The sequence below is a fragment of the Quercus suber genome, unplaced genomic scaffold, assembly GCF_002906115.3.
Source record: "Quercus suber isolate HL8 unplaced genomic scaffold, Cork oak 2.0 scaffold_48, whole genome shotgun sequence".
Taxonomy (NCBI): Eukaryota; Viridiplantae; Streptophyta; class Magnoliopsida; order Fagales; family Fagaceae; genus Quercus; species Quercus suber.
In genome coordinates this window covers 1,232,378-1,304,008 of record NW_027069513.1, presented here as the reverse complement: position 1 = coordinate 1,304,008, position 71,631 = coordinate 1,232,378, and the positions used below count along the sequence as shown (strand labels likewise).

Here is a 71,631-nt window from a genome sequence, read left to right as displayed (position 1 = left end):
GTATTAAGAGATATTGATTTCTTGGGTTGTCAATGTCATTGGCTTGACACTTATGAATATAGATTGAGCGTGTACTAATTTCTAGCAAATTCAGTGCTCTGACTGAATTTGCAGTATATCATTTGCGTGGTGAAATTACTTTGAGGTTGTCATAATTGTTCTAGATTGTAATTACTGTGCTGCGGTTTCAATTTAGGTCTAAGTATGAAACAATTCAATTAATGATACATGTTGAGTGCTTCTTGGCTGGTTAGTTTTGGAATTGACCGTTGTGTGACTCTTTCATTTTATATAGTATTTATTATTCAGATATAGGTGTCTGGTTGTATTTTGGCATAATGAAGTAGGCACTACTCTAGTCAAAATATTGTGGGAGATGACTTTTAAGCGCTGGTTATTATATCTCAGTGTTGCTTGCATAGTGTGAAATGCATAGCAATTTGGAGGTCTCTCTGCACCTTATTTAGTTGTGTGCGCTTCTCTACTGAACTGATACCACTTGAGCTTTTCTAAAATGATCACATTGTATCATTTAATTTGAGGTGGATGTGTCATCATCCAATGAATTTTTTCATTAGTTATGCTCGTGTGAGGCATAATAGGGATTTTGAGGTTTGTTGACTTGTTAGACATTAGAATTGTTAGTAATTGTTTCCTTTAGGAACCTAGCATGAATCTCTCACTTCTGAGCCATGTTGTGGTCAGAAGAAGGGAATAATTATTCTTTGATATTAATTGTCATAAGTCTTTAGGTCATGTTTATATAAGCATTGTTGAGGTTGCGCATATTTGATTGCAATCTACTGATTGCACAGTTTAAGTTGTGGTTTTGTGTTGTAAATGCATCATTAATTAATGATGTACAGGCTACTTTAATGAAATGCTATTTTGTCCTGAAAGCTTGTCCTACTGGTGATTTGGGGAAGTCAGAATACACACACACACACACACACACACACACACACACATATATATATATATATAAGACCGAATAAGTAGGTTATTGCATGTTTGTGTCTCAGTTTCTATCATCATAAACTCAATTGTGAGGGTATGACCTAGGGTCTCATCTCTCATACAATGATTTCAGGCAATTTAAAGAATTGAGAAGCCAGACATTTGGAATCAAATTTGTGGAAGTAGTTTTTATGGGTACAAATAAAGTAAAGTGGAGTTGGCTAAACATGCAGTTGGTACTTTTTTGTCAAACAACTGATCTGAGTTAAGCTTGTGTTAGTTTGATCAAAGAAACCAATTAACCTACCATAGAAGATGCAACTCTATTAGTGTAAAGTACTAGAGCTAGTGCTACCTTCTCTTTTTTTATAATTGTTATATTTGGAGTTCGAGACTTTAGAGGGAGAGTAGAGTGAGAGATTCCATAACCAACTTGAAACAGGCCAATTCAGTTATTTTGATATGACATACCTTCTCCTACTATTGCTTTTCTCAAAAAGAATTTCCCTTAAAATTGGGTTGGAGGAAAATTGAGTGTTGTTGCCTTGGTAATCACATGACCTGTCCAATGGTCATGTAACTTATTTCATATATGTTTATGCTCATTTGAATTTGCACAAAATAGATTGGAGGATGTTTCTCTGACTAATATGAGCAAATTCATGTATATTATGTGACTGATATGAGCAATATAGGGGCAAATTTAACAGCCGACAAGAAAGTTACACTAGAATCCATGTTTGAATGAGCTTTTATCCCGTCTCTCTCATCTATGGTTATCCTCCCGCAAGACTATGTGGATTTGGCTGATTTGTTTAATAAAGACAAGTTGGAATATGTGTAAGACTGAATATATGATTTTCTCCTGAGTTAGGATTAAGGATGATTGATATGATTTTCATTCCAATAGTTTTTGCGGGTTGTGGGGAATCGTCTTTCCTGAAATGCATGGGAGAAGTGGTGCTGTGTAATATTATTACCTGTAAAAATGTTTTATTCATTAAGTGTTACTACAGGTTATACTCTAATGACGAAGTTATACTCTAATGACGAATGTGCCAGCATGCCCAAAATACTCCAGAAATAAAAACCTTGCGCATCGAAGAACTCTGGCACTCTTTTTTCTTAACTATAAGCCTATCAAAATAGTTTTTTATTTTCAAAAACGGGCTGACAAATTTGTTCATAACTCTATAAGCCTATCAAAATAGTTTTTCAAAAAGGGGTTAAACTAGGTCCAGTGTACTAACCCTGTGTCCTTTCAAAAAATGGATAAAGCCCAAATGCTTGAATCAAGTCTATGTGTCCTCTTCAAAGGAAAATTTGGGAGTTGTAGATTGAGGGTAAAAGAGGTTTTTTATTTTTTTATTTATTTCATCTATCTTGGGTTTAATGAGAAGAATGGTTTCTGTATTTGCTCACTTTGCATAAAGCTAAACACACTGTAGAACTTTTTTTGTATTTGCTAACTAATTTCGCATACCCAACAACATCAAATGCTTTCCAAATCATTTTCTCAAAAAAAAAGAAAAAAAAAAGGCTTTGCAAATCACCATTTGATGTTGATTTTCAAAATCCAGAAAATTTGGCAGGTCTTGGGAGCTGCTTTTCCCTTTAGGGAAGAAACCAAATAAAATTGAGTCAACCAAATTGCCTGAAATTGTGAAATGGCATAAAATCAAAACACACACACACACACACACATATATATATATATATATATAAATTTTATAAATGAAATCTCATTGCTCAAGATTCCAGGTGGGCATTTCACAAATCAAGAATCATGACCATTTGATTTTGATTTTGATTTTCAAAATCCAAAAAGTCTATCTAATTCCCATGCACAAAGTTCTGTCCAATATATTCAGCAAATACCAAAATAAGTTTACTCTGTATTTAGAAGCACAGGTGGAGAGTCCTCTTTCTCTCTGATCACATCAATCTAAATTTACCCACTTTCATGATTCAAAATCATATATGGTGGTTATATTTGCTTGAATATCAGAACATCACTCTCCCTTCTTGAGACAACTGATTTTCTAGGCATTTGGTTGGAGAGAAGGGGAGGACGAAAAATTGGTGAGGTCCATGTGTTTGCTCTCATGGCCCACTAAAATTTTATCTTTCTAATTATGAGAGAAAATAGAGGAGAGATGAATAGTTGCAATTAATCGCTGAACTACCCCTCTTTTATTTTTATTTTTTTGGTTTCCTAGGTGTGGATGCTGACTGCTTTTCCACTTTCTTTTTTTCCTTTCTTGGATATGGATCTATTGGATGTTTTTTTTTTCCTCTTTCCTAAGTGTGATACAGGTTTTTCTCTTATTATTTTCTTCTCTCTTTTTTACTTTTCTTTTTCTAGGCATGATTTTTTTTAAATAAATTTACGTGATTGCCTTTTTTAAAATTTTAATTGGACATCATTTTTTAATAAGGGTATATAAGTAAATTTATACAAGCTTACTTTTTTTTTTACCCCTTTATTTTTTCACTTCCAACCAAACACAAACGAGGGAAACTAAAATCTCTTCTATCCTCTTACTTTTCCTAAGCGTAAATGCTAGCTACTTTTTCACTTTCTTTTTTCCTTTCTTGGGCATGGATCTACTAGTTGCCCTTCTTCATTTTTTTTTTTCTAAGTGTGATATAGGTTTTTTTCTTATTTTTTCTTCTTATTTTTTTTTGAACTTTTTTTTTCTAGGCATGATTTTTCTTTTTTTAATAAATTTAGGTGATTACCTTCTTTTTTTTAAATTTTTTGCCACTTAAAAAAAAATAATTGGACATCATTTTTTAACAAAAGTATATAAGTAAATTAATATAAACTCTTTTTTTTTTTTATTCCTTTACTTTTCTATTCCAACTAAACACAAATAAGGAGAATTAAAATCCCTTCTATCCTTTTACTTTTTTTTTCTTTTTAATTTTTTATCTTTTCACCTTTTCATCCATTCATCAAACGGATCGTAAAAGCCAAGCCAATCAATGTTTAACGCATGACAAGGCCACAAAAAAGATTCCTCCAAAGATTTAAGCGGATGGGATGTGTCAAGAAAGCATGGTTGGGCCAGGGCCTATTAAGACTTGAGAATAACTCCTTACATGTTGGACAACCTATATGAGAGATGGAGACTTTGTTCTAATCCGGTTGTTCTCCTTTTTATCTGCTACTTGGAGTATCAAGTTATATCAAAACTCTTTCCGGCCAAAAAATTAAAAAAAAAAAAAAAAAAAAAAAAAGAAAGAAAGAAAGAAAGAAAAACAAAAAACAAAACTAAATCAAAACTCTTCTCAGTTGCGTAAAAACCAAGAGTTTATATACTACATGATGTGGTGGCAGAGACAAAAGTGAATCCAAGCTAGGAAATAGAAGCTACTGCCTCTGGCCAGAAAGCATATAAGATGGGTTTGCATAATGCAAATGTTTTTCCCTTGTGAGATGATTTGCCAATTCCCATCACATTGTTGTTGTTTTGTTTTGTCAATTACATTGTAAGGAAGGAAACCATACAATGGATGCTATTTGCAATATATTTGTTGATTGCTGAAAGTAGAAAAGTGAAAGTTTTAAAAAACTGTACATAACTAAACAAGCTAAAGCGCTAATCTAAGTAGTTTATTTTATAAACCAATTTATATACTCTTTTTTAAAAAATTTCATTTTCTATAGAATTTATTTAATTAATAAAATAAATTAATGAATTTAAGTAGTATCAACTATAAAATGGACATAGACATAACAAATATACATTATCAAGAGTCTTGTAGCTGTCAATTGACACATTTTAGTGTTTTCAACCGAAATAGTTAGGATTCAAATCTCGCTAACCTCAAATTTAAATAAATAAATAAATAAATAAGTAAAAAACAAAGAATCAAACAAGCAAACAAAACCAAACAAAGATGCCTTATTTGAACATAGATAATGAAAAAACACGAAACAAAACAAAACAAAAAATCAAACAAACAAAATAAAACAAAACAAAGACGTCCTTATTCACATGTGAGATATCAAACTCCTCTAATAAATTAAGCACCCAAGGTCGTATGATAACCATCTTATCTCCCTTGAGAAAAATTTTGGTCCTGCGATTTGATAAGTCAAGTAGATTGGACCATGGAAAATGTTTGATATTGTTTTCAAAATGAGCAGAAAGTCCATGAGTTGTAACCATCAATCCCCTCAAAAGGTTGCTGTATATATTTGTCTTGAATGGGACTCACCACATAATCATAGTAGTTAGACATTTTAATCTCAAATGATGGTCATATTCAAAGTCTATTTTGTAGCTATTTAACTGCTTATAGGAAAACATTAAACTAATTCCCCATAACAATGATAATAATGTCATGATGATGATGATGACCAGACACTGGTACCAAACAAAACTACAAAAAGATAGGTTTATCCCTGAGGTGACTTTTCAACCTCTAGGGTGCAACTTTCATTCTGGTCAGGAAGGACTAGAACCAACAAGACACATAGTCAATAATGGATGGGTTGGGTCTGAATTTTGGAATGGTTCTTAGTCAAATGCAACAGTACTTTTGAAAGGTTATAGCACCTACAATTACTTTTTTGATAGGTACAAACAAAGACTATTGGGGACCAAAATATGTCTCAATCCCATAATTGGTGCCTCTTTTGCATGAAAGGCAGGGAGGCACTTTATATATATAGTCACAACCTAATTTGTTTACGGACCTGAAAATTGTAATTCTAAAACATTATTATTGACATTACTCCGAGTTCTGGGGCACCATTTATGCCATAGAATCAAATCAAGTTACATTCTTCAACCTTTAATGATGGAATTACTAATATACTTCTTGTCCTCAATTCAAACTCAGCCGCTAGTTAATCCCATTTTTACTCAAATTGCTCATTATCTTGCAATTGTGAAAGCCACTAAATATAGTATCAATTTTAAAAAAGATTTCTGCAACTTCACTATCAGAAATAGCTGCCATCTTTATGTGATCGCCTTCATTGTACTCATAAAAACCATAATGAGGGGGGTGAAAGTGAAACAATAAATTTAGAAAACTATGTATGCTCTGCCACCTGCTTTTGGGTTCCACTTTGCGACAGGTGACAGCACCCATTGTGAGACTAATCTTCGGCCCAAGGTTTCAGATGCACTATACACAGCCTAGGTAGATACGCCATCAATTTTTTTGATAAACAATATGCCATCATTTTTTTGCTTAAGGTTGGCTATAAAGAAATTTGACATTTATGACTAGTGTCACACACTAGACATACGTAATAATTTAAAAGGTGGGAAAAATAGGGTTACACATATTGTTAATTTTTTTTTTGAGAGATAGTTTTAATCTATGAACACCAATTGGTTTTTTGATGCATACGAGAATCAAATTCTATATTTTTTATTTGATGACAAAAGACTTTATCAGTTGAACTAATTGAAAATACATATACATATATTGGTAACTCATGTCACATTAAGTAATAACTATATAGTAGGAAAAATAAAATAGTGTCAATGTCAAATTTGATGTTAGCACCATATCACATGATAATCCTTTTTTTTTTTTTTTTCTTTTTTTCTTTTTCAGTTTATTTATAATAAAAAAAACTGGATAGATAGTAACATGGTCAAATATGATAGAAACTTTGTCATTTTTGCTAAAACCTCATTTCATATTGAACAATAACTTCTTTCTCAAAAAAAAAAGAAAAAAAATGAACAATAACTTTACCATATATAAAACCCCAAAAAAATGAGGAGACCATAAAAAAAAATTTTAAAAAAAAACCCCCGAACAGATGTACCAAATGGAAATGGAAAAAAGAATAGCCAAATTGTTGGACTTCATTAAAATGCTTGAAACTTGAGAATAAGTGAGCTCAAACGGAGCTCAACACCTTGCCTCTATCCACTGACCCAATCAATGGTTTTCTGCCAAAGGGAATCAACTACTCGCTACATGCACTACTTGCAACAAGGAGTGACTCCACGAACGCTGCAGGTGATCTAGTGGTTGGGCCTTGAGTTAACAAAACTTTGGTCTTGGGTTCGAGTTCCTCTTATTCCCACTAGTAAGCGTGTTTAGTGTCTATCTTTCTTTGTGTTATCCTGGGCACGTAAGGGTTGCCATCCTCCCCTCCTACACTTTTTCTTTCTACCGAAAAAAGGAGCAACTCCTACGTGACAAAGTTTTGACCCCTACAACGGTTGTAGTATGGCATAGTAAACACTTTTGACCCTTAGTAAGTTTTATTTAAACCTCATAATTTTGGCGTTATAGTTTCATTAAAACCTTATAATTTCAAATAAATTCATTTCAACATGCTAAATTAAATGTGTAGTTTTGTACCACGTGTGCTACAAACGTTACAGGAATAGTGATCGAAATAACGTTTAAATAGTTACTTTTTGAAAACTTTGAGATTTAAATGAAACCTATCCAAAACTCTAAGGTTAAAAATGAAATTTACATAACTAAGAGTCTTATAACTTAATACAATAATACCTCGTAATTTTTTCAATAGAGATTTTCAAGATTTAAGGCTTCCTTCCCAACTATCTAATTCTTTATATATATATATATAAATAAAAAAAATTACCAAGTTTTTAATTTGATCTATTACATAAGAACCCATGGTTTGATTGGATTCAAGAAAAATAATTTTTTATGTAACTTGTTCAAAATAAAATAGTAAAAGCATGATTGCAAAGCACCAATGTCGGATTTGAGTCTTGACTCACTTTTTTCAAAGATACGAAAGCATATCCAAGCGAAGACTCCACTAAAGTAGCACCAGTAATGAGTCCTATAACCCCATTAACTAGTTTAAAATAATCTTCAAACTTCTTATAACCCCATTAACTAGTTTAAAATAACCTTCAAACTTCTTATGTATTTCTTATGTATTTCTTTTTGGTTCATCAAAATTTTGATATATCTCATCATGCAAGTGAAGGAGTTGCATGTGGCTTCATATCATACACATAAGCAGCCTTTTTCCTGTATAAGTAATGGTAGGGATACCAGGGGCGGCGCCACCCTAATTTAAAAAAACTTATTGTCTACCCTTCAAAAAAAATTTGAGAACGCCCTCAGTTTTTTTTATGTCAATAAAATTAAATTTTGCTCCATAATTTGTTCTATATTCAGTGGATGAATGATTGCTTAGTCGTGTACATTAAAAGAGATGTAGCTTGTAGAATTGATAATGAGATTATCATGCGCCGATTTCAAAATTTGAAAACTCATAGAAAACAATTATAAACTTTATGTATTTGCGTGTTTTTTTTTTTTATTGTTGTTGTTGCCAATATATAAATTTTTTTTATTAGATTGTATAATTTATGTTTTTTAAGGAACACCCCGAGAAAAATTTATGGAACCGCCACTGAGGGATACTAAATTTTTCGTAACAATTTTCACAACTATTAATATTATAACAAATAATGAACAGAGTAACACAATTTTTAGATAAATCTATTAGTGATATCACCTGTGTTAACACTAATTACAATATGTCGTTTCAGCAATTTTCGAAGAAGATTGTGAAGGTTTTTAAATTATTGTTTTCACTATTCCTCAGGGCTGATGTCTCCCTAGTGATCTCTCCGTGCAGTTCCCATTTTATTCCTTCTGCTTTTCTTGCTGTCGATGTTGATATTCTCATGTCGTATCCTCCACAAATTAATAGGATAATTAATAAATCAATGTGCCACTGCCTAAACTTTGTTATATATTCTTATATTTGCAACGCCTTTTCCTCTATTGCAACACCACTTTCTTGTGAAATATACTTTGATTGATGCTACCCATGTACTTTGCCCTAGTGACGAGTGGTAGGTTCCACCATGTAAATGAGTTGGATGTTTAATTTCCATTAAGCATTTAATGTATTGATTTTTATATTTGTGGACAGCATGCGAATAAATTAACTACATGAGAAAGTAGCAAAGGTCATTTGGACTTATTCATAATTGGAAAACAGATGAATTCCAATTGTATAAACCCTTATTCAAAACACTGGCAACTTGGTGGAAGCAAACCACATTCCATGGTGGAAAACTGAGTAGACCCAATTTTAAAATTAATTTTGTTGTATCTACTTCTTTGTCTTTTTAAATTATTTTAATGGTAAATAGATTGTTAATTTGGACGAGTTCAAATTTTAACACGCTGTATTCATTAATTATATTTAATTAAATCCTATTAAAATAACATACAATTTTTCCAAGTATCAAAAATTTCAAAATACATTTATCCACTTATACTTCTACACCATAAACAAACAAATAAAAAAAAAATTCGTCTAAATGCACACTTTTTATCAAAGTTTTTAACTTCTTGTACAATAATATGAAATAACTAGTCTCTTCTTATTTCAAAGGGGGTAACTAGGGTGTTACGTATGATGATGCAAAATCTTAAGTAAGCTACTTGTCCAAATACAGAGCGTTGGAAGACCTGCAAGAAGAAAATCTTATCAAAGGCCATCGATGAGGTACTAGCCTAAGTGTTTTTGATGCTTAAGTCATAAACTTCTCGAACTTAAGTAAAAAGGGTGTGAATATAGAATAAGTGGGAGCTTTTCTCATACCTATGCAATTTCATAGGGCGGTGTTGTCTTTATATTGACAACCTAAGTGACGATTGCCTTTATAAATGTCTAATTTCATAATTGGAATGCAGTTATTACACAAGTTGTAACTATCATGATGTCATCAAGATACATGATTATTAGAAACAAACATAAAATTAATAATATATTAATTGTATTCTGCCGATTACATTTTTATTTTCTAGTTTAGCTAATAACATGGTCGTCCATTTAGGTGGAGCATGTGTGTAGATAGTTACAATGATGATTGTAGGTTATAGTCCATCACAATACATTGATTGAAATTCATGGGGATTATTTGGATAATTTGAGTGTAAATTGAGTGATAAGAGATCCAATAAAAGTGTTTAGTTCTTACTACATTTCTCTCACTTTTAAGTTCCAATACTTATACATTTCTCTCTCTATTGGAAGTCAAACCCTGGATCATTGTTATCACATTGGTTGTGATGGTATTGAGATCACCAGGATACATAACTGTTTGGAAACGATCATGAATTAATGACATATTAAATATATTCCGTCAATTACACTCTCTTGATAGTCATGAATTATGGCATAGTAAATGTAGTATGTCAATCACGCTTTCCTTATTTGGTTCAGCTAAGTGCATGGTTGTCCATTTAGGTGAACGAGCTTGGGCGTAGATAATTACAACATGGATGGTTGGTTATATCCATCAGAATACATTAATTAGAATGTATTATTTGGATAATCTGAGTCGAAATTGAGTGATAAGAGATCCACTAAAAGTGTTTAGTTCTTAATACATTTTTCTCACTTACAAATTTCAATACATATACATCTCTCTCTCTATTGGAAGTCAAACTCTAGATCACATATATCACATTGGTTGCAATGGTAGTGGGGTTGCTGGGATTCATGACAATTGGAAACGATCATGAACTAATGGCATGTTAAATGTATCACGTCGGTTACTCTTTCTTGACAGTCATGAATTAATGGCATATTAAATGTATTCTGTTGGTCACAATTTCCTTATCTTGTTCAGCTAACTGCATGGTTGTCCATTTAGGTGGACAAGCCTAGTGTAGATAGTTACGATGAGGATTGTTGGATATAGTCCATCAAAGTACATTAATTGGAATGTATTATTTGGATAATTTGAGTCTAAATTGAGTGATAAGAGATCCACTAAAAGTGTTAAGTGCTTAATACATTTCTCTCACTTTTAAGTTTCAATACTTATAGCTTTCTCTCTCTCTATTGGAAGTCAAACCTGGATCAGAGTTATTACATTGGTTGTATCAGTAGCGAGATCACCAGGATACATGACTGTTGAAAACGGTCATGAATTAATGGCATATTAAATGTATTTCGCCAGTTTTTCTTTCATATCAATTGTGAATTAATGGCATATTAAATGTATCACGCCGGTTACGCTTTCATAATAATCATGAATTAATGAAATATTAAATATATCCCACTGGTTATGTTTTCATGGCAGTTATGAATTAATGAAGAGATTGGGTGTAAATAGTTACAACAAGGATGGTTGGTTATAGTCCATCATAGTACATTAATTGGAAAGTATTATTTGGATAAGTTGAGTCTAAATTGAGTGATAAGAGAAGTGATTAGGGCATTATACATTTCTCTCTTGCTTACAAGTTTCAATGCTGATATCGTTCTCTCTCCATTTGAAGTCAAATCCTTGATCACAATTATAATATTAGTTGTACTGAGAACAAGATCGCGGAGAAACTATCATGAATTAATGAAATATTAAATGTATCCTGCCAGTTAAAATTTCATGATGGTTAGGAATTAATGATAAGAGATCTACTAGTTTACTGCATAAATACATTTCTCTTACTTTCAGGTTTCAATACTCTATAGTTTATCCCTCTCTCCATAATAAGTCAAACACTAGATCACGGTCTAAGGATAACTCTTCGATAATACCAGTGATATATAGTAACTGATTAACCTCTTGGAGACATGATTCAATCCCATGTCTCTAATAAGGGCATCTTTAGGGTCTGGCACTTGTGTAGGCATAGCACTATTCTTGTTGCATTGGACCTAAAAAAAGTTAGCATTATAAAAATCTAATTAAATAAAGTTAAGCAAAAATTGTCGGGACAGCAAGAATGAAAATTATAGATAAATGCTATATAATTAGTTAGTTAACTAATCTAATTATGCTTAGTGGAAGTAGGTAAGGGAGGTCACTCATGATTCTGATTAAAGGAAAGCATCAAAATCAAGTGGATAACTATTCTTTTCCACCTCCACCACAAACAATGACCTCACAAACACGTTGGTATTAGTAGGATTGTCACAAGGGTCATTAAGAAAAACAATAATAATATGTTATTTAAACTATGGAAGACTAAATAAATAAATATATTTAAAGTTCTGCTTCACTTTCATGAACCAAAAGGTGTAGAAGGAAAATGTATTTTCAAACTGATAAGATTTGGAAGATTGAGATTATATGATGAACAGCCTATATTTAGTATAGTCATAGTGGCTGCCAACGGTCATAAATACCAGGTTATCAAAAAAGATAGTCATAAATTCCACAAATATGTTGACCAATTGTTAATTAACCACCACGAAAAATAAAAATTAAATTAAAGAAGGAAACAAGGAATAGGATGAACTTTTAAATAGGTCTTTAGAAGATAATTTTAGGACGATTTTAAGAAGGGAAAGGTTATCGGATGTCCTAAAGGTATTGGTTTAGAAACTTTTTATAGGAAAAAAAGTAACTAATTTTTTTAACAATTTTTTTTATTTATTTATATTTCTACATGAAAATAGTATTAAAATTTTTCTAAAATTGTTTATCAACAAATTTTTTTAAGAGCATTGGTTAACACGACCTTTTAAGAAATCGTAATTCAAAAATTTCTTCCAAATGCTAATTAGTTATTGTATACAATCCACAACATAAAAAAAGATTGAACAACTCCTGATGGAAAATTTCACACAATAATATGCATAAAGATGCAATAATATTTTATATTAAAAATATGGGGAAAAAGGTTGAATAATGAAAGTTGTTTGACAAGGTGATTTCATCCCCATCAAAAGAAAAATCATTTAAGTGCAGAAATTTAAGTAAGGCCTAATCATTTTTCTCTAATCAGGAATAATGATGACTCCGGTTTGGATTTGGACGGTTTTCCCAAATCTTCTAAATATTTTAATTACTAGGCCTATTGAATTTAGGACTTTAATCTAAGGGCAAGATTTATGTATAGTACTTAGGTGCTGTTTCTTAGGTTTCTCCTTTAAGATTCTGTCATGTGGATTTTTCCTTATGAGATGAAAGTGTATTTTTTAGATAAGTAGTCATATGACTGAATCTTAAAATGAGAATCTAAGGAACAACACCTAAGGTACTATATTTAAGTTTTGTCATTCATCCAAAACCCATCCCAACTATATTTAAACAACTCTTGTCTAATCAATTCCTTAACAACATGATTTGAAAAATGAATCATACTTTTCAAGAGGAAGACTAAAAACTAAGTCAATATTAGCAAAATATGATTTAAGAAATTTTCTCTCTTTATTATATTTTTCGGTTCAAATAATCTTTGAATAGTGAGATACTCTTCATTTTTTTTTTCCAAAAAAACAAATGTTAAGTAGCTTTTTTGACATGATTAGGATTGTCCTAAAGTAACTGCAAGGAGAGTCGATATCTTATATGCTTGTCTTATGGAGCGCACCTACTACACATGACGGGCCATAAGATAATTTTTAGCTCTAATTTTCTCTCTCTAGGTAGCAACTAGTGTACAAAGAAAGTGGAATATTCTTGCAATATTGCTAAGGACAACCTATAATTTATGCATAGATTTGCTTTATCTAGGTAAAAGTATTGGATTGCTACTATATTCTAGATTCCCCTAAAATGTGAAAAAAGAAAAGAAAAGAAAGTAGAACACATGTGTGCAAGATAAGTCTAGGCTGTCCAAGCACGTGAGATGAGTTTGTCTTTCTTAATACGTGGATATTTGTTAATCACATACACGCAACTAATTACGTGGAAACATTATAAATGCTTGGATCCAACAATAGGTCATAGTGTTTGTGTCTGTGTTTGTTTCGATTCTGTAGAGTTAAACCAATGTTTAATGGAGGTGAGTTCCGCATGTTTCTGGCATGATACAGTCAGCAAATATAAGATGTATTTTGTACCTATATTGGGAAAATTATGCCATTGATTATAGTTCAATTAACAATTCCATCGGGTCTATTAAAAAATTAATATAAAAAAAAAAAAAAAAAAACCCATCAGGGATTAAGATCCTCAGTTGTAAAGAAAAATCTGTCTAAGCTCCGACCCTTAGGCCGCGCTTAACCCGCGGCTGTACGTCTCGTTCTACAGCCGCGGTGAAAGCGCGGCCTAAGGGCCGGAGCTTAGGCCGTGCTTAAACCGCGGCCTAAGGATCAGAGCTTAGGCCGCGCTTAAAAGCGCGGCCACAGACCATCTGAGGGCTATAGTCACGGCTTTTAGGCTATGTTCAAAAACGCGGCCTAAAAAACTGTGGCTATAGGCCAAATGGGGCTATGGCCACGTTTTTTTGACCTATGGCCGCGTTTTTTAGCCGCGGCCATAGGCTCTTTTTCTTGTAGTGTAAGTTGAGTCTAAATTGAGTGATAAGAGAAGTGATTAGGGCATTATACATTTCTCTCTTGCTTACAAGTTTCAATGCTGATGCCGTTCTCTCTCCATTTGAAGTCAAATCCTTGATCACAATTATAATATTAGTTGTACTGAGAACAAGATCGCGGAGAAACTATCATGAATTAATGAGATATTAAATGTATCCTGCTAGTTGAAATTTCATGATGGTTAGGAATTAATGATAAGAGATCTACTAGTTTACTGCATAAATACATTTCTCTTACTTTCAGGTTTCAATACTTATAGTTTATCCCTCTCTCCATAATAAGTCAAACACTAGATCACGGTTTAAGGATAACTCTTCGATAATACCAGTGATATATAGTAATTGATTAACCTCTTGGAGACATGATTCAATCCCATGTCTCTAATAAGGGCATCTTTAGGGTCTGGCACTTGTGTAGGCATAGCATTATTCTTGTTGCATTGGACCTAAAAAAAGTTAGCATTATAAAAATCTAATTAAATAAAGTTAAGCAAAAATTGTTGGGACAGCAAGAATGAAAATTATAGATAAATGCTATATAATTAGTTAGTTAACTAATCTAATTATGCTTAGTGGAAGTAGGTAAGGGAGGTCACTCATGATTCTGATTAAAGGAAAGCATCAAAATCAAGTGGATAACTATTCTTTTCCACCTCCACCACAAACAATGACCTCACAAACACGTTGGTATTAGTAGGATTGTCACAAGGGTCATTAAGAAAAACAATAATAATATGTTATTTAAACTATGGAAGACTAAATAAATATATATATTTAAAGTTCTGCTTCACTTTCATGTACCAAAAGGTGTAGAAGGAAAATGTATTTTCAAACTGATAAGATTTGGAAGATTGAGATTATATGATGAACAGCCTATATTTAGTATAGTCATAGTGGCTGCCAATAGTCATAAATACCAGGTTATCAAAAAAGATAGTCATAAATTCCACAAATATGTTGACCAATTGTTAATTAACCACCACGAAAAATAAAAATTAAATTAAAGAAGGAAACAAGGAATAGGATGAACTTTTAAATAGATCTTTAGAAGATGATTTTAGGACGATTTTAAGAAGGGAAAGGTTATCGGATGCCCTAAAGGTATTGGTTTAGAAACTTTTTATAGGAAAAAAAGTAACTAATTTTTTTAACAATTTTTTTTTTTTAATATTTCTACATGAAAATAGTATTAAAACTTTTCTAAAATTGTTTATCAACAAATTTTTTAAGAGCATTGGTTAACACGACCCTTTTAAGAAATCGTAATTCAAAAATTTCTTCCAAATGCTAATTAGTTATTGTATAAAATCCACAACATAAAAAAAGATTGAACAACTCTTGATGGAGAATTTCACACAACAATATGCATAAAGATGCAATAATATTTTATATTAAAAATATGGGGAAAAAGGTTGAATAATGAAAGTTGTTTGACAAGGTGATTTCATCACCGTCAAAAGAAAAATTATTTAAGTGCGGAGATTTAAGTAAGGCCAATCAATTAGCTCTAATTAGGAATGATGATGATTCATTTAAGTGCAGAAATTTAAGTAAGGCCTAATCATTTTTCTCTAATCAGGAATAATGATGACTCGGGTTTGGATTTGGACGGTTTGCCCAAATCTTCTAAATATTTTAATTACTAGGCCTATTGAATTTAGGACTTTAATCTAAGGGCAAGATTTAGGTATAGTACTTAAGTACTGTTTCTTAGGTTTCTCCTTTAAGATTCTGCCATGTGGATTTTTCCTTATGAGATGAAAGTGTATTTTTTAGATAAGTAGTCAAATGACTGAATCTTAAAAGGAGAATTTAAGGAACAACACCTAAGGTACTATATTTAAGTTTTGTCATTCATCCAAAACCCATCCCAACAATATTTAAACAACTCTTGTCTAATCAATTCCTTAACAACATGATTTGAAAAATGAATCATACTTTTCAAGAGGAAGACTAAAAACTAAGTCAATTTTAGCAAAATATGATTTGAGAAATTTTCTCTCTTTATTATATTTTCGGTTCAAATAATCCTTGAACAATGAGATACTCTTCATTTTTTTTCTTCAAAAAAACAAATGTTAAGTAGTTTTTTTTTGACATGATTAGGATTGTCTTAAAGTAACTGCAAGGACAGACGGTATCTTATATGCTTGTCTTATGGAGCGCACCTACTACACATGACGGGCCATAAGATAATTTTTAGCTTAGATTTTCTCTCTCTAGGTAGCAACTAGTGTACAAAGAAAGTGGAATATTCTTGCAATATTGCTAAGGACAACCTATAATTTATGCATAGATTTGCTTTATCTAGGTAAAAGTATTGGATTGCTACTAGATTCTAGATTCCCCTAAAATGTGAAAAAAGAAAAGAAAAGAAAGTAGAACACATGTGTGCAAGATAAGTCTAGGCTGTCCAAGCACGTGAGATGATTTTGTCTTTCTTAATACGTCGATATTTGTTAATCACATACACGCAACTAATTACGTGGAAACATTATAAATGCTTGGATCCAACAGTAGGTCATAGTGTTTGTCTGTGTTTGTTTCGATTCTGTAGAGTTAAACCAATGTTTAATGGAGGTGAGTTCCACATGTTTCTGGCATGATACAGTCAGCAAATATAAGATGTATTTTGTACCTATATTGGGAAAATTATGCCATTGATTATAGTTCAATTAACAATTCCATCGGGTCTATTAAAAAATTAATATTAAAAAAAAAAAAAACCCATCAGGGATTAAGATCCTCAGTTGTGAAGAAAAATCTGGAGGATTTTATTCCTTGATACAAATAGTAGCTTTCCTTGTCAAGTTATTTACTTATAAAAAAATTTAATTAATAAAAGTCAATATCTTATGAAGGGTTGAAAATATGGATATTGATTTTTTATTAGAGGTGAGGTTTGAACCAAAGGCATCAAGCACCACATAGAATGTTTTTACCATTGAGATATCACTTAAAACCTAAAATGTAGATAATTATAAGTTATAATCCAATAACTTGGGAGAAATTTTACGAGGAGGATCGTATGTAATGCATAGCTAGAAAGGGTGATAATATCAAATCTTATAACTGAAAAAGGGAAAATTTTAATTTTTAACACATAATTTCCTTTCATAATATGACTTGTAAGTTTCTTCATTGTCATATTTGAAGTCCTTTCTTTTGTGATTTCAAATTTCAAAATTTACTTGCACTAATGATAATGTTTTAAGGACTTAATAACAAACAAAACATAAGAAACTATAATATGAGTCTTGTAGCTTAATAGCATTGATTGGCCACATATCACTTGAAATTATTGGAACCTAAGTGGAATTGAAGTTAGGCTATGACTTAACTCAACTAAAGTAATGTTTAAGAACCTTCCATATCCCACATTTTGTAAGTGAAGTTGAAGTTAGGCTATGACTTAATCCAACCAAAGTAGTATTTACAGATCTCCCACTTGGATCTCACATTTTGTAGGTGGAGTTTAAGTTAGGCTATGACTTAACTAAAGTAGTGTTTACGGATTCGCTACTTGGATCCCACATTTTCTAGNAGAGAGAGAGAGAGAGAGAGAGAGAGAGAGAGAGAAAGTTGGGGAGAGTGTGGAGCTTGCTGCGATTGCTGTATGTCAGAGGATTGCATTGAGACCTATTGCGGTGGATTTGGAGAGCTAGTTAACCCTTTACAATGGCCTCAGTTGCGAAAAAAACGACGGTCTCTGCTTCTTGCTGTATCAACAACGATCTTTCCTCCTCCTCCTCACCTTCTTCTTCTTCTTCTTCTTCTTCTTCTTCAATTTCTAGAGAGCCTACGGCGGCGGCTGCTGCTCCGATCTTGGCCAATGCACCGGCGGCGGCTCCCGTCTCGGCTTCTGCCTCCGCCAATGCCGCCCAAGATTGGACCCTCGCCTCCTCCGCCGATCGCCGAGACGATAAGCCCGCGCCTGCCTCCTCCAAAGGTTCTCTGTTATTTTCTTCAAAGATGAGATTTTCGAAACGTTTTTTTTTTCATGTTTGAATTGAGCGAGCTTCGTTTCTTTATATATTTTTGTGTTCTGTATTTTATTTTGCCTTTTTATGAGGTTTTGTGTAGAGAAGAATAGTGAAAGATCAGAGAGAGAGAGAGAGAGAGTTTAAGATAGTTTGGTGGTAAAGTATTGCCTGAGCTTAAACTAACATATCCATTTCAGTTTTGCAATTTTTATTTGGTTAGTGGAACTTATTTTTATATTTCTGCAAAGAAATATATCATGTAAATATCTGGATTAAAAAAAAAAAAAACTTTTATTGTTTTATGTACAATTAATAACTTTCATCTAATTGTCTTGGTTGATTCTTTTTAAAAGTCTATTAATGTGTTTTATGCTTCTGATTTTATTTTGAATAATATAATTTTTTTTAGGCACATTTTATGAATAGTAAATATTCAACAATGGATTGCAATGCACACTTATTTTGAAGAAAAATAAATTCGTTAATACTTTGTTCATTTCTACTCAAAAATTCATTGTGATTGCGTGTGCTTTTCATGATGTTTTGTGAAAAATTTATAATTAAATGCGCCTTAATTGTGAAAACTGATGAGTGATGGACCATTTTCCTGGATGTTATTGAATTGCGTGCTGCATTACCGGGAACCTTTATTTTATTAATTGTGAAAACTGAACCTTTGTTAATCACTTTAGTTTGTTACATTTGGTTCTGCAGCGATCCCACTAATGCTGAGGGCTCAAACAAGTCACCCTTTGGATCCTCTATCTGCCACTGAGATCTCTGTGACAATTGCAACTGTCAGGGCAGCTGGTGCCACACCTGAGGTTGTTGATTAGGAAGATATGTTTGTTATGTATATTAATGTATTTGATTTTGCTTTTGAAGTGGTGAAATAATCAATATTCCTGTTTCAGGTCAGAGATAGCATGCGCTTCATAGAAGTAGTTCTGGTTGAACCGAATAAACATGTTGTTGCTTTGGCAGATGCGTATTTCTTTCCCCCTTTTCAACCATCTTTAGTTCCGAAAACCAAGGGTGGGCCCATAATCCCTACCAAGCTCCCTCCTAGGCGAGCAAGACTTATTGTCTACAACAAAAAGTCAAATGAGACGAGTGTATGGATTGTCGAGTTATCAGAAGTACATGCTGTAACCCGTGGTGGACACCATAGGGGAAAAGTTATTTCATCACATGTTATTCCAGATGTTCAGCCTCCAATGGTATGCTTTCTTTAATCACATTTTATCTTGTACTCTATACTTGCAGATTTTGTTGCCGTATAGGCTAAAAATAATAACATAAGATTAGAGTTTGAAATATTGGATAACTTACAATCAACTGAACTTTCTGTCACCGAGGAACATGCAGAATGAAAGGAAAAGCATTACAATTGTTGCCACCTTCTCTTTTCCCTCTTTTTTTTTTTTTTTTTTCCCTTCTTTGCTCAATATGTAATATGTAGAAGAGCTATGTTGCTAGTATTCAACACAAATGCTAAATATTAGATCAAAATTATTTTGCTCATTTATAATTGATCATTTTCTTCTAAAGTAAAGCTTGAGAGGTATAATTTAGACTAGGAAATAGCATGCGATTGTTACTTTCTGTTTTGTACTGCTACAAAGGTACTAAGTATTAAATTACTGATGTATTTTAGTTGAATTCTGTTCATACGTGTACTAAAAACCTTATAAAACCATAAAAAGCATCTCTTAAGAGAAAATTGGCAGTTTATCTTTTCTAAACTTGCTGTAGTTTGAAAACATATTTTTTGCTTCATAGAGTAATCATACCTCAGAACCTGTAAGATAAGTTTCATATTAGAAGTCAACCAATGGGCATGGGTTGGATTTTGCAATATTAAGCTTTCTTAATGCAACTCAAACTGACAAACCCACCAAAAAGGATAAAAGAAAATCAATTTGGTTGGGTTTTGTTTCACATGGTTTGGCTCTAAAGTCTAAACTGCGCACCCTAGTGACATTGTTACTCTGAAAAATTGCTGTTCCCAATCTTAGATCCTGGTGTTTTCTGGAAGAGATTTACTACTTATTTAAATTTGTTATTTGTATACTTACTTTTTAAATATTATTTGATTCAAATAAATCAGGATGCTGTGGAATATGCTGAATGTGAAGCTGTTGTGAAAGACTTCCCTCCATTTAGGGAGGCAATGAAGAGGAGGGGTATTGAAGACATGGATCTTGTGATGGTCGATCCATGGTAGTCCAAATTCTGAACCCAGTGGTTTCTGCTGATATAGATAAATAATTAATTTGTGGCATGCTCTGTTGTTAACTTTGCCTTTACATATACCAATGCAGGTGTGTTGGTTATCACAGTGAAGCTGATGCTCCTAAACGAAGACTTGCTAAACCACTTATATTCTGTAGAACTGAGAGTGACTGCCCAATGGAAAATGGATATGCACGCCCAGTTGAGGGCATCCATGTACTTGTTGATATGCAAAATATGATAGTAATTGAGTTTGAAGACCGTAAACTTGTGCCCTTACCCCCAGCTGATCCATTGAGAAATTACACTGCTGGTGAAACCAGAGGTGGTGTTGATCGAAGTGATGTAAAACCTTTACAGATTGTCCAGCATGAAGGTCCAAGCTTCCGTGTTAATGGCTACTTTGTAGAATGGCAGAAGGTAGATTTTGTTTTTTCATTTTGGGTCATTCATTTATATCAAAGTTCAGAAACTTATGCAGAACATTCTTCTTATTTTGTTGTGGTTGGCAGTGGAATTTCCGCATTGGTTTCACTCCTAGAGAGGGTTTGGTTATATATTCAATTGCATATGTTGATGGTAGTCGAGGTCGAAGACCTGTGGCCCACAGGTTGAGTTTCGTGGAGATGGTTGTGCCTTATGGAGATCCAAATGATCCCCATTACAGAAAAAATGCCTTTGATGCTGGGGAAGATGGCCTTGGAAAAAATGCACACTCACTTAAGAAGGTTTAGAATTGTAATTCATTATATTTGGTTTTTGACTACTTGCTATCCCATGGAATTTAATGTGTGAAACAAAACTACCACTCACAGGGGTGTGATTGTTTGGGATATATCAAATACTTTGATGCCCACTTTACAAATTTTACTGGCGGTGTTGAAACAATTGAAAATTGTGTCTGTTTGCACGAAGAGGATCATGGAATATTATGGAAGCATCAAGACTGGAGAACAGGCTTAGCGGAAGTTCGAAGGTCTAGACGACTATCAGTATCTTTTATATGTACTGTGGCTAATTACGAGTATGGATTTTACTGGCACTTTTATCAGGCAAGTTGAAGACTGTTTTGTTTGTATGTAATTGTATGCATTCATTTCTATAACTGTCAATTTGCAGGCCTGGAAAAAGTTTTAGATAATAAAATTATATAGGCTCCCATCATAATTATAATAGGATTCTACCTATCATTAATAGTTAACGCATTCTGCCTTTACTGTCCTCAGGGCAATTTCAAGGTTTTCATATATTGAAACTTCTTTTGGCTTCCTATGTAGAAGCATCTGTTTATCTCATTTTTTTTCTTTATAATAGTGGTAACTGATTGTCAGCTCTCTTAACATGTATGTTATATGCTGTTACAGGATGGAAAAATTGAAGCTGAAGTTAAACTCACTGGAATTCTCAGCTTAGGAGCATTGCTGCCTGGAGAATTTCGAAAGTATGGTACAATGATTGCCCCAGGTTTATATGCACCTGTTCATCAACACTTTTTTGTTGCTCGTATGGACATGGCTGTTGATTGCAAACCTGGTGAAGCTTTCAATCAGGTACACTGCTTTGATGCTTAAGAATAGCATAGGATCTTAAGATGCTTAAGAATTAAGTAGGGGATCATCTTTCCCACAATTATTTCTGTGTCACACCATCAGTAGCCGAGACAGAAGGTTTGGTGGCCTGGATGCATTAGGAGGGCAGCATTTAAGGTGCTATTTGTGTGTGTGTGTGTGTGTAATTTTCAATAATGAAGACCAAAAATAACAATAGTAGTAGATAAAAAGGACTTGTCAATTAAGGAAGTAACAAAAATTTTGATTTTGGATAGAATAGAATGGAGGAAAAGAATACATGTGGCCAACTCTAACTTATTTGTGGAGGATCTATGGTCAACCACAAAAAATTTTGAACTAAGGCTTTGTTGTTGTTGTATCATATTTAATAAGGGGAACCTTTGCAGCAACCCTTTAAGAGTTGTTCTCCATGGTGTTGGTGTGGTCCTCAAAAATTCAGAAGCCTTTAATGTGCAATGCTTGTTGGTTATTACCCATTAATTTTCTTAGAAATAATGCCTTGCAATCCATAATCTATAAAGGCTCTAGTATGGGAAATAGTCCATGTAAGTTGTAGAGGAGGATGTCTGTTAGAAACAAGGACTTGATTCCTAGAAATGAAATTATCTCTAATGGATTCTTGTCCTTGCTTAATATTTGGTTAACATGAAACGTCTAGTTGCTTCTCTGTTGTTTACCTCATAATATCATATAGTTGTTTTCTTTCCTTCATTTGTAGGTTGTAGAGGTGGATGTGAAAGTTGAGGAACCTGGAGAGAACAATGTCCACAATAATGCATTCTATGCTGAAGAGAGACTGCTCAAATCTGAGTTGGAAGCAATGCGTGATTGTAGTCCTTTGAGTGCTCGCCATTGGATTGTAAGGCATCCCTATCCTAGTTTTAGAGCTGTATTATTAGTAATTTCTATTCATGTGACACATCTATGGTCCATTATTCCTTGTTTGAATTCCTTTAGTTGAATGTCATTTATATCAGCACTTTCTGACACAATTTATAAGTGAGATTTATTTTGTCTAGAGCAAACTTAAGGACAAATCAATCTTGTGTTTTCTTACATTCAAAGTGATTTTTTCCCCATCTATGTAGCATGATATAATCTGTAGGGTTTAAGAAATGACTTGTCTCATTACAGGTTTATGTGTTACTTAAACAAATTGTGTGAGCTATGTTGTGCAGACCAGAGGACTGATTGGGCTTAGCACTCCATAGTTTGCTGGCAAGCCCAGGTGAAGGCCCAATCAACCAACATAAAGTAATTCATTTTTGCCTTGGGTAATAGCAATACAGTATGTTACCAGGTGCAATTATTGACATTACAAATTCTTGTAAAATATGTTGGTCCATATAGCATTTAAATTCTAGGTAATAATATATGACAGAATTGTATCAGTTGAAATTGTTGTCATAATCAATGCATGTAAAATATTATTCTACCTTATTGATTTTACTGACTAAATACTAGATAACAGCATGACATTAAGCACAAGTAGTCATAGCAATTGCGTGTAAAATATTTTAGTCCAGCTATTTGATCCAGCTGACAAAATGAGCTCGTTAAGCTAAAATGGGGTTTGGAACTTTTTCTGCACTTGTTCTAAGTCTGGGCTGACATAAATTTCACTGAAAAACTCTTGCATAATTTTTTCATAGAGTTGCTTAGTCCCTATTATTGACAATGTGTGCAATTTTACACTCCAGGTAAGGAACACAAGAACTGTTAATCGCACTGGACAGTTAACGGGTTATAAGCTTGTGCCTGGTTCGAACTGCTTGCCGTTAGCTGGTGCGGAAGCTAAGTTTCTCAGAAGAGCTTCTTTCTTGAAGCATAATCTTTGGGTTACACCATATGCTCATGATGAAATGTTTCCTGGAGGAGAGTTCCCTAATCAAAATCCACGTGTTGATGAAGGATTGGCTACATGGGTTAAGCAGAATCGATCTCTGGAAGAAACAGATGTAGTTCTATGGTTTGTCTTCTCTCTCTTTGTTTTGCCCATGCCACTAATGTTATAGAAGCAGCTCTTCCTGTGTGAATAAGCCAGAACTTCTATATTATATTCTCTTTTTTTTTTTTTTGGAGAAGATCTATATTATATTCCATACACGTACTTTTTTCATCTCATACAATTTCTGGTTTCAGGAATTTGCCTAAGATAGAATCATAGAAAGCTACCAATGTTGTTTAATGTTGATTTTTGCATATTGTTGCTTTTGGAAAAGTACTAACATGAATTGTCTCTAAACTTTACCCATTTGTTCCTATATAAGTGACATTTCCTTTAAATTATGATTGAGAAAGTTCACCAATTGTAATCTTTAAATATGTTTTTCCTTTTTATTCCCTGCATTCTTCTTTCTGTTTCTAGGTCCAATTCAGTATCATGCCTGATTGCAATTTTTTCTACTAGTTAACAAGTAATTTCATTAAATGCAGGTATGTATTTGGAATCACACATGTCCCTCGGTTGGAAGACTGGCCTGTAATGCCGGCGGAGCGCATTGGTTTTATGCTTATGGTATAACTTATTAATCTAACTTTTCCCTTCAATTTTCCTTTTTTTAGTGACACTCATATATACAGCATGGTCTTAAGGATACTAGCCCACATTTATTTAAAATGGTTGTATATGCAGAATTGATGTAAATATGGCATTTTCTTGTCAGTAGAGTAATCCGAAATCCAAACCTATAAAGGAACAATTTCAGATCACTATATGCCATTTTGTTAATTATAGTATGCCACATTTTCTATTTATATCCTTCTTCTAGAAGTGCAACTAATTATCATCACAGAAGATCACCCTTCTCTGGGTGATCGTTTTTCAGTTCATAGTAGCTGCTTTAGTCCGCACATAAATGTGGATATTTTATGTCAACTCTCTTTCTGATCATGCTTCCCGAATCATCCTTTATGTGGTCTCATACTTGATACTGATTCTGATGGTGTTTGTGGATCCAGCCTCATGGGTTCTTCAATTGCTCGCCTGCGGTGGATGTTCCTCCCAATGCCTGTGAATTGGAAGCCAAAGACAATGATGTTAAGGACAATGGGGTAGTCAAGCCAATTCAGCCTGCGCTGCTGGCAAAGTTGTAACATCTTTTCTTCCTAGTCAAATTTGTCTTCCAATTTAATAGAGGACAATAAGGTAGCCAAAGCCAATTCAACCCGTGTTGCTGGCAAAGATGTTAAGTCTTTACTTCCAAGTCAATTTGTCTATCAATTTCATAGAGAGATGTCATAATGGTTCTTCCCGCTTCCTCTGTCTAGTCTTATCTTCCAAGTTAAGCTGATGAGTTTATCCCCACCACCCTCAATGTAGAATTTCAAATAATTTACGGACTACTTCAATCTTTTATAAATCAGAAAGCCATTCGTGCTATGTGATTTCGATTTGCCTTTTTACTTAATGACTATGGTCTTAAATGTAGACTAGCATGTAATCCGTGCAACGCACGGGATTTATTAAATGTTATTAATATTATGTTAATTTTAGATTGTCACTTGTCAGTCCATTGAAGAACGTCTATCTATCATCTTACTCTATGGTTCAGACTGCTAAACATGTAGATGCATGGTAAATATGTTATCTTAGAAATATACCTCGATAGTTGGAAGTGGGTGAATTAAAAAGATTTGAATGGATAATTTAATATGCTTAAATATGTGCACAAGTTTGACAAAACATTTGCTTGTGAAGGAAAAAGGAAGGAAGAAGGGGATAAAGGGGAAAAGGACATGGAAATTTCCTTTGTTTTCTTGTAAGTTGGATGATTCATGAACTATTATTTTCCTCTCGGCTAATCATTATTTTCTTTCTTGTTCTATAATACTTTCCTTATTACGAAGATTTGTATACATGTATGTTCCTTGTCATCAGGGCGGCCCTAGGCCATTTAGGCCATGGCCTAAGGCCCCTAACATAACATAGAAAGGCACTAAAATTAATATGGGGCCTTAAGTTTTTAATTTTTTTAAATTAAAAAAAAAAAGTGCAAGTGCACTTTTTATTATTATTATTATTATTTTTATTTTTATTTCGTAGGTCTTATAAATTAATATTCACCGATCACAATAAGCAATTCAATACTCATTAATTTATTTTTAATTAAAATGTCACATCAGTTTGTAAATTTTTTATAGTAAAATTTGTAGTTATTTTAGTACCTTTTCCACACCAAAAAAAAAAAAAAAAAAAAATTATGAATTAATATAAATAAAACACAATCACCAATTCACCATTAAATGAATAAAAAATGCTAAAACTAATACAAATTTTATGATAAAAAACATACAAATTGATGTGACAAGAGTATGATTGGTACCACTCAAACAATATAATAAATGAATGTTTTGAATAATTTTTTTATTTATTAGTGATACGTCAATTTGTAAAACATATATAGTAAGTATCTCTAGCTCATTTTGGGTGAATTGGTCTTATTAATTAGTAAGAATTAATAATAGATTCGAAGAAAAAATATATATAACGTAAAAAAGTAAGGTAAATATTTTTTAAGTGATATTTAGATATAAAAAAGTCTTTTTAAAATTTTCACCTTTGATCTCAAACTATCTTGGTCCAGCCCCGCTTGTCATAAGATTTTTATTTTTATAATCTGTTTGCTTATCAAGGATTACCATTCATAGATGTTGACACCTTGTGCCATTAAAAATTATAAAAATTAAGAGTAATTCGAGTAATTCTTAAGTATTTTCAGAGCACGAAGAATGTTGTTTACTCCTTCCACATTTATAGTGGGGTCTAGTATAAATATGAGAGTAAGGAGCATTATATCACCATACTCCAAAAATATTTAAGAATTTTTCAAAAATTAAACATGTAAAATGATGTTTAACACTACCTTGCATAGATTTATTTATTTTATTCATTCTCTTTAGCTCATGAGGATGTTCCATTATATAAAGTATACTTTCCAAAAATTAGTGTAGTAAAATTTAAGGGACCCCGAAATCTTCGTCCCAGATTTTAGACCAATTTTCTTCCTGGAAACTATTCATAGTTGACTTCTTGTCACTTTTTGTTCACATTTTTTTAATAGAACCACACCAAACATCCCCTTAATTAAACAAAGAATTATTAATTTATTAGTTTACTATTTATTAATCACACACAAACGCAAGCAACCTGATTTCTATAATTTCTAAAATTACTTAATCCGGCGCAGTCTGTCATTGAAACACTCAGGGTATGTTTAGGATCGGCTTGTTTTGCTAAAATTGAAAACTTTTTATTGAAAATATTATAGATAAAGGTAAAAATTAGTTGAAATAGTACAGTGAGACTCATTAATAGTATCAAAAAATGCAGTAAGACTCATTAATAATAACAAAAATAAGCTAAATAGTAAAATAAATGGCAAAAATAATTTTTGCCAAATATTCACTTTTATTCATTCCTTTCCTTATCTAATGGCTGAGGAAATGAGTCTGCAAGAGGTACTCTCATTGCCAATCCTAGTAGCTGATCGAGTGAGCAAGTCAACTTGAGAAGCCTAGTCATCAAAATTCGAGTGTCTCGACTTAGCAAAACAAGTCGACCATCTCTCTCAGATGCTTCGATCCACAGTTCGACTCCCATCAACAACTGCTCAGTCTCACCACCAAATTGACATGGTGAAGAATCTTGATCGAGACCTAACCTTGGTTCGAAAATGTAAGCACATTGGTGTACTTCGACATGAAGTGGTTGCTCTCGATCCTCGATTCCAATAACAGAACCAACCTTTTCTGCCTCCAATAGCGAGCAACGACGCGATTCTGATGTGGGTTTGGGCCCACATTGCTATGGTTCACATGGGTAAGCCAAAGGATCGAACCGACCCGGCTTATGAGCTCGCTTCTTTGGCCAAAGACAACGATTGGAACAAGAAGATCATCGTCAATGAAGGTGGGGTCCCTCTGCTTCTCAAACTCCTCAACAACAACAACAATAGCAACGAACCTAAATCTTCGATTTTCGTTGAAGCTCACATTTCAAAATACAGTTATACTGTTACACTTATAATTCTACACCATAAACAAACAAATAAAAAAAGAAATAAGTTCATCTAAATGCACACTTCTATCTAAGTTTTTAATTTCTTGTACAATAAGGTCTGTTTGAGATCCGTTTATTTTGCTGAAACTGAAAACTTTTTGCTGAAAAAATTATAGATAAAGGTAAAAATTAGCTGAAATAGTACAGTAGTACCCATGAATAGTATCAAAAAGTGCAATGAAGCCTATAAATAGTAGCAAAAATAAGCTAAATAGTAAAATAAGTTGGTCTTTTAAGTTGAACCAAACGCACACTAAAATGAAATAACTAGTCTTTTCTTACTTTGGAGGAGATAACTAGGGTGTTAAGTATGACGATGCATAATCTTAAGTAAGTTACTTGTCCAAATACAGAGCTTTGGAAGATTTGCAAGAAGAAAATCCTATCAAAGGCCACCGATGAGGTACTGGCCTAAGTGTTTTCAATGCTTAAGTCATAAACTTTTTGACTTAAGTAAAAAGGTTGTAAATATAGAATAAGCGGGAGTTTTTCTCCTACCTATGCAATTGCATAGGGTGGTGTTGTCTTTCTATTGGCAACCTAAGTGACAAAGCCTTTATTAATGCCTCATTTCATAATTGGAATGTAGTTATTACATTGGTTGTAATAGTTGTGATGTCTTTGAGATACATGATTTTTAGAAATGAACATAAATTAATGACATATTAACTGTATTTCATCGGTTACATTTTTATTTTCTAGTTTAGCGAATTGCATGGTTGTCCATTCAGGTAGATGAGCATGTGTGTAGATAGTTACAATGAGGATTGTAGGTTATAGTCCATCACAATACATTGATTGAAATTCATGGGGAATTATTTGGATAATTTGAGTCTAAATTGAATGATAAGAGATCCAATAAAAGTGTTTAGTTCTTAATATGTTTCTTTCACTTTTAGGTTTCAATACTTATACATTTCTCTCTCCATTGGAAGTCAAACCCTGGATCATAGTTATTACATTGGTTGTAATGGCAGTAAGATCACCAAGATACATGACGTTTAGAAACGATCATGAATTAATGACATATTAAATATATCCTATCAATTACGCTATCCTGATAGTCATAAATTAATGGCATAGTAAATGTAGTATGTCAATCACGCTTTCCTTATTTGGTTCAACTAAATGCATGGTTGTCTATTTAGGTGAACGAGCCTTGGTGTAGATAATTACAATGTGGATGGTTGGTTATAGTCCATCATAATACATTAATTAGAATGTATTATTTGAATAATCTAAGTATAAATTGAGTGATAAGAGATCCACTAAAAGTGTTTCATTCTTAATACATTTCACTCACTTACAAATTTCAGCACTTATACATCTCTCTCTCTATTGGAAGTCAAATTCTAGATCACATATATCATGTTGGTTGCAATGGTAGCAAGATTGCTGGGATAAATGACGATTGGAAATAATCATGAATTAATGGCATGTTAAATGTATCACGTTGGTTATGCTTTCTTGATAGTCGTGAATTAATAGCACATTAAATGTATTATGTTGGTCACGCTTTCCTTATCTTGTTCAGCTAACTGTATGGGGTCAATTTAGGTGGACGAGTTGTAGATAGTTACGATGAGGATTGTTGGATATATGGTCCATCAAAGTACATTAATTGAAATGTATTATTTGGATAATTTGACTAAATTGAGTGATAAGAGATCCACTAAAAGTGTTAAGTTCTTAATACATTTCTCTCACTTTTAAGTTTCAATACTTATATATTTCTCTCTCTCTCTCTCTCTCTTGGAAGTCAAACTCAGATTAGAGTTATTTCATTGGTTGTATCAGTAGTGGGATCGCTAGGATACATGACTGTTGAAAACGGTCATGAATTAATGGCATATTAAATATATCTCGCTAGTTTTGCTTTCATATCAATTGTGAATTAATGGCATATTAAATGTATCACACCGGTTACGCTTTCATAACAACAATGAATTAATGACATATTAAATTTATCCTATTGGTTATGCTTTCATGATAGTCATGAATTAATGGAGAGCTTGGGTGTAAATAGTTACAACGAGGATGGTTAGTTATGAGTTCAAATCTTCTGTCTTATCAATTGTACTTCACTTTATGCTCTACGAATAAAACTTGGATAGCTGGCCTTTCCCATTAAGTGTGCTCCATTTCTCATTTTTTTTTCCTCTCTTCTCTATGTGGTTGACGTTAACAAGAACTATAGAACTCTTTTTTCTCTTCCGCAGCTTTTGTTTCTTCTTGGTTTCTTTTGATGTTTGTCTCTTGCCCAGCTTTAGTTTTTGATTTGGACTATTCCCTCTATTGTCTCATTGTATTCCTATCCTTCTCCTAAAGTTTTATTGTCCACTGCCATAGAGGTTTTTTTTGTGCTATAGGTTTTGTTTTTAACTTTTGAGAGATTCCTGTTGAAACAAGCAACCTTCAAGGCTTTTAAGTATTGTTTAGTCGCATAATAGATTTTCTCTTTTTGGTTTAGAGTAAATAAATTTCTTTAAAAAAAAACTATTTTAGGATTTATAACAACTTTCTTATATACACTTGTGTGAGTTTTCCTAAAGTGTGTGTGCGTGTGTGTGTGTGTGTTGTTTATTAAAAAAATAACTATGTTGTTTTTGTTTTGTATTAAGGTCATGTGATAGCAATTATCATACTAAGACTGATCATCAATTGGTTCAAAAATTGAATTTTGAAGATGAGGATTCATCACCTGTGATAGTTGAACAACCAGAACCAATATCAATAGATAGCAATGATAAAATTCATGCTAATGTAGAAGAAGAAGTGATTCCAAAATTAGGAATTGAGTTTGAGACTGAGCAAGATGCGTATGATTTCTATAATAGTTATGCGCATGTAGTTGGATTTAGTATTAGGCGAAGTAAGGGCCACAAGGGTGATAAAGATGGTTCACGCAAATGGATAGATAGAGTTTTTTGTTGCTCTTGCGAGGGTATACGAGGGAATGACAAAAGAGATGATAATGTGAAATGCCATTATCTGGAAACAGGATGTGGTTGCTTGGCAGAGATGAAAATTAGTTGTAGATATAGTGAAAAATATTGTGTGGTAAAATTTGTGTTAGAGCAGACACATGTCTTAGCTTCTCCTCGTAAGTGTATATTCCTTAGATCTCAAAGGTCCATTAATCTAGCCCAAGCTGTTGAGGCTAAATTAGCAAATAGTTATGGAATCACACACTAAGAGCAAGTGTAGGACTAATGGCCAGAAGGGTAGGTGGACTTGACAATCTTGGCTTCATTCCTGAGGATTATAATTTGAGTACAAGATGAATAGATGAGATGAAAAACGAGGATACAGGAGGCCTACTTGAATATCTTCAAAGAATGCAATTTGAAGACCTTAATTTTTCTTATGCAATTCAGGTTGACCTTGATGATCTAATTACAAATATTTTTTGGGGCAGATGGTAGAATGAAGTTGGATTATGAATATTTTGGGGATGTAGTGTGCTTTTATACAACTTACAAAAAAAAAAATAATAATAACATAGGCTGTTTGCATTGTTTGTTGGTGTAAATCATCATAAACAAACTATCATCTTTGGTGCTGCATTTTTATATAATAAAACTTTTAAGACTTTCATGTGGTTGTTTGATTCTTTTCAGAAAGCAATGTTTGGTAAGAAACCACAGACTATCCTCATAGACCAAGATGCTGCAATGTCAAAGGCATTAGCTTCACAATGGCTAGAAACACATCATTGTTTATGTGTTTGGCATATGTACCAAAATGCAACTAAGCAACTCAAAGAAGTGTTTGGAAGGTACAATACTTTTGTAGCAAATTTTAGTAGTTGTGTATATGACCATGACTATGAAGATGATTTTTTAGATGCATGGGATAATATGCTTGATAAATATGATCTAAAGAATAATAGTTGGTTGCAAAGACAATTTGAATTAAGGGAGAAATAGGCTTTGGTTTATGGGAGGAAAACATTTTGTACTGATATGTCTACTATTCAGAGAAGCGAGAGTATGAACAGTCAAATTAAAAGGTACATAACTTATAATTATGACTTCTTGTGTTTCTTTCATCACTTTCAAAGGTTAGTTAATGATAGGCGTTTTGACGAGTTGAGAGAAAATTTTAAAGCAACTCAAAGTAAACCATCATTAAAATATCCAGTAGAAATATTGAAGCATGCAGCGAGTGTTTATACTCCTGCAATATTTAAGTTGTTTAATCGTGAATTATGGCTCACTTAGGATTGTGAATCGCATAAGGATGGTAAGGTTGGATTTGTGGTAAAATATAAAGTTATTTCTCCCTGTAAATCTTGCCAACACATTGTTCAATTTGATTCATTGGCTTCTATAGTGATGTGTAGTTGTAATAATTTGAATTTGTTGGAATTTTATGTGCTCATGCCTTAAAAATGTTATCTCTTCAAAATCGGAAAAGGGTGCCAAGTTAGTATATTTTAAAAAGGTGGACAAAAGATGCAAAGGATGGTTTTGCAATGAAAAATTATATGCATGTAGGAGCACATGACCAAAATGCAGATGTGGGAAGTCGTTATAAAGTGTTACTTAAATTGTATTCTAATTTGACAACAAGAGTTGCACTGACTAATGAGTTTTTTCATATTTCTTTGGATGCTCATGAAAGTACTCTGAACAAAGTAGAGGAAAATTTGAAAAATTTATCAATTGAAGAATCTACTGTTGGGAGCACTTGTTTCAAATCAAAGGCTCAACAATGACAATGTGCAGCCTACTAACTATGAAGGAAATAAAATTAAATGAATTAAACTTAAAGAGAGACAAGCATGTGTAGGGACATCTCGTAGAAGAAAGGGTGCATTAGGGAAAGCTACGAGAAAGAGAAAACGTCAAACTAAAGCATCCTCTCATATTCAATAGCTCACACTAGTATGAAATGTGTTTTGTATTTTGTTACTTTGTGCTTACAATTTGTTAGACAATAGTATGTACTAATTCTATAAATTATTTATATGATTTTCATTGTGAAATGTATTAGGAAGATAGCATGGCAAGTTTAAATACACCTGGATTTATTGATATGTTGAACTAGATACAAGTAATTAAATGAAAGTTTATTTATTGTTTTGATTTTTATTTGTTTCATTTTTAAATGTATCAGGAAGATAGCATGACAAATTTAAATACACCTAGCTTTACTGATATGTTGAACTTGATATAGGTAATTAGATGAAAGTTGATTTAATTATTAATTTTTTGCTTTGATTTTATTAATTTCTAATTTGTTATACATTGATATGTAGGCACAATTACCCAAAATGAGAAATCAAAGAAATTATGAAGATGTTGAATAACAAGATAGAATTGAAGATAGAAGTGTGATTGCTTGTAGGACTTTATTAGGCCTGCTCCAAGTCCATAGAGATCATGCATTGAGATATTAACTTAATTTCGCAATTTTTTTTTTTTTTAATCTTTTATTATGGTTTTCCAGATGTGTCTTTTAGTTAAATCTTGTTAGCAAAAAGACTCCTTGAACTTCTGTATTTGGGGAGGAGCAACGTTTTTTGTTTGTTTGTAGGCCTAAAACTTTTGCTTCCTTTAAAAATTATCTTCCTTGAACTTCTGTATTTGTGGCACTTGCCTAATTTTGTTCATGGAGTTCTATTTAAATTGTAGTGACAAAGTTCTTGACTCTAGGGTCAATTGAAAGTCATAATCCATATAGAGAAAATACTGGTGGATTTTAAATTTCATATATGAGATCCTATTTGCATTCTTGTCTCTACTTTTCTCTACAAGCCTGAAGGCAAAGTCTAGACCATCAATCTTCACAACTGAGAAATTTGGGTTCTCCATTGTGACTACCACTAGGCTTCCTTTGCAGGTATCTTTTGCCCACCAGTTAGAAAAGTTCAATCTTGGAGCCATTAAAGTTTGGAACTTGGAATCTCAAACTAAAAAAGTAACACAAAAATTAAGAACCTTTGAAGAAATTTTTTTTTAGAATCCAAATCTCAAAATTGAGAAATGAGCAAAACCCATTTGAGAAACCAGCTAAGAATATCAAAGAAAAGCTAAAAGGAATTCACTTTCAAGGCTATGCATTAATTCCACACACACATAATGTGAGAAAGTAAAAGGAAGAAAAAAAAAAGGAGAAAGAGAAGGAGACCCTGGGAGGTGAGTGCTTGTTCAATTCTATGTAATTGTAATTGTACTCTCACAAATCAAAAGCCAGCCTCACTCACTCTTAAACATGGGAAAAGCCACATTATGAGGGAAGATATCTATTTGTAGCTATAAGAGTCCCTTGAAACCATGTGGGGTATTTGTTAAGCAATCTAGACAACAAAAGCACAGCCTCCCAAATAACTCACTCAAAAATATTAACTATTTTTAATTTTTGGTGTATAATTTCTTGCTTATAGAATCTAACTTTAGTACTTTAAAATGGCAATAAGGTTTTTTTTTTTTTTTTTTTTTTTTAATACTATGAATTTCAGTGCAATGTTTGGTGACAAGCTTTTTTAAACAATCAAATGATAATTCACTATCATCAAGGGATGTGTACAACTTCAAGCAGATAACGGTGTTTCTGTTTTTGCAGAATAGGTCCAATTTCTCTGTTTTGTTTTCTATAAAAATTGTTTTCCTACATAATGTTTCTGTTTCTACAGAATCGGTATGGTTCCCCTATTTTTGTTTTTGTAGAAATTGTTTTTCCTACATATAATGTTTTGTTCCTGCAGAATAGGTCCGGTTTCATCTCCAAAAAAAAAAAAAAAAAAAAAAAATTCTATTGAGACATATCCGACCTTATCTCAATTGAAACACAAAACCAAAACATATCAGTCCAAGCATTCTCAGTAGATATCCATTAATCCAGTCAGTCCTTATCAAATAGAGTTTGATAAAATAATGAAATCTGGAATTAAATAAAATGTTATCCATATATTCAAATCAAATTGTAATCTCTACAATAAGATATATACAAGGGAGCTTCTAAGGAGTAGCTTCTTGTCCTAGTCACTCATTCAAGAATTTCAACAAACATGTAAAATACAAAATCCAGCAACCCCAATTATTTACTGACTAAACCTTTACATCGTCCAAAAACATTTTTCTTTCCACATGTTTCATAATGGAACAAAAATCAAACACCATTGTCACCATAGACAAGTCACTTTGTAGAAACCAATAGAAGCAAATGAACACTTGAAGATGAAGATGAAGTGAGGATGTGTCTGTAACTGGGGCGAAGTGAGGATGAAGAGGAACACTTGAGATGTCAACCACATAGAGAAAAGAAAAAAAAGAAACCTTGAAAGCCTTGAAGGTTGCTTGTTTCAGCAGGAGTCTCTCAAAAGTTGAAACAAATCTGGACCTATAGGATAAAAGAAATCTCTATGGCAGTGGACAATAAAACTTTGGGAGAAAGATAGGAATACAAAGAGAAGAGACAAAACTCAAAAGAGTTCTTGTTAATGTCAACCACATAGAGGAGAGAAAAAAAAGAAACCCAAAGCCGGAAACAGAGACAAGAAACTAAAGCTGCGGAAAAAAAAGGGTATGATTTTAACGTTAACGTTAGTAATGTCAATGTTAAAGTTAGGGTTATCTCACTTAATGGGAGAGGCTAGCTGTCCAAATTTTATTGGTGGAGCATAAAGTGGAGAACAATTAATGAGACAGAAGATTTGGACTCTGTTGGTTATAGTCCATCATAGTACATTAATTGGAATGTATTATTTGGATAAGTTGAGTCTAAATTGAGTGATAAGAGAAGTGATTAGCGCATTATACATTTCTCTCTCACTTTCTGGTTTCAATACTTATATCATTCTCACTCCATTTGAAGTCAAATCCTTAATCACAATTATTAAATTAGTTGTACTGAGAACGGGATCGCGAAGAAAAAATCATGAATTAATGGAATATTAAATGTATCCTGCCAGTTGCTATTTAATGACACTCATGAATTGATGATAAGAGATCTACTAATTTACAATTTAATGACAATCATGAATTGATGATAAGAGATCTACTAATTTACTGGATAAATACATTTCTCTTACTTTCAGGTTTCAATACTTTATAGTTATACCCTTCTCCATAATAAGTCAAACACTAGATCACAGTTTAAGGATAACTCTTCGATAATACAAGTGATATATAGTAATTGATTAACCTCTTGGAGACATGATTCAATCCCACGTCTCTAATAAGGGAATCTTTATGGCATGTTTGGATGTTTAAAAAAGGAGGGAGAGTAAAGTAGAGGGAGGGAGAGTAATGCAATTACCTTATTTGGAAGTTTTTTAAAGGATGAGGGGGAGGGGTTTGGAGGAGTTTGGAGGGGTTTGAACTCCCTCTAGCCCCCCAATTTTAATTCCCCCAAATTGGAGAGATTTGGAAGGGGAGTAAAGTACATAAACTATTGACCAAGTAAATTACCTAATTTATCCTTATTATATTAACAAAATTACACAAGGGGAAGGACTAATTAATCCCTTCCCCTTTATTAATTTTAAAAACATCCAAATAAGGTGGAGGTGAATCATTCTCCTCTACTCTCCTCCCCACTACTCCCCTTTACTCTCCTCCCTCTCTAAACTTCCAAACAAGCCATTAGTGTCTAGCACTCGTGTAGGCATAGCATTATTCTTCTTCTTGTATTGGACCTATAAAAGTTAGCATTATAAAAATCTAATTATATAAAGTTAAGCAAGAATGAAAATTATACATGAATGCTATTTAATTAGTTAGTCAACTAATCTAATTATGCTTAGTGGAGGTAGCTAAGGGAGGTCACTCATGACTAAACTTTGATTAAAGGAAAGCATCAAAATCAAGTGGATATCTATTCTTTTCCACCTCCACCACAAACAATGACCTCGCAAACACGTTAATATTAGTAGGATTGTCACAAGGGTCATTAAGAAAATAATAATAATATGTTATTTAGACTATGGAAGACTAAATAAAATAAATATGTTTAAAGTTCTGTTTCAGTTTCATGAACCAAAAGGTGTAGATGGAAAGTGTATTTTCAAACCGATAAGATTTGGAAGATTGAGATTATATGATGAACAGCCTATATTTAGTATAGTCATAGCGCGCGGCTCCCAATAGTCATAAATACCAGGTTATCAAAAAAGATAGTCATAAATTCCACAAATATGTTGACCAATTGTTAATTAACCACCATGAAAAATAAAAATTAAATTAAAGAAGGAAAAAAAGGAATAGGATGCACTTTTAAATAGATTTTTATAAACAAGAAGATGTCTAAATGATGATTTTAAGAAGGGAAAAATTAACAAATGCCCTAAAGGTATTATTTTTTTTAAAAATGTAACTAACTTTTTTTTTTTTTTTTAGTTTTTATATTTTCCTATGAAAATGGTATTAAAAATTTCCTAAAATTGTCTATCAACAATTAAACTCTCTAAGAGCATTAGTTAACAGGACTCTTTTAAGAAATCATAATTTAAAAGTTTCTTCAAAATGGTAACTAGTTATTGTATACAATCCAAAAAATAAAGAAAGATTGAACAGCTCTTGACGGAGAATTTACACAACAATATGCATAGGGACAGACCCAGGTGGGGGCCTAAGGGGGCCCACCCCCAGGTGTCCAATTTTTATTTATTTTTTATTTTTTTATAGTTATTATATATTATATTTTTGTAGTTGGACCCCTTTCCAAAACCTTAGGCCCCCTTCTCCCTAATTAGCCTAACCTAAATAGTAACTATCTAACCCATAAACTTAACAAAAACAATAAAAACATTCACAATGGCGATTGTATTTTAGCAAAATTAAGATTTGGAAGATTGAGATTATATGATGAACAGCCTATATTTAGTATAGTCATAGCGCGCGGCTCCCAATAGTCATAAATACCAGGTTATCAAAAAAGATAGTCATAAATTCCACAAATATGTTGACCAATTGTTAATTAACCACCATGAAAAATAAAAATTAAATTAAAGAAGGAAAAAAAGGAATAGGATGCACTTTTAAATAGATTTTTATAAACAAGAAGATGTCTAAATGATGATTTTAAGAAGGGAAAAATTAACAAATGCCCTAAAGGTATTATTTTTTTTAAAAATGTAACTAACTTTTTTTTTTTTTTTTAGTTTTTATATTTTCCTATGAAAATGGTATTAAAAATTTCCTAAAATTGTCTATCAACAATTAAACTCTCTAAGAGCATTAGTTAACAGGACTCTTTTAAGAAATCATAATTTAAAAGTTTCTTCAAAATGGTAACTAGTTATTGTATACAATCCAAAAAATAAAGAAAGATTGAACAGCTCTTGACGGAGAATTTACACAACAATATGCATAGGGACAGACCCAGGTGGGGGCCTAAGGGGGCCCACCCCCAGGTGTCCAATTTTTATTTATTTTTTATTTTTTTATAGTTATTATATATTATATTTTTGTAGTTGGACCCCTTTCCAAAACCTTAGGCCCCCTTCTCCCTAATTAGCCTAACCTAAATAGTAACTATCTAACCCATAAACTTAACAAAAACAATAAAAACATTCACAATGGCGATTGTATTTTAGCAAAATATATATATATATATATATATATTTTACCACCAAAGATCCAAAAAAATCATGTGTTATTAGAAAAATTAAAACTAAATTTTTGGCAACTATAGTAAATTTGTATAAATACTAGTTGACTGTAGCAAGTTGTTAAAAATAAAATACAATATTATTATTAAGATTATATCTCTTCCTTCAATTAAAAAACTCAAATTCTCTTTCTTCATTTATTATTTTAATGAATTGTTTATAATATTTTAAATGAAGTGATAAAAAAAATAAAACATTTGTTATTGAGTGTATTGTAAAGTGAGGTAGTAAAATAGATAAAGTAGCTTTTTGAAGTACAAAAAACTAAAATTTTTAGCACAACCACTGTGACTCGGAAGTGGTTGTGAAGGCCCTAAGATGCAAGGAATATGGGTTGGCTCCTTACGCCCATTTGATAAATGACGTGCCGTTATTTTCCAGTTTATATTCAGAATTGTCATACTCTCATGTAAGGAAAGATGGTAATAAAGTTGCTCACAGTTTAGCTAGGCTAGCTTTGACATCACCAAGTTGTACTGTGTGGATGGAGGACGTTCCATCTCACACTTTACCTTTTGTTCAAGCTGATTTTGCCGCTTTTTAGTTTTTTCAATAAAAGTCTTCCTTCTCAAAAAAAAAAAAAAAAAAAAAAAAAATCCTAGCCAGCCTAGTATTAAAAAAAACATTATTCTGTTTTTGTTCTTATTTTAGTCTTTGTTAGTGGATTATTTGCATCTTAATGTATTTAGAAACAATGATTTTGTGTGTTTATAATTTTTTAATACTATATAGATGCCTATTTAGAATTTTTTTTTCTTCTTTATACTCCGGCCCTCACTAGCTTAAAATCCTAAGTTCGTCCTTGAATATGCATAAAGAAGCAATAATATTTTATATTAAAAATATGGGAAAAAAAATTTGAATAATGAAAGTTGTTTGACAAGGTGATTATATTAGAAATCACCATCAAAAGATAAATCAATTAAGCAGAGATTTAAGTAAGGCCCAATCAATTTGCTCTAATTAGGAATGATGATGACTTATTTAAATGCAGAAATTTAAGTATGGCCCAATCAATTTTCTCTAATTAGGAATGACGATGACTTGAGTTTGGACTTGGACGGTTTTCCCAAATCTTCTAAATATTTTAATTACTAGGCTGTAGAATTTAGGACTTTCATCCAAAACCAATCCCAACTATATTTAAACAACTCTTGTCTAATCAATTCCTTAACATCATGGAAATTAATCATACAGTTCATGAGGAAGACTAAAAACTAAGTCAATATTAGCAAATATGATTTGAGAAATATTTTGTCTTTATTACATTTTCGATTCAAATAATCTTTGAACAATGAGATCCTCTTCATTTTAAAAAAAAGTCAAATGTTAATTAGCCTTTTGACTTGTTTAGGGTTAGTGTATAGAAAATGAATAAAACCTCTTGACTTCAAAGGAGAAGGTATCTTATGCACCTGTTTTATGGAGCGCACCTATCGCATAAGACACGTATAAGATAATTTTTTTTAGTTGAGATTCTCTCTCTCTTGATAGCATCTAGTGTACAAAGAAAGTGAAATATTCTTCCAATATTGCTAAGGACAACCTATAATTTATACATAGATTTTCCTTATCTAGTTAAAAGTATTGGATTGCTACTTGATAAGGGTATTTTCCTCCCACAAGAGCTGCATTTTTCATTCGTCCTTTGGGTATCGTTGAGACCGTCAAAACCTACCAACCACGGGCCCGTCAGAATCCATTAAATCTAGACGGATCAGTATGCCACTCTCCTTGAAGTCCTGTCGGGTAACTCTTGCATATGCCTGACAAATGATTCAAACCTTATCATTTTCATATTGACGAATGAATGACCATACCGACAAATGAGCATGTTGGGCCCCATAATTCTCTGCGTATTCCCTACACGTGTGTCCCTACATGGAAATAACTTGCGCACAACCCCCAAAGACCCTACTACATGTTCATATCTCCCTAATATGGAAAGAGAACCCATAGATCTTCGTGCCCTAACTCCAAATCTCTTCTACAAGGAAAGACTCCTACATTCAAGGGATCTTGGTTTGCCCTTCACCACTATATAAGCATCAGACCTCTTCTTCCCTAAGGTACGTAGGAAATCCCTAACTCTCTTATTATAGAGTTCTTAGAGATTTTTCACTCATTGACTTAACCTTAGAAGGGTCTTTGGCTGGCACCCCATTGGTGCTCTTTGTTGGTTCTGTTAGGGTACATTTTTGTTACCCCTAATATTATTTAAATAACACCTATTTATTTTTCAAACGTCACTAACAAATTATTAGGCATACCTAAATATTTTTTGCTATTACTATACTAGCCCACAACCAATCTTCTTTCCATCACAAAATTGGGATACAAATGTAAAACACTATAAGACCCAATATTTTTGTAAAGCCTAAATTATTTATTGAGCAAGTTAAAATCTCATTCTTTCAAAAGCCCAAGAATTTTTGTGTTTATCAATATTTGAAAAGGCCCATGATTCAAATACATGGCAAAACAATTTTATTAATGGGATTCAAGTCCATAATTAAAGCCCATGATTCAAATTCATGGCAATGCTATTTTATCAATGGGATTAAACCCCATAATCAAAGCCTATGATTTCAACCCATGGCAAATTATTTCATCAATGGAATTCAAATACCATATCCAAAGCCCATGGTTCAAACCCATGGCAAATTATTTATCAAAAGCTTAGTTCTCGCTAGCAACATTAAAAACCCAATTTTTGTTGGCAACATCAAAAGCCCAATTCTCATTGGCAACATTAAAAACCCAGTTCTCGCTGGCAACATTAACAGCCTAGTTTTCGCTGGCAATATCAAAAACTCAATTCTTATTGGCAACAACAAAAGCCCAGTTCTTGTTAGCAACATCAGAAGCCCAGTTCTCATTGGCAATATCAAAAGCCTAATTTACGTTAGCATTATTTTATCAAAAGCCCAAGATTATTAACACTTGACAAAAAATATTATGTTATTATTATTTCACTTAAAAGCCCAATGATGAACAATGTTTTAATTTCTTAAACGTTACTATGGCAATCATCTCAAAAACCATGGCAATCATTTTATAAAAGCACGTGGAAAGATATAATCATTTTATAAAAGTTCGTGGAAAGTTATCTTGAAGATTATGATATTTATCTCATGACATATTAACCCATGAAACATATGGTCATTATTTACATCACAATATCCATAATATTTATCTTCAAAGCTCATGGTAACTATTCAATCCCACAAGCTCACCATTTAAATTATGACGTGATTATTAGAAATCATAAACATTATTTATGATATGGAATTCATCATTTTCAAAAATAGTAAAATGTTATTTACAAAAGCATTTTAAAGCTTATGCTATTATTTTAAATATTACAACTCATTGCCCAAAGACCCACTACAAATATCCATGAAAACCCAAATATTTACTAATAATAAAAGTCCATAAGGGATGAAAACCCATGGCAACATTTGTTGTTGATGTCCATTTTATAGGTTCAAATATGGGACGAATACAGCCCAGCCCAAAGGGACCAGCCCACATGAGCAAGCCCAATCCAAAGAAATCCAGCAAGAGACAGATGGCTGAAAATAGACAACCAGCTTTGTTCATCTTTGACCAAGGTCCAGCTAGAGGCCTCTACAAGAGAAACAAGTCTTTGGGAATGGACTAGGGGCTGTCCCATCAACTTTCTATCACCCTTTCCTTGACGTGAACAGTGCCCAGAGGTTGTGGCTTGTGATATTAGCCAAAGTCTAACGGGTGATGGAACTTCATCATTTTCCTCAAGACTATACTCCAATGGAAGGGAAGCTGAAACCAAGTTATCCAAATCTTAACAAATCAATGATATAAATGTCAAAAATGTTCAGGACATGGTTCATGTGCTAAGTCCATGAATCCTAAAGGGGAAAATTTGGGAACATGTGGTTTGGAGGGCATAAAGGGATCTCCAGCAAAACCTTCTGAAGTGGGCTTAAACTTTGACACCTAGCTTGGGGTGTTGAATCTTACTTCTAAGGTTCAAATCTTAGTTGCAGCACTAGGATTCCTCCTTGATAGTTGCCTTGATCCTATTGGTTAAACTCAGCTTCAAAAAGCTTGACATTTAATGCAAAAATACCCCAAAAACCCACAATGTGTCATATTACCCAAAAAAGCAAATCTCCCATTTATGGCCAAATCCTAGAATAATTAAGCCTGATACTCTGCCCCCTGATCAGTGCTACGTTTTTGGACTTTAGTTAATTAATACCTCCCTAAATACCACTATAAAAGGGTAAGCACACTAGCCCACAAAACACACACCAACCCATCTGAAATTTCTAATTTTCTTGCCACTTTGCTTGTGGTTTAGCTCTCCCCAAGCTCATAAATCATTCTCCTTAGCCCAGACTCACTTAGCGTCAGACATTCCTTTTCACTTTTTTGTACATTCACAGCCCATAAATGCTTCCTACTCAGTCATAAATAACCCTTTACTCACTAAAGCCTTAACCTCAGCATTTACTCCATCACACCACCACAAGTTTAAATACCCACTCACTCAAAATAGCCCACACTACCCTATTCATGCCTTATGTTTATATATTCCCCAAAATTTTAGTTCAACATTTGCAGCACTGAGCTAGAATCTCTCTCTCCCTTCACACCATGCCAATTAACCCCCTTTCTTCTTCCCATGGAACTTTTAAATTTTACTTTTTGTTTTACTATTGAAGTATATACTGTATTTATAACAGTGAAATTCTTCCCTCATATTGATGTAATGATGGTTGAAAGTACAATAAATTCTCCTGACCGAGAAACACAAGGACCCTAGCAGTGAACACTTTCCTAAATTTATTTAATAATTGATTGTTGGACTTTAAGTGTAATTTCACCCTGCCGCTGGAGAATTTATTTTTCTTGCATTATCAAAACAGGTCCACTAACCTACTAATTAACTATTGCGAAGTATTTTTATTGGGCTTTTATTCCTGTTTTGTCAAGGTTCAACCTTTATTTCTTGCTTAGATAGGCTTATCACCACACCGAAAGCCTTTGGGCGTCATCTCAAGAGCCCATCGTTGAGTTTTGGCTTGGCTTCCCAATATTTTATTTAGATGCATCAATTTCCCCTTCAATAGATTCTTGATTTTTTCTTCTTTAGGTATCCATTGGAGCATTCGAGAACAATCAGTTCATTGACGATTTTTGTGCTTCATCACTACTAGATTTTAGATTCCCCTAAAATGTGAAAAAAAAAAAGGGTAGAACACATGTGTACAAGATAAGTGTAGGCAATCCAAACATGTGAGATGAGTTTGTCTTTTGGGTTTGGATTTGGGCAATTTGCAAAAATCTTCTAAAAATTCCCTGTTTGGTAACAGTGTTTAAACAATGAATATTGTTGTTTGAGCATCATAACACATATTTCTACACACATTTTCACCCACACGTATTTCTACCAAACTTAAGCAATGGTACTAAAAATCTCTTACCAAAAGGGCCTTATAAATTTAGGACTTTCATCCAAAGCCCATCCCAACTATATTTAAACAACTCTTCTCTAGTCAATTCCTTAACATCATGATTTGAAAAATGAATCATACTTTTCAAGAGCAAGACTAAAAACTAAGTAAATATTAGCAAATATGATTTGAGAAATATTTTGTCTTTATTTTTATTTTCGAATCAAATAATCCTTGAACAATGGGATTCTCTTCAAATTTTTTATAAAAAAAAAAAAAAAAAACAAATTTTAAGTAGTTTTTTGACATGGTTAAGATTTTTCTAAAGTAACTGTAAGGAGAAACAGTATCTTATACGCTTGTCTTATAGAACGCACCTACCACATAAGATAATTTTTAGCTCTCTCTCTCTCTCTCTCTCTCTCTTTCTCTCTCTCGATAGCATCTAGTATATAATAAAGTGGAATATTCTTGCAATGTTGCTAAGGACAACCTATAATTTATGCATAGGTTTGCTTTATCTAGGTAAGAGTATTGGAATTTTGCTACTAGATTCTAGATTCCCCTAAAATGAGAAATAAAAAGAAGTAGAACACGTGTACAAGATAAGTCTAGGCTGTCCAAGCACGTGAGATGAGTTTGTCTTTCTTAATACGTGGACACTTGTTAATCACATACGCGCAACTAATTGGGTGGAAACATTATAACTTATAAGTGCTTTGATCCAACAGTGGGTAGTGTTTGTGTTTGTCCCGATTCTGTTACGAAAAACCAATGTTTTAATGGAGGTGAGTTTCACATGTTTCTGGCATGATACAGTCAGCGTCAGCAAATATAAGATGTATTTTTTATCTATATTGGGACATATATGCCATTGATTATGGTTCAAATCAATTAACAATTTCTACAGGTCTATTAAAAAAATTAATTAAAAAAAAAAAACCATCGGGGATTAAGATCCTCCAAGATGTAAAGAAAAATCTTTGAGGATTTTATTCCTTGAAGCGGTGAATATGTTGATATGGATTTTTATTACATAGTTATAAAGTAAGGGAGAGAGATATATGAGATTTGAGCCATAGGCATCGAGTACTCCATAGAATACTTTTATCATTGAGATATCACTTAAAAACCCAAAATGTAGATAATTTTAAGTTAAAATCCAGTAACTTGGGAAAAGTCTTAATTATAGGGTTTGTAGGTAAAGCATAGCTAGGAAGGATGACTTGTAAGTTGTCAGTCTCTTCATCTTCATATTTGAAGTCTTTAATTTCCTTTGTATTTTCAAATTAAAAAATTTAATTGCACGAATGATAATGCTAAGGACTTAATAACAGGACAAAATTGGAAAATGCCCCGTTTGAGCAAAAAAAGCAACATTATGTCCTTTTTTCTAAACTAAATAGGGAAATGCACTTCTTTTGAAAATCGAATTTCTCAAAATCAATTTAGACCCTATAGCGGCGTTTTTTAGGAGCCTATAGTGACGTTTTTAAAACCTATAGTGGCGTTTTTTTAACTCGATTTATATGAAATCGAGTTATAGGTAAAAAAAATTAAAAAAATTGCTTATAACTTGATTTTATGAAAGTCGAGTTACAAAACATCACTATAGGTCCTGAAAATGTCACTATAGGTCCTTAAAAACGTCGCTATAGGGCTCCAGAATTTTTTTTTTATAACTCGATTTTGAGAAAATCGAGTTACAAAGCAGGGGAATTTCCCTATTTAGTTTGGAAAAGAGGGCATAATGCTGTTTTTTTTTTGCTCAAACGGGGCATTTCCCAATTTTGTCCCTTAATAACAAATGAAATATAAGAAACTATAGTGTGCATGTAGCTTAAAAACACAGTTTGACCACATATCACTTGAAACTATTGGAACTTAGTTGGAATTGAAGTTAGGCTATGACTTAACACAGGTAATGTTTATGAACCCTCCACATTTTGTAGGTAGAGTTGAAGTTAGGCTATGACTTAACCCGAGCAAAGTAGTATTTACATATCTCCCATTTGGATCTCACATTTTGTAAGTAGAGTTTAATTTAGGCTATGACTTAAACTAAAGTAGTGTTTGTGGGTCCCCAACTTGGATCCCATATTTTGTAGGTGGAGTTGTGAATAGGTTATGTCTTAACTCATCTGAAGTAGTATCTACATATCCCCATTTTAAATCCACACATTTTATGGACATGTCTAGTTATTTCCTACAATTGGCTACCTGGTTAATAAAAGCCACTATATATGATCATGTCCATTTAAGGAGATGGTCTCTCTTATAAAATATGCATATAGTGAGTCTCTTACAATAGGTGGGTCCACACACCTATAAAAGGTTGTCATAACTAGTAACCATTATCTATTTTTTAAAGAACAATAGTAATAAGAGATGATCCAAATAATACATAATATCCAATTTTTTTTTTGGAGAAAGTTTTAACTTATAGCGTTTGCTTTTAATGATAATTTTTTATCATTAGACCAAGATACTAATTAATTTTTGGTGTAGGTGAGGATTGAGAATTAAACCCTAAATCTGTTATTCAACCGAAAAAGACTTTACCAACCCTAAAATTATCATAAGATACAAGAACTTATAACAAATAAGATAATGAAAGACAGCCCATAGATTGGAGCCTAAGTTGGGCTGAAAAAACTATAATTTAATTCAACCAAATTAGTGCGTACGGGTTGAAGTTAATCTATAACTTGACCCAAATGAATTACTTGGTGAATAAAAGTGGCTATGTCATAAAAGTAGCTATGATTATGTCCTTGTGCTCATATATATTCTCTAAATTTCCTTTTTATTTATTTATAGCTCTTAACTTTTTTAATTAAAACGGCAGTGATAAATCCATTTGAGATAGTGCGTATGGATTTCCATTTTATGAGCCAGTCTAGGTCTTTCTAGGTTAGTTACTTGGTGAATAAAAGTGGCTATGATCATGTACTTGTGCTCCTATATATTCTCTTAAGTTCGGTTTTTTATTTATTAACTCTTAATTATTTTTATTAATACGGCATTGATAAAGTCATAATTGGCACAATTTATTGAGGTTGTGCCAACCTTAAATACGAAGCCCAACTTCAAAGTAAACTTTCAAAGTGTCAATGAATGATCCCTTGACTCAGGCTCTGTTATTTTGTCAAACCAAAAAGCAAAAGAGTAAACATCAAATGCAATAATTCTCATAACTTCGGCCTTTAGCCACTGTACGAAAAAAGTGAGGGCCAGCCAAGACATATTACAAAAAGCAAGCCCTTTACGAAAATAACACAAATCTTTGGTTGGCCTTATCATGCTAATATCAAAATAATATTCCTTTTTGGCCCTTCATCTCCAAGAGACTCTTTAAAACCATATTTGGAGAGCAAACACACAAAAATCAACCTCCAATAGCCTCTTTAAACTCCAATTTTTTTTTTAAAAAAGTTGATACAATTGCCCTCTTGACCTGGAGAGCACCGTAGCAACTCATCATTTTTCTCTATTAAAAAAATGGCTATTAGTTCTTTCTCTTTTTCCTTTGTTTTGTTACTCTCTCTTGCTTCTCATCAGAGAACAAAGTAGCTCTCTCTGAGAGCCTTGAAAAAAAGAAAAACCAAAGGAAATTAATTTCTGCTTGACCCACTACCAAAGAAAGCCAAAGGAAATTGAGATTGTGAGCGCCAAATCCTGCTAGAATGATAGTATTTGGGCCCCCCAATTAATTTATATGTGGGCTAGCACACAACCCTACTAGCCAGGTTCTAAGTTTCGCCTACTTTATCTTCCCATGGCCTTTGTTCGCAACCCTCACTGTGTTTCCATTAATTCCCCTCTGTTTCCCAGTATTTCCCATTGTTTCCTTCCCCAAAAATTTTCAAACCCCCATTATTTTGTCTACCTCTCCCTTTTATAGTCTCTTGCTAGTGGGGTCCTCATCATTGTCTCCCCACTTCACACTTATTCCCATGTCCCTCAGAATCCCAAGGGATCCTCACGACTTTAGAGGATTCCCTTGGAACTTGTTCCAGATGCCAATGAGTACTCGACAGTGAACTTCCTCACAGGCACAGCCTACCCTCGATTATCGACCTTGCCATGTTAGTGTCCTATGCCTGCTTTCCTCTTTACCCATCAATGCCTAGGCCAACCACTTGAAACTCTCTTTGGGTGGTGTCCATTTGCTTGTCATCCCAACCTTAGGGTTGGGCTTGCGGTTATAAAGCCCGGGATTGACTCCCTCCATGTGTATCACAATGAGCTGCTCCGATGGGCCCCAGGCCCTATTTTGGGTTTTGATTAAGTGGGCTTATGCGGGCCCAATCCCCCATAATAGCCCCCCCCCTACCCCCCCCCCCCCCCCCGCCCCATATCCTATTATCACTTCGTGGTATTAGGGTCGAGGACTTTCAACTTAGCATTCGGTGGAGTCATCGGATGAAACGACTGTTATGCCTTGGGAAGATAAAACCTCACACCATAATTACGTTAGACATGACAGTTTTCATCCTTCACACGTGTGGAATTATTTTGCATATTCAACGACCTTGATTAATTGATGCTTCGATTACTGAGGCATGCATGCGCTGAGATAGCAGTACGTGTTGTTCAATTGCTTTTCAGTTGCATTAAATGAATTCTCCCTTTCTATATACTGCCATTGCCTCTCTCACAGTTTTCTTTACATCTTTTCAAATTCATAACTCCCTTTACTCTTCTTTCCCGATCCTTTAGAACTCTCTTGTGTCTATCCTTCTTACTAAGAAGTTACTCTGTGTCATTTTCAATCTTCTATAGTTTTCTTAGTAGACAAATATGGGTTTCTCTCATCTTTTAAAATCAAATGCTAATGTAGAGCTATTTAGAACCAAGTTCAATATCCCTTGTGATGTGAACATATCATATTGTCACGAGGGTGATATAGAGGGTCAAATGCTCCCTCGTGTTGTCTTTTTTCCTTTGATGTCTATCTTAGAGGGCGGGGTTAGCTTTCCTGTAGATCCCTTCTTACTTAGGACTTTAGGTTTTTATGGGCTCTGCCCGACCAGTGTCTGCTTAACTTTTACCAGGTAGTGAGTTGTGTCGAGTGCCTAAACCGACTTTACAACCTCAATTTAACCCACCATGACATTAACTTCCTTTACGCCATTCGGGGGAGTCTAAAACACGGTTACTACCTCCAAACCCAAAACACCATGGTTAGGTTGATTTCATGCCTCCCCAATTCTAACATGAACTCTGCGTGGGGGTTTGTTAGGGTGAGTGGGAACTGACTCAATGAAAAGCTTACTTGCCCAACTTCTCCCCAGCAAATAGGTCGGTATTTTAGTCAATTTTTCACTCTTTACTAAAATAATATTTTTTTTATTTTATATAATTACTAAATTAATTATGATGTCATCACGATTCAATATTGTCAAAAACCTTGAATCTCTCTCTTGCCTAATTCTTTGAGCGGTCTGGGATTCAAAACCACGATCTCATGACACCCATATGACCCTCTCCAGGGTCTTGATATTCCCCAATTTCAGGTTAATGGCAGTCAAAATTTGGGGGAAAGAAATTGAAAAGAATATACTTGTGATGCGATAAAAGAGAAAGTCTAATTCGAAGCCTAGGCTAAAATTTCTTAAGTTAAACTCGTAATAACCTTCAACATAATCCTTTTGGCTGACCTTTGTATCAACTTTGTGGTGTCTTCAACTTCAAATAATGAAATAATTATACATGCTATGTCCTTGCGGTAACATGTAGTCTATAACTAATTTATAGTGTGAGTCAAGCTCGAGTTGCTTAAATTGCTTTCTTTCATAATTTTAAGTATTCTTTTCATCAAAAACAATAAAATATAAAACACCCGAAAAGAACCTACTTGATTCTATTTTTCAACCTTTTTCTCATAAACAAAATAGGAAAATAAATTAATAAATGTCAATACAATTAAATTCCAACTAAGCATCAAACACAAGACTAAAATTAATTCTTTTGAAAATATTACTACTGTTTTTTTTAATCTCTTCAAGTATTTTTCCTGTGCATCTCATAGGTTAGCGATTAGTTTTATTAACTGTGAAAACTAAACCTTTGTTCTTTTTTGCTTTGTTAATCACTCTTGTGTTAGTACATTTTAAATTAAATATGTTGAAACTCAAAAAAACTGAAGAAGAATAAAGAGATGAGTTAGAATAAAATTTGTTAAAGAAAGATTTATTTGTATGGAAGTTAGATTAAATAAATTAAGAGAAGTTTTCTAAATTAATAAATAACATGTAGGTTACGTGAAGGGTTGGAAGACTATATATATGGCTATGCTATGGACTAATTTCATATCAAGAGTGAATGAAAAAAGTAGTTAAAAGCAAAGTGTATTGTGTGAGAGAGTGAATTCAAAATTATTCCTAAATAGTTGAGAGATTTTGGGCTAAAGAAAGGTGTTCTTCTAGTGGAGTTTTGGGCTTGAACACTTTGTGTAGAAGCTGTTCTAGCCATACAACATTTGTTGGGCTGTTATATCCTGAGGGAGACAAGTCAGAGAAGGTCTGCATCGGTTACAAAGATTAGCCAACCAAGGGCTCGAATCTCCTTAAAGAGAGCGAGTACCGCGTTTCAGTCCAAATAGTGTTGTGTTCATCTCTTTAAATTAATAATAATATTCAGCTTATTATTCAGTTTCTCTTTGTGATGTTTCCATTGTTATTGTGTTTGCACTAACAACTTGTTTGTTACATTTGGTTCTGCAGCGATCCCACTAATGCCGAGGAATCAAGCAAGCCACCCTTTGGATCCTTTATCTGCCACTAAGATCTCTGTCGCAATTGCAACCGTCAGGGCAGCTGGTGCCACACCTGAGGTTGCTTATCACTCTATGATTTGATATTTACTTAGGAAGATGTGTTTGTTATGTATATTAATGCATTTGATTTTGCTTTTGAAGTGGTGAACCAATCAATATTCCCGTTTCAGGTCAGAGATAGCATGCGCTTCATAGAAGCAGTTTGGATGAACCGAACAAACATGTTGCTTTGGCAGATGCGTATTTCTTTCCCCCTTTTCAACCATCTTTAGTTCCGAAAACCAGAGGCGGACCCAGAATCCCTACCAAGCTCCCTCCTAGGCGAGCCAGACTTATTGTCTACAACAAAAAGTCAAATGAGACGAGTGTATGGATTGTCGAGTTATCAGAAGTACATGCTGTAACCCGTGGTGGACTACATAGGGGAAAAGTAATTTCATCACATGTTATTCCAGATGTTCAGCCTTCAATGGTATGCTTATCTTTAATTACATTTTATCTTGTACCATATACTTGCAGGTTTGGGTGCCATATAGGCTAAAAATAATAACATAAGATTAGAGTTTGAAATATTGGATAACTAACAATCCACTGAACTTTCTGTCACTGAGGAACATGCAGAATGAAGGAAAAGCATTACAATTGTTGCCACCTTCTCTTTTCCCGCTTTTTTTTTTCTTTCTTTGGTCAATATCTAATATGTAGAAGAGCTCTGTTGCCACTTGCTAGTATTCAACACAAATGCTAAATATTAGATCAAAATTATCTTGCTCATTTATAATTGATCATATAGATTGTTACTTTCTGTTTTGTACTGTTAGCATCATGGATGCGTACAAAGGTATTGAGTATTAAATTACTTATGTATTATGGTTGAATTCGGCTATTATGTGTGCTAAAAACCTTATAAATCAGGATGCTATGGAATATGCTGAATGTGAAGCTGTTGTGAAAGACTTCCCTCCATTTAAGGAGGCAATGAAGAGGAGGGGTATTGAAGACATGGATCTTGTGATGGTCGATCCTTGGTAGTCCAAATTCTGAACCCAGTGGTTTCTGCTGATGTTCTATATAGATAAGTAACTAATTTGTGGCATGCTCTGTTGTTAACCTTGCCTTTACATATACCGATGCAGGGGTGTTGGTTATCACAGTGAAGCTGAGGCTCCTAAACGAAGACTTACTAGACCACTTATATTCTGTAGAACTGAGAGTGACTGCCCAATGGAAAATGGATATGCACGCCCAGTTGAGGGCATCCATGTACTTGTTGATATGCAAAATATGGTAGTAATTGAGTTTGAAGACCGTAAACTTGTGCCCGTACCCCCAGCTGATCCATTGAGAAATTACACTCCTGGTGAAACCAGAGGTGCTGTTGATCGAAGTGATGTAAAACCTTTACAAATAGTCCAGCATGAAGGCCCGAGCTTCCGTGTTAATGGCTACTTTGTAGAATGGAAGAAGGTAGATTTTGTTTTTTCAGTTTGGGTTATTAATTTATATCAAAGTTCAGAAACTTATGCAGAACATTCTTCTAATTTTGTTGTGGTTGGCAGTGGAATTTCCGCATTGGTTTCACCCCTAGAGAGGGTTTGGTTATATATTCTATTGCATATGTTGATGGTAGTCGAGGTTGAAGACCTGTTGCCCACAGGTTGAGTTTCGTGGAGATGGTTGTGCCTTATGGAGATCCAAATGATCCCCATTACAGAAAAAATGCCTTTAATGCAGGAGAAGACGGCCCTGGAAAAAAATGCACACTCACTTAAGAAGGTTTAGAATTGTTATTCATTATATTTGATTTTTGATGCTATACCATGGAATTTAATTTGTGTGAAACAAAACTCTACCACTCACAGGGGTGTGATTGTCTGGGATATATCAAATACTTTGATGCCCACTTTACAAATTTTACTGGAGGTGTTGAAACAATTGAAAGTTGTGTCTGTTTGCACGAAGAGGATCATGGAATATTATGGAAGCGCTTAGCTGAAGTTCGAAGGTCTAGACGACAATCTGTGTCTTTTATATGTGCCGTGGCTAATGAGTATGGATTTTACTGGCACTTTTATCAGGCAAGTTGAAGACAATTTTCTTTGCATGTAATAGTATGCATTCATTTCTATAACTGTCAATTTGCTGGCCTGGAAAATGTTTTAGATAATAAAATTATATAGGCTCCCATCATATTTATGGTAGGATTCTACGAATCTACATATCATTAAACGCATTCTGCCTTTACTTTGCTCGGGCCAATGAAAAATGTTATAGATACAAATTATTTTATAGAAAAATTTACAAATTACTGATATGATGAGTGATTATTAGTAAATGAAAAAGCTTTCCTCGGGCCAATGAAAAATGCTATAGATACAAACTATTTTACAGAAAAATTTACAAATTACTGATATGATGAGTGATTATTAGTAAATGAAAAAGTGCTATTAATGGTGAGCCTAAATAAAAACTAATAAGAGATTGATCATATCAACATTTTCTAAAAATATTGTGAAATAGTTTGTAACTATAATATTACTCCAGGACAATTTCAAGGTTTTCATATATTAAAAACTATGTTGCATGGACACAGACATGGATGCAGGTATGATATGGGTATGGGTATAGGGTATGATATTTTTTGAAAAATTAGGGTATGTCTGCAGTACTACTATTAATTAAAATTTATTTTTAAGGTTATTTTAAATATTTTTGGACATAATTTATATTTATTTTAAGATTTAAAATTAGTAAAACCTATCAATCAATTTTTCAGTACTTATTTTGTCCACAATGTATTAATATAATAAATAAATAAAATTATATCACAACAATAATACATAACCAAATAAATTATTTTACCTAAAGATATTTCAACTTAATAAATACTAAATAGACAAATTACTCATTGCTAGCAAGTCACAACAAATAATATAGGCCAAATTATAACTTACCCATCTGTGGTTTGTCTGAAATTGAACTTACCAACCTGTGATTTGATTTTTGACACTTTACCCACATACTGCCCTTTTTGTTAGTGTTTTGTAACCAACCTCCCCACTTGCCATTAGACTAACATTTTATATGCCAAAATTAGAACACAAAACAAATCAAACATCTTCTCTCCTCAAAAACACTCTCACACATTTTCACCCACTCAAAATTGAGGAAGAAGGAGACCATTGAAGAAGGCAAGCTCAAAACCACTCAATTTTGTGGCTCTACTGGAATCATCTGGGTATTTCATAGGAGGATTCATCCGTTGTAGGTTTGGTTGAACACATCTCTCAGCACAAAGATCTGGGTTATGATCATCTTTGTATAGATTTGAAAAAATTATTTTTTGAACATTGGTTGCAAGGACGAAGCCAAAACTTAGAGTTGGGGGGGGGGGGGGTAATGACTTCGGCCTCTAACTTTGCTATTGCTTAGTTGCTGGTTGTTTAAAATTTTTTAAAAGGTTAGATTGTTTTTGTTGTTGGACTAATTTTTTTGGGCTTGTCTATTTTGTTTTAGATTTAGTCTTTAAAATTAGGAAAATGCTAGAGTTACAAACTTTTTTACAAATTACTAATGTGATGAGTGGTTAATGGCAAGTAAAAAATAATGTAAGTGATGGGCCCAAATGCAAACTAATAAGAATTTGCTACCTTAACAATTTGTAAAAATATTGTAGAAAAATTTGTGACTTTAACAATACTCTTAAAAGAATTAATGATATTGTTAAGGAGGCAAAAGTGAAATTTTATAAAACAAAATTGTTAAAATTAGTATGCATATATATAATAATATATTTTTAAAAAAAATTGGGGGGGCAAGTTCAACCATGGCTCCGTCCATGATTGGTTGGTATCCAAAGGGACTAGCTAGCATAGTTGTCCAAAGGGCTTTTTAAATTTAATGTTTGGGCATAATTTGCAGGGAGCAATGATAGAAGGGGATTCCAAAACAATTACATGAATGCTTTGAGAAATCCAAAATTTCCGTTTGTTACCATTGTTTAAACAATAGTTTCAGTGTTTAAGCAACATTACACGTATTCTCACACATTTTTTCACTCACACGTATTTCCAAAAAATACAAACAACATTACTAAAAATCTCTTATCAAACGGGCCCATTTACCAATTGAAGCATGTTGCTACTAAGCTGCTAATGCTAAGGTGTTTTGATATTAAAGGTGCATGATTTGTTTGTTTTATTTGAATCTCATGTCAAAACCATGGTTTTAAAAACCGAATCAAACCGGTCGGTCTGACCGGTTGAATCAGGAACTGAAGGCCAGTTTGGTTAGGAAAAAGGCCAAAAACCGAGTAAAAACTGGAAAAAAAAACCCAGGAAAAACCGGTCAAAACTAAGAACTAGGGGCAAATTTGGTTTTGCCTCAAGTTTGGTTTTTAAAACCATGGTCAAAACTAAGGTGCTTTAATCTTTAATTTCTTTAGAATAATATATGTTGGCTTATGTTCTTGGGATCATCATCTTCAACATGGCTATGTATTGTGAACCTGTCTAACCATCATCTGACATTTTAAATTATTTAGGTATAAATTACCTCTAACATTGAGGGTAACACCAAAATTTTAAAGAGATAGATACATATGTGCCCGGCAATAAACAAGGACTTAAATAATAAATAATTACATGAGAAGTGCTCTAAGCCAAAAATAATAAATAAAAGGATTAGTAGCAGAGGCAATAAACAGGGACTTAAATCTTCAATGGTCTCCTTCTTCCTTGGTTTGAGAGGACGAGCAAGTGCTAGAGTGTTTTTGAGAAGAGAGGGTGTTTGAACTGTTTTGTGTTTTGATTTTGGCATATAACAGGTTAGCCTAATGGCAAGCAGGGAGTGGGTTACAAAGTATTAACAGAAATGACCACATGTGAATAAACTGTTAAAATCAAATCACAAATAGGTAGATTAAATTTCAAACAAATCATGAGTGCGTAAGTTGTTATTTAGCTATTAATTTAAGTCACTACAATTGCTAAACTAAACAACAAAACAAATAAAATTAACCAAAAGAGAAAAACAGGTCACAACTACAAATGCTAGACAAGAACGAAAGTAAAAAATGCCAAGAGAGAAAACCCAAACACAGAAAACCAAAATGAAAAAAGAAAAGAAAGGAGAAAACCCAAGTTGAAGCGCCAGACCCAGGGCCAGATGCTGAGAGAGAAACTAACCGGCAGAGCCTCGGTGACGTTGGACGGGCTTCATTCATCGCCGATCTACATCGGAGGTGCTCGCCTATCTACACGTGTCCGACACGGGTACTTGGCCAAATTTAGCGTGTCCGTGCAACATAGAATTTGAAACTTCATTTGGCTTCCTATGTAGGAGCATCTGTTTATCGTGTCTTACCAGTACCCATGTCGGACACTTGTCGGACACGGGCACTTGGCCAATTTTGGCGTGTCTGTGATTTGAAACTTCGTTTGGCTTCCTATGTTTATCTCATTATTTTCTTTAAAATTGTGGTAACTGACTGTCAGCTCTCTTAACATGTATGTTATATGCTGTTACAGGATGGAAAAATTGAAGCTTTTTCGTGTACATGTTCAGAGAGCTGACAGTCAGTTAAGAGAGCAATCGAAAGTACGTTGATGAGTGAAATTCTCATTTTCAATCATCCAGTCAGTTAGCAGCCACAGAGCTTATATATATATATATATATATATATTTTAATTTGGGAGGCTATTACCCCCCAAGTCCAACCATGGCTCCGTCCATGATTGGTTGGTATCCAAAGGGACTAGCTAGCATAGTTGTCCAAGGGGCTTTGTAAATTTAATGTTTGGGCATAATTTGCAGGGGGCAATGATAGAAGGGGATTCCAAAACAATTACATGGATGCATTAAGAAATCCAAAATTCTCATTGTTTAAACAATAGTTTTTAGTGTTTAAACAACATTACATGTATTTTCATACACTTTTTCACTCACACGAATTTCCAAAAAATACAAACAACATTACTAGAAATTTCTTACCAAACGGGCCCATTTACCAATTGAAGCATGTTGCTTTTAAGCTGCTAATGCTAAGGTGTTTTGGTATTAAAGATGCATGATTTGTTTGTTTTATTTGAATCTCATGTCAAAACCATGGTTTTAAAAATCGGACCGGACTAGCCGGTCTGACTAGTTGAATTGAGAACCGAAGGATAGTCCAGTCAAGAAAAAGGCCAAAAATCGAGTAAAAATCGAAAAAAACCAGTCAAACCCAAGAAAAACTGGGAACTAGGGGCAAATTCGGTTTTATCCCGAGTCCGGTTTTTAAAACCATGATCAAAACTAAGGTGCTTTAATCTTTAACATCTTAAGAATAATATATGTTGGCTTATGTTCTTGGGATCATCATCTTCAACATGGCTATGTATTGTGAACCTGTCTAACCATCATCTGACATTTTAAATTATTTAGGTATAAATTACCTCTAACATTGAGGGTACCACCAAAATTTTAAAGAGATAGATACATATGTGCCCGGCAATAAACAAGGACTTAAATAATAAATAATTACATGAGAAGTGCTCTAAGCCAAAAATAATAAATAAAAGGATTAGTAGCAGAGGCAATAAACAGGGACTTAAATCTTCAATGGTCTCCTTCCTTGGTTTGAGAGGGTGAGCAAGTGCCAGAGTGTTTTCGGGGAGAGAGGGTGTTTGAACTGTTTTGTGTTTTGATTTTGGCATGTAAGAGGTTAGTCTAATGGCAAGTAGGGAGATGAGTTACAGAGCATTAACAAAAAAGACCACATGTGGGTAAACTGTCAAAATCAAATCACAAACAGGTAGATTAAATTTGGGACAAATCATGTTTGTTATTTAGCTATTAATTTAAGTCACTACTGCTAAGCTAAACAACAAAACAAATAAAATAACCAAAAAAGAAAAAACAGGTCACAGCTACAAATGCTAGACAAGGACGAAAGTAAAAAAAGCAAGAGAGAAAACCCAAACACAGAAAACCAAAATGAAAAAAGAAAAGAAAGAAGAGAAAACCCAGGTTGAGCGCCAGACCCAGGGCCAGATGGTGAGAGAGAAACTAACCGGCGGAGCCTCGGTGACGTTGGACGGGCGTCATTCATCGCCGATCTACATCGGAGGTGCTCGCCTATCTACACGTGTCCGACGCGGGTACTTGGCCAAATTTAGCGTGTCCGTGCAACATAGAATTTGAAACTTCATTTGGCTTCCTATGTAGGAGCATCTGTTTATCGTGTCTTACCAGTACCCGTGTCGGACACGGGCACTTGGCCAATTTTGGCGTGTCCGTGATTTGAAACTTCGTTTGGCTTCCTATGTTTATCTCATTATTTTCTTTAAAATTGTGGTAACTGACTGTCAGCTCTCTTAACATGTATGTTATATGCTGTTACAGGATGGAAAAATTGAAGCTTTTTCGTGTACATGTTCAGAGAGCTGACAGTCAGTTAAGAGAGCAATCGAAAGTACGGGACAATGATAGCCCCAGGTTTATATGCACCTGTTCATCAACACTTTTTCATTGCTCGTATGGACATGGCTGGTGGTGAAGCTTTCAATCAGGTACACTGCTTTGATGCTTAAGAAATAGTATAGGATCTTAAGATGCTTAAGAATTAAGTAGGGGATCATCTTTCCCACAATTATATCTCTGTCACACCATCAGTAGCTGAGACAGAAGGTTTGGTAGCCTGGATGCATTAGGAGGGCAGCATTTAAGGTGCTATTAGTGCGTGTGTAATTTTCAATGATGAAGACCAAAAATAACAATAATAGTAGTAGTAGTTAAAATGGACATGTCAATTAAGGAAGTAACAAAAATTGTGATTTTGGATAGAATAGAATGGAGGAAAAGAATACATGTGGCGAACTCTAACTTATTTGTGGAGGATCTATGGCCAACCACAAAAAATTTGGAACTAAGTGGAACCTTTGCAGCAATCCTTTAAGAGTTGTTTTCCATGGTGTTGGTGTGGTCCTCAAAAATTCAGAAGCCTTTAATGTGCAATGCTAGTTGGTTATTACCCATTCATTTTCTTAGAAATAATTCCTTGTAATCCATAATCTATAAAGACTCTAGTATGGGAAATAGTCCTTGTAGGTTGTAGAGGTGGATGTCTGTTAGAAACAAGGACTTGCTTCCTAGAAATGAGATTATCTCTAATGGATTCTTGTGCTTGATTAATATTTGGTTAACATGAAATGTCTAGTTGCTTCTCTGTTATTTACCTCATAATATCATATAGTTGTTTTCTTTCCTTCATTTGTAGGTTGTAGAGGTGGATGTCAAAGCTGAGGAACCTGGAGAGAACAATGTCCACAATAATGCATTGTATGCTGAAGAGAGACTGCTCAAATCTGAGTTGGAAGCAATGCGTGATTGTAGTCCTTTGAGTGCTCACCATTGGATTGTAAGGCATCCCTATCCTAGTTTTAGAGCTGTATTATTAGTACTTTCTAATCATGTGACACATCTACGGTCCATTATTCTTTGTTTGAATTCCTTTAGTTGAATGTCATTTATATCAGCACTTTTTGACACAATTTAGAAGTGAGATTTATTTTGTCTAGAGCAAACTTAAACACAAATCAATCTTGTGTTTCCTTCCATTCAAAGTGATTTTTTCCCCATCTATGTAGCACGATATAATCTGTAGGGTTTAAGAAATGACTTGTCTCATTACAGGATTATGTGTAACTTAAACAAATTGTGTGAGCTATGTTGTGCAGGCCAGAGGACTGATTGGGCATAACACTCCATAGTTTGCTAGCAAGCCCAGGAAAAGGCCCAATCAACCAACATAAAGTAATTATTATTGCCTTGGGTAATAGCAATAAAGTATGTTACCAGGTGCAATTATTGACATTACAAATTCTTGTGAAATATGTTGGTCCAATTATTGACACCATATGCTCATGATGAAATGTTTCCTGGAGGAGAGTTCCCTAATCAAAATCCATGTGTTGATGAAGGATTGGCTACATGGGTCAGAATCGATCTCTGGAAGAAACAGATATAGTTCTATGGTTGGTCTTTTCTCTCTTTGTTTTGCCCTTGCCACTAATGTCATAGAAGCAGCTCTTCCTGTGTGAATAAGCCAGAACTTCTATATTATATTCCATACGCATACTTTTCTCATCTCATACAATTTCTGGTTTCAGGAATTTGCCTAAGATAGAATAATAGAAAGCTACCAATGTTGTTTAATGTTGATTTTTGCATATTGCTGCTTTTGAAAAAGTACTAACATGAATTGTCTCTAAACTTTACCCCTTTGTTCCTATATAAGTGACATTTCCTTTAAATTATGATTGAGAAAGTTCACAAATTGTAATCTTTAAATATGTTTTTCCTTTTTATTCCCTGCATTCTTCTTTTTGTTTCTAGGTCAAATTCAGTATCATGCCTGATTGCAATTTTTTCTACTAGCTAACAAGTAATTTCATTAAATGCAGGTATGTATTTGGAATCACACATGTCCCTTGGTTGGAAGACTGGCCTGTAATGCCGGCGGAGCGCATTGGTTTTATGCTTATGGTATCAACTTACTAATCTAACTTTTCCCTTCAATTTTCCTTTTTTTTTTAGTGACACCCTATATATACAGCATGGTCTTTAAGGATACTAGCCCACATTTATTTAAAAGGGTTGCATATACTGAATTGATGTAAATATGGCATTTTCTTTTCAGTAGAGGGATCTGAAATCCAAACCTATATAGGGAAAATTTCAGATCACTATATGCCACTTTGTTAATTATAGTATGCCGCATTTTCTACTTTATAACCTTCTTCTAGAAGTGCAACTAATTATCATCACAGAAGATCACTCTTCTCTGGGTGATCGTTTTTCAGTTCGTAGTAGCTGCTCTATTCCGCACATAAATGTGGATATTTTATGTCAATTCTCTTTCTGATCATGCTTCCCGAATCGTCCTTTATGTGGTCTCATACTTGATACTGATTTTGAGACTACAACAAATATGACTTTTTTCAAGGGTCAAAACCCTTAAAAAAGTATTAAAAAACCTTGAAAAAAATTATTTTAAGAGTCCAATTGACCTTTGATAACCTTGAAACATATACTGTCGAAAAGAAATTTTGAAGGCCTTCGTGGCCCTCAAAACAAGTGCTTTAATCTTATTTTGAGGGTCAAGAAACCCTTAAATAACCTTTTACCAAGGTTTAAAAGATTTATATTTACAACCCTTGATAAATAAGGTTATTTAAGAGGTCTCTTGACTCTCAAAATAAGATTTTATTTTATTTATAAAAAAAAAAAAACCACAATCATGCACAAAATATATATACATACACATACACACACAAAAATTCACAACTGTTGAGATCATATGCTATGATATTGATGTATAGCAAAAGTGGTATATTGCTACAATTACACTTTCTTTGATCTCTAAACTCAAACGTACAAATTAACAGATTAGGGGCTGCATACAAACTGCCGATATGTCAATTATTGTTTAAGAGAAAAGATATCAACAACCACACTTTGTACAAAGACCAAATCTGTCCAAGAGTTAAAAGTTTTGATACATTTTATTCTTCATCATCATCTCCCAAGCAAGAAGTTATCAGCTAGTACAATTGAACATTTCAGCCATTATGGTGCCCTCAAGTTTTGAAAAGGAGAGAATGATACCAAATTTTGCTAATTTCCCAGCAAATATATCTACACACCTTTCCACAATATCAAATTTAAGATACCCACAATTTCAAAAAGAACAAAAAAGACACAACAGAGTTCATGTATCTAAATAAAGCATACTGGTTAAAGAAACGTCATTCAACAAAAAGAAGAAAACAAGATAAAGTGCAACTGTAATGTAAGTACTCTAAATAATATTTTAATGTTATAATACATTCTGATTTAAAAATAATTGCTAAAATCAAAGTAAATGCACATACCCAAAGGACCGTTCCATCCCCACCAAGAGTTACTACAAGGTCAACTTTTGTATGCAGGAGAAAAACTTCCTTGTCTGCAATAAGAGAATAACAGATATTAACTTTAAATCCACAGGTAATATTGAAAAGAATAACCATCCCACATGAAAATTTAGTAATTAATGTAGAAGTAACACTTAACACTACTGTTGCATGAGTTGAATGAGTATGAAAACAGATATTAACTTTAAATCCATGCAAAATGTTTCCACTTAACCATTGCCTGGAACAGAAGGCACTAGCATGCAATAATTCAGGCACTCAATTTGGCAACAAAAACTAGACCCTTTATTGCAACATAAGCTGACAAAGCATCAAAGAAGAAACCAAAGTTCCAGAGTTTAAAACATCTGGTCCAAATTGAAGAAACCAAAGTTAGAGTTTAAAACATATGATCCAAATTGAAGTTTAATCTTTGCTTAGATATAGTGACTAGCTTGAGTTGATCTTCATACCTTAGTGATCACTACTAGATTGGGCTGATTGAGAGGTGATATAACTCAACATTTGCATCATCATATTGTTATAATGTGCTCTTTGTTTTGCCATTTGACTAGCTTGTTATTTCTCAAAATGTCTTCTTTGTTCTGCCATTTGAATAGCTTGTTGTTCGAGCATGCTTTTGAGGTGCTTTACTTCTTCTTTCAACTCTGCATCAACCTCTATTCGTTTGTGTTCAGATTCTAAGCGTTTTGTTCAGATTCTTAGCGTTTTTTGTTCAAATTCTTGGAGTCACTTCTCAAGATCATACATTCTAGATGAGGAGGAACCCATAACTTGGTAGGAGTGACTCCAACCCCATAGCCACAACTCGTCCATGACGCTCAGGTCCAAACACCTCCATAAACATTTGATCTTGAGATATTTGCAATGCCCCTCATTCACTTGAGTAGTAAGATTCCTCAATGCCACCTAAAAAGAAAAGTAACTTGCAACAAAATCACATAAAATATACTATCTATATTAATATAATTAGAAGATTTCATACCAATGCATCTTGTGTTGGTTCATTTACTGCTTGCCCATTAGCTTGCACATGGGTGATGTCAAATAATTCAATTCTACTAGGGCTATGACCTGTCTTCTCTTTCTACCATTTGACAAAACAAATAGAAAGTATATAGTAATTAAGTATTGAAGATGAATAATGCAATAACTCAGCAAAACGAAGTCAAATAACAACAAATAGAAAGCATTCACAGAACTAAGAAACAAATACAAAGTTAAGAAACATGGTTCTAAAATATTTTGGTACGGTCCAAGGGCTATACAACTGTAATGCAGATCTAGTGACAAGGGCTATATAACTGTAAATAGGTCCATGCAATAACTCAGATGGGCTGAAAAGAACTAGCGCAATGAAAGGAACTGAGAGCAAGCCCAAGGTTGATGTATGTGTAACTCAATTCCAGCCCAAGTACTATTTATTTATACATACATACATGTTGAGTTATCACATAACTTTTTGACACTTTTTTTAAGTCCTTAACATAGCAAATAGAAAAACAAAATCAAGAAACATGTTGATTACAATATCATTGGCAGTGATATTGTAGTCATTGGCATATACCTCTTCCGCACTACGTTGTTGGAAACTTTTTGAACTAGAAGTGTGGATAATATTGTTTTTGTCCCAATTTTCCTTGTTTTTCAAACACGTCCTACATTTAAGAATGATAAGTTAGTCCCATAAACCAACAAGTCCACAAGACAATAGTTAAGGATAAATTTGATAATAAATTCTTTGTAATGGTACCATATAATCTTGCTTGCTCCACAAATCCACGGGACAATTCCAATCATCCTTCTCTAGTTTGGGTGGAACATTTGCTCGTGCATCTTCTGTTGCTTCACCATGTCTTAAACCACTTTTTTTTTAGGGAGTCACAATAATTTGAGTAGGAACTACCCATTTGTCGCCAAACCTCTTAGTCTCGACCCTTAACTTTGAAATACTCCTACAATAGAACGAAACATAAATACACAAATAAGAATATAATAAAAAAATCATAGAAGCTGCTACTAGATTTTATTATGCTACTTACCAATACTTTATCAAAAAGCTTCTTTTTGTTGATATAGGGTATTTTTTTCCAATCTGTGAACTTTAGAGGTACATTCTGTTGTGCCCTAACAAGTTTGTACATTCATTTATTAAATCACGAGCATGAGGCCCTACAGGTCTTCCATTCAATCAACCAATCTCATATCTTTCCCCTCCCTTGAACTCTTTGGACAATTTAAGAATCCGAGTAGGCCCTCGCCCTTTCTTCTTCCCTATGGGGAGAAAAATAAAAATAAAGATCATCTCAACTTACTAGAATAGTATATTCAATACAGTATTAAAAAACTTGATCCCCTCCCTTGAACTCTTTGGCCAATTTAAGATTCTGAGTAGGCCCTCGCCCTTTCTTCTTCCTTGTGGGGAGACAAATAAAAATAAAGATCACCTCAACTTACTAGAATAGTATATTCAATACAATATTAAAAAACTTGAAAGCATAATTTAAAACTTACCTTGATGAGCCAGATCATTTCTACTTCCATTAGCATCACTTGTGCCAACTCCTCCTTTGCTACCTCCGTTTGCCATTAGTAGAATCCCTTGCTTTGATCAATCCAATATATGTTAGCACTATTCGTCATATGCATATTTAATTAGTTTAGTCAATACACGCATATTACTATATAAATGAAACATATACATAAATACACGATATAAAACAAATGAACATGTAACTATATAGATAAGTCAAGAACATAACTTTCAAGTAAATAAATTACATTCATTTTGAAATGTTTAATCTCATTAATTCATATCAACATCATCCATATCCACAAGTCTGCTAGGTATGTCAACCCTATCTAATGAAATAATAGCATCATCTTGATCATCAGTACTTATGAAACCCATTTGATGACCATGTGAATCATTCTGTTGGTATGGCTCTTGATCATCATCATCTTCTTCATCATCATTTTCCTCCTTTGGAGATGGCATATTGTAATAATTTTGAGGTTCTATTTTTATAACAAATTGCCACTGAGGATTCCTTATGCTTTTCACATAAAATACTTGCTCGGCTTGACATGCTAACATGAAAGGTTCATTACTCTTTAATGAATGTGTTACATTCACAAGAGTTCGACCAAACTTGTCAACCATAATTCCTCTACCACAATGGTCAACATCCCTCCATTCACATTTAAACATTGCAATCTTATTGCCTCCCATGTAGTGTAACTCAATGATATCAATTAAAACACCATAATAATCACGATTGCCCATACTTGCATCTGCTTTTACCAAGACTCCACAACTTTGAGTTCTACTGTTACAATCAACTTCATTTTTTCGAAATCTGAAATCATTGACAATGTACCCTTATAACATACAACTTCTTCTAATGGTCCACGAGCTAGATCTAAGAGTTGCTTGCTCACTTTCCTTTCATCATATCCCCTACCTAAAGCACGACTAATTGGAGAAAAAATGGGCAATCCTTCGTATGGCTGTAAATGATCTCCATCCCAATTTCGTTCAACTCGATTAAATTGAGTCTCAATACCATGAAAGTATCTTGAGCAAAATGTCAAGCATTCATCTATCAAATACCGTTCTGCAATAGAACCCTCTGGACAGGCAGGATTATGAACATAGTTCTTTAGTGTTTGCAAGTATCTTTCTATCGGGTACATCCACCTATATTGGACAGGTCCAGAAATCATAGCCTCACCAGCGTGAACAGGTAAATGCATCATAACATCAAAAAATGATGGAGGGAATATCATTTCCAAATGACAAAGTCCTATTGCAATTTGAGATTCCATTTTCTCCAAGTCATTCACACTTAGCACCTTTGAGCACAGTGCTTTAAAGAAATTACTCAGCACAATTAGTGGTTTAGACACTTTTGCAGACACTTATTCTGGCAGCAATCCATCTATTGCTAAAGGAAGTAAGGTCTCTAATAAGATATGGCAATCATGGCTCTTAAGTCCAGATATCTTCTGATCTTTTATATTCACACATCTAGCAATGTTTGAGGAATAACCATCAGGAAACTTTTCCTCCTTTAAGAATCCACAAAAATCTCTTTGCTCGTCGACAAATAAAGTATAACATGCAGATGGCAGCTTTAAATATTCCCCACACGGTATTGGATGGAGTTCCTCCCTAATGCCCATGGCTTTTAGATCAAGATGAGAATTCAAGTTATCTTTTGTTTTTTTTTTTGTTTTTTTTTTTTTTAGTTCTCATCAATGTCCCGATTATACTATCACTCACATTCTTCTCAATGTGCATAACATCTAAATTATTTCTCAATAATAAGGTTCTCCAATATGGTAATTTGAAAAATATACTCTTCTTCAACCAATTATCTTTTTCAGTTAACTCATCATGTTTTCTCTTCTTCGCACCATTCCTAAATATCAAGAATTCAAGACCACATAATTGACTAAGCACATCATCTCTAGATAGTTGCTTAGGGGATAAACCAATCTCTTTCTTACCATGAAATTTCTTAGATTCCAATCTCCATCTATGCTTGATTGGCAAGAAGTGTCAATGCCCCATGAAACAAAACTTTCTTCCATTTTGCAAATAAGAAGAACTTGTTTCATTATGACAAGAAGGACATGCCAAAGCACCCATTGTATTCCAACCAGAAAGATTCCTATATGCTGGGAAGTCCTTAATTGTCCGTGAAACTGCTGTACGCATATTGAAATTTTGATTTCTAGAGTCAAAAGTAGTAACACCAACTTCCCATAATTTGTTCAGCTCATCAATTAATGGTTGCAAATAAATATCAATTTTAATTCTAGGACCTTTCGGTCCTAGAATGAGCAATGCTAGCATAAAATAAGATTGCTTCATACACATCCACGGTGGTAAATTATACGGAACAAGGACAACAAGCCATGTGCTATGACTGGTGCTCATGTTTCCATATGGATTAAACCCATCACTTGCTAAACCCAACCTAACATTGCGCTTCTCAGTAGAAAATGACTCGTGTATCTCATCAAAAATTTTCCATGCCTTAGAGTCAGCTGGATGTCTTAATAGGCCATCATCAACACACTTATCATGATGCCAAGTCATGTAGGAAGCTGTCTTTTTTGACAGGAAAAACCTCTTGAGCCTTGGTGTTATTGGGAAATAACGCAATACCTTGTGAGGGACTTTTTTACCCCTTACACTCCCTTCACTTAATTTCCATCTTGAGATGCCACAAACTTGACACTCAATTCTGTTGGAATTTTCCTTCCAATACAACATACACTTATTTTCACAAGCACCTATCTTCACATAATCAAAGACCCAAATCCCGAATCATCTTCTTTGCCTCATATAATGAATTTGGCAACTCTAAAATAACTTTAGAAAGCACATCATTCAACAATTGAAGCAATAGAGTAAACGATTTGTTTGTCCAACCACTAAGGCATTTAATGTGAAGTAACTTCACAATGAAAGACAATTTTGTATTCTTGCAATCTTGAAAAAGTTTTTGCTCGTTATCTCCTAGTTTCAAAAAAAAGTTAGCTGCATCATCATTAGGCTCTTCAGGAGTACCATCACCACTCGAATCTCCAAATATACAACTGGCTGCGTTAAAGGTTGCACAATAATCTTCTACCATCTCATTCACTCAAGCCATCCCCGTCTGACTCATCATCACTATCCAAACTATCACATGTTTGAAAATGTCTCTCCTCACAATGTCTAAACCAATGAGTATAACTTGGGAGAATACCAGTAGTAAGCAAATCAACCTCAACATCATCTTTGGTCTTTGCAAAGTAGTTATTGCATTTCTTACACGGACAATAAATTTCATCCCCCATTGTTGTATGCTCAAATGTAAAATCAAGGAAGTCTTTAATTCATTGTCTATACTCAGGAAGAGCTCTATTCCTAAGCTTTACCCAATTCCGCTCCATCTAAAGTTGAATTAAATTTTTTTTTTTAAATCTTCAATGAGGGACACCCCTTAAGTTGTCCTCAACTGGAAAAGAGTACGAAATCCAGTGGAAAAGCCTGCACAAAAGAATATTTCAATGTACTTGATGATCTTAAGCTCTAAGGATATGATAAAAGAGGAACCAGAAACTATCTACCAGCCCACTGTTTCTATGACTAGAAAGAGTTTTTTTTTTTTTTTTTTTGAAAAATTTATTTGGTCATTTAGAAAGTGTATTTACTATTTAGTGCATATACGTGTTAATGCAGCAAATCAGAAACTCATTGGCAAGCTGAGCAGAAACTTTTCAAGAACTGTCAGAAACTAGACAACAAGAACAGCCCAAAAATAGTATAAGTAAATATCAAATAATGGGAGATCAAGGGGATCTAACAACAAACATCCAAAGTGCATAAAACAAACTAGTGGTTGACTTATGTACATTTTTTGGATCAAGGGGATTCTCCTTGTTGCAGCATCATTGTCATCAATCAACTTTATGTTGCTGCCATTTTTAAGTTTATTCAACTTATTTATTTATAGTTTCATGTTTGTTAGAACTTCACTTTCTCAGATAGGAGAGATCCTAATGCTTTAAGTGAATGAACAAACCCAAACCTTGACATATCTTAATACTTCAAGTAAATAAGCAAATCCAAACCAACACTAACAATGAAAATTATTGCATTCATTTACTTATGTAGAAGCCCACAGTCATGTCCTAAAACAGGTATTTATGGATGTAGTGTAAGACACACACACAGAGACAAAAACATTGTATAGCACAAGAATAGGGATAACTCACCTGCCCAGAATGAAAGAAATAATTCTCCCTGGCCAATTTTGTTGGTGTTGACTGATAGAAGTTGCAGAAGTTCCAAGCAAGCTGCAAAAGAAGAAATAATAGAATCTAATCAACTGCCAAAAGAGTGATAGCTGTACAAGGCATGACATAGTGGCATAATGATGTGCTTTGAATTACTCATGCTATATTTACTTTTGATACCAGTAGCAGCCCAACGGGCTTATGAGCTATATGATGAAGGCATTCTCTCCCATCTTTCTAACCTCAATCCTAGTTGGGACTCTCAATAGCGACCTCCCCAACACCAACCCCCACCCCCGCAAAAAAGAAAAAAGAAAAAAAAGAAAAAGAAATCAAGTTTCATTAAAAACGGGTCCTTAGAGTTCCTTTCAAAACTTATATGTTGTTTGGATTAGCACTAAGAAGTTTTCCATTAATGCCTTTAGAAAGACCTCATCTTAAACAGTTACCAAGTAGCATTTGACTATTTGATTGATTGAAGTTGGGGCTGAATTTCTAGTTTCGTTGGATTTGCTAAGACCCCTGATGCTCACTCAACATAAACATGCTAACTCATCCTAACCATCTAGCACGGCCATTTTCTGTTGATTCAAGGTTTGCAAATTGATTCACACGTTTACCTTATGTCAATAGATGTATCCAGCATGACTAACACAAGAAGCATCAAAAGTAGATGCAAATATATCCCAATCTTTCCCCTCACCCCAAGCCTAGAAAAGAAGATTTAATTCTGGTAGGCTTTAGAATTTGTAAGCTATTTATAATTTGATGCTACAAGTCTGTTTTCACGGGTGGTGTCAAAATGCTCTGTTTATGAGTACAAAGAATTGGACAGCTATTAGCACGGATTAAAGGTGGCAGGATCTCTTCGTTGGCAATATTTCCCTTAGAAAACTCAGAAGAATAAAATATGAACCAAAGCAGTGGAAAAAAAAAAAATAAATAAATTTGCCTCAACCATTCTGTTATCTAAACAAAACCTGTGTCCATTCCAAATTACCATCAGAAGAAAAACCGATAGCATTTCAATAAACCCATCATCCCAAACACAATGTTTAAAATAGTAAATTACGAATTAAGGTCCTCTGAGGGGGGGTTTGGTAGAGTAGTTTGAGTAATGTTATTTATAGTTTTTTGAAATACATGTGGGTGAAAAAGTGTGTGGAAATATGTGTAATGTTGTTTAAAATGTAAAAATGTAAGTTTGAGATGGTAAAACAAACAGGCCCGAGTCTCCAAAGTTTTAGGGTAACTCCACTCTGGAATTGTTAAAATACTACTATTTCACTATAAACCCAAGTAAGCTTTAAGCACTACTAATATTCCTCTACTACTAAACACAAATTTCCAATAGCTAACAATGATACCCAGCAGATCCATATAGTTCAAAGTCAACACTCACCCACCAAAGCCAACAAGTTGGACAATGTAGATTGAAATAAACACACGAAGAGAAAGAAAACTAAATTTGAATACACAAACACACTTGACAGAGCAAAAATGAAAAATAGAAATCGAAAACTGTAAAGGAAACAAAGATTATGATTTGAAATCAAATAATGAAATTGCAAAAGTCGAACAATTAGAAATTGAAATAGGGAAATCAATGATGAGCTCAATTTTCTGAGAATTGTGAAACAAAGATCATGGGGAAATCGATGAAAAAGTGTGGGTAAACCAAAAATAAAAAATAAAAAATGAAATTAGAGTTTGTGATTTGTACCTAATTGGAACTGAGAAACACGCCAAGAGGGACGAAGAGTCACAAAACCGAGATCAACTCGTACGCGGAGCTGTGCGATTATGTACCTAATCGATGATCGTCGAGCTCAATGAGATTTCCACAAGCTCTATGAGATTTCTATGCTTTCTCAGTTTCAGGCTTTCAGCGAGAGAGTGATAGAATTGTTTGGAGCGAGAGGTGTTTATTGGTTACGTTCTGCGGTATAATTTTAAATTTTGTTGTGAGCTTTTTTCAAGAGATGAAAATTTTGTTGTGTGCTTTTTTCAAGGGCTGAAAAATTTATCAAGGGTTGTGAGCTGAAAAAGGTAAAAGTTTTGGTACAAAACTGGCGCGGTTTTGTTTTGTTTTGTTTTGTTTTGTTTTTTTTTTTCAAGGGTGTTTTAACTTATTTTGAGGGACCAATAACCTTTGAAATAAAGTTTAGTAATATAGGGGTTAAAATAACTAAAGTTTGTTGTAGTCATGATGGTGTTTGTGGATGCAGCCTCATGGGTTCTTCAATTGTTCGCTTGCGGTAGATGTTCCTCCCAGTGCCTGTGAATTGGAAGCCAAAGACAATGATATCAAGGACTACGGGGTAGTCAAGCCAATTCAGCCTGCGCTGCTGGCAAAGTTGTAACATGCTTTCTTCCTAGTCAAATTTGTCTTCCAATTTAATAGAGGACAATAAGGTAGCCAAAGCCAATTCAACCTGTGTTGCAGGCAAAGATGTCAAGTCTTTACTTCCAAGTCAATTTGTCTTTCAATTTCATAGAGAGATGTCATAATGGTTCTTCCCGCTTCCTCTGTCTAGTCTTACCTTTCAAGTTAAGCTGATGAGTTTATCCCCACCACCCTCAATATAGAATTTTAAATAATTTTCAGACTACTTTAATCTTTTATAATTTGGAAACCCATTCGTTCTATGTGATTTCGATTTACCTTTTTACTTAATGCCTATGGTTTTAAATGTAGACTAACATGTAACCCGTGTAATGCACGGGATTTATTAAACATTATTAATATTATTTTAAATCTAGATTGTCACTTGTCACTCCATTGAAAAACTTCTATTTATCATCTTACTCTATAATTCAGACCGCTAACATGTAGATGCATGGTGAATATGTTATCTCAAAAACATACATTGATATTTATTATTAAAAAAAAAAAATTACATTGATAGTTGGGAGTAGGTGAATTAAATAGATTTGAGTGGATAATTTAATATGCTTAAATATG

General features: G+C 33.7%; 4 protein-coding genes across 12 annotated transcripts; 3 read left to right on the top strand and 1 right to left on the bottom strand.

Annotated features, from left to right (window-relative positions):
• The first annotated feature begins 17,773 nt into the window (after positions 1–17,773).
• On the top strand, positions 17,774–25,515 carry LOC112035661 (amine oxidase [copper-containing] zeta, peroxisomal). 5 transcript variants are annotated; one of them, XM_024068491.2, is made up of 12 exons: positions 17,774–18,172; positions 18,921–19,030; positions 19,121–19,426; positions 20,317–20,429; positions 20,531–20,861; positions 20,954–21,169; positions 21,257–21,493; positions 21,806–21,991; positions 22,731–22,871; positions 23,713–23,981; positions 24,449–24,530; positions 24,974–25,515. In XM_024068491.2, the coding sequence occupies exons 1-12, from the start codon at positions 17,902–17,904 to the stop codon at positions 25,106–25,108; spliced, it is 2,397 nt and encodes a 798-aa protein (XP_023924259.1). In that variant the 5' UTR covers positions 17,774–17,901; the 3' UTR covers positions 25,109–25,515. The 5 variants fall into 5 exon arrangements, 4 of the variants coding, with proteins under 4 accessions (XP_023924259.1, XP_065627809.1, XP_065627810.1 ...); XR_010628333.1 differs by lacking the exons at positions 24,449–24,530; positions 24,974–25,515 and adding an exon at positions 23,191–23,312 and having other exon boundaries at positions 23,713–23,819; XM_065771737.1 differs by lacking the exons at positions 24,449–24,530; positions 24,974–25,515 and adding an exon at positions 23,191–23,266 and having other exon boundaries at positions 23,713–23,827.
• A 25,359-nt stretch (positions 25,516–50,874) lies between these two features.
• Positions 50,875–52,556, top strand: LOC112035665 (amine oxidase [copper-containing] zeta, peroxisomal-like). Its single transcript, XM_065771762.1, has 4 exons — positions 50,875–50,973; positions 51,832–51,944; positions 52,053–52,383; positions 52,476–52,556. Exons 1-4 carry the CDS (start codon positions 50,875–50,877, stop codon positions 52,554–52,556), a joined length of 624 nt encoding a protein of 207 aa, XP_065627834.1.
• Positions 52,557–57,809: 5,253 nt separating this feature from the next.
• On the top strand, positions 57,810–71,436 carry LOC136061220 (amine oxidase [copper-containing] zeta, peroxisomal-like). 4 transcript variants are annotated; one of them, XM_065771736.1, is made up of 7 exons: positions 57,810–58,024; positions 58,300–58,466; positions 59,174–59,314; positions 59,634–59,742; positions 59,877–59,930; positions 60,360–60,441; positions 70,895–71,436. In XM_065771736.1, exons 5-7 carry the CDS (start codon positions 59,887–59,889, stop codon positions 71,027–71,029), a joined length of 261 nt encoding a protein of 86 aa, XP_065627808.1. In that variant the 5' UTR covers positions 57,810–58,024; positions 58,300–58,466; positions 59,174–59,314; positions 59,634–59,742; positions 59,877–59,886; the 3' UTR covers positions 71,030–71,436. The 4 variants fall into 4 exon arrangements, 3 of the variants coding, with proteins under 3 accessions (XP_065627808.1, XP_065627807.1, XP_065627806.1); XR_010628332.1 differs by lacking the exon at positions 70,895–71,436 and adding an exon at positions 68,110–68,541 and having other exon boundaries at positions 57,813–58,024; positions 59,634–59,930; XM_065771735.1 differs by lacking the exon at positions 70,895–71,436 and having other exon boundaries at positions 57,817–58,024; positions 60,360–60,757.
• Positions 61,591–66,294, bottom strand: LOC136066824 (uncharacterized). Of its 2 annotated transcripts, XM_065771732.1 has the most exons (6): positions 64,386–66,294; positions 63,625–64,145; positions 63,439–63,529; positions 62,857–62,958; positions 62,324–62,780; positions 61,591–61,903 (listed from the first exon to the last, which is right to left on the bottom strand). In XM_065771732.1, exons 2-5 carry the CDS (start codon positions 63,669–63,671, stop codon positions 62,601–62,603), a joined length of 420 nt encoding a protein of 139 aa, XP_065627804.1. In that variant the 5' UTR covers positions 63,672–64,145; positions 64,386–66,294; the 3' UTR covers positions 61,591–61,903; positions 62,324–62,600. The 2 variants fall into 2 exon arrangements, with proteins under 2 accessions (XP_065627804.1, XP_065627805.1); XM_065771733.1 differs by lacking the exon at positions 64,386–66,294 and having other exon boundaries at positions 63,625–64,346.
• Positions 71,437–71,631: the final 195 nt, after the last annotated feature.

What these genes read in the sequence shown, in the direction of transcription:
- LOC112035665 (XM_065771762.1), top strand. Translation starts at nt 50,875, where the DNA reads ATGCCGAGGAATCAAGCAAGCCACCCTTTGGATCCTTTATCTGCCACT. An exon ending in CAGCTGGTGCCACACCTGAG is followed by an intron (nt 50,974 to 51,831) that starts GTTGCTTATCAC and finishes CTTATAAATCAG; the next exon opens with GATGCTATGGAATATGCTGA. An exon ending in CTTGTGATGGTCGATCCTTG is followed by an intron (nt 51,945 to 52,052) that starts GTAGTCCAAATT and finishes ATACCGATGCAG; the next exon opens with GGGTGTTGGTTATCACAGTG.
- LOC136061220 (XM_065771736.1), top strand. Translation starts at nt 59,887, where the DNA reads ATGGGTCAGAATCGATCTCTGGAAGAAACAGATATAGTTCTATG. An exon ending in GAAACAGATATAGTTCTATG is followed by an intron (nt 59,931 to 60,359) that starts GTTGGTCTTTTC and finishes CATTAAATGCAG; the next exon opens with GTATGTATTTGGAATCACAC. An exon ending in GCATTGGTTTTATGCTTATG is followed by an intron (nt 60,442 to 70,894) that starts GTATCAACTTAC and finishes TTGTGGATGCAG; the next exon opens with CCTCATGGGTTCTTCAATTG.
- LOC136066824 (XM_065771732.1), bottom strand. Translation starts at nt 63,671, where the DNA reads ATGATTGGAATTGTCCCGTGGATTTGTGGAGCAAGCAAGATTATATG. An exon ending in AACAACGTAGTGCGGAAGAG is followed by an intron (nt 62,959 to 63,438) that starts GTATATGCCAAT and finishes GTCAAATGGTAG; the next exon opens with AAAGAGAAGACAGGTCATAG. An exon ending in AACCAACACAAGATGCATTG is followed by an intron (nt 62,781 to 62,856) that starts GTATGAAATCTT and finishes TTTTCTTTTTAG; the next exon opens with GTGGCATTGAGGAATCTTAC.
- LOC112035661 (XM_024068491.2), top strand. Translation starts at nt 17,902, where the DNA reads ATGGCCTCAGTTGCGAAAAAAACGACGGTCTCTGCTTCTTGCTGTATC. An exon ending in ACTTTGTAGAATGGCAGAAG is followed by an intron (nt 20,862 to 20,953) that starts GTAGATTTTGTT and finishes TGTGGTTGGCAG; the next exon opens with TGGAATTTCCGCATTGGTTT. An exon ending in CTGGTGAAGCTTTCAATCAG is followed by an intron (nt 21,992 to 22,730) that starts GTACACTGCTTT and finishes CTTCATTTGTAG; the next exon opens with GTTGTAGAGGTGGATGTGAA.